Here is a 69575-nt window from a genome sequence, read left to right on the forward strand (position 1 = left end):
TACTTCTGGTAGACTTGGGAGACCATATGGGATACTGGGGATACTCCTGGCTCTATGCTCAGAAGTCGCCACCAGCAGGCTCGGGGAACCATATGGGATGCCAGGATTTGAACCACCATCCTTGTGCATGCAAGGCAAATGCCTTACCGCTGTGCTATCTCTCTGGCTCATTTTGTTAGAATCTTACTGAAGTTTTATTTTCCCTCCCAGCATCAGCAACTTTTTGAAAAGGAGAAGCTAGCCCCTCCCCATCCCCTCTTTGTGGTGACAGCGGTGGGGCCTTAGGGTTGGGCAGTCGGACAAGGCCATGATGAGAGGGTCTGGGATTGCTGGGGCCTGCTGTGGTGTCTAGAAGCCTGAATTTCACCTCTTCACACTGGAGAGTGGGCAGTGAGCTGAGGCCCCACTGACTTAGGTGCTGAATCTTACCTACGGCCATGGGCAAAGCTGTGGATGATTTTCAAGTAAAGCCTGTTATTACAGTTTTTATAATCCTTCTGTCTTCTTGAGCCATAGATCATTGCCTTCCTGCCTTTATTTCTCCCCTGAACATAAGCTCCTTCAAAACTGGACTGTCTCTTATTGACCATCACGCCTCTGCCAGATCAAGCCTAGAGCCTTGCTTATAGCCAGCATTCAATTTTTTCAGCTGTCAAATGAGGATAAAACAACAGCTTACCCCATAGGGTGCTGTAATGACTGAGCTATGAAAAACACTTAGTATACACTTCAAGTGTGATGCAAATGTTGATATGGATTCTTTTTCCTTTTTGTTTTTCTTTTGCAGTGCTTGGGATCGAACCCAGGGTCTTATGCATTCGAAGCATGTTCTCGTCTACAGAGCCATCTCCCCAGCCCTTGATTTCAATTCTTAGGGAAGAAGCAGTTGCGATTTAAGGGAACTCTATTTGGAATTTGATGCTATGTGTTCAAATTAGACACATCCTGGAGCCGGATCGGTGGCGCAACAGTAAGAAGTCTGCCTTGCATGTGGCTGACCTAGGACAGGTTTGATCCCCCTGCCTCCCATATGGTCCCCAAACCAGGAGTAATTTCTGAGCACAGAGCCAGGAGTAACCCCTGAGTGTCACTGGGTATGATCCAAAACCCAAAAACAAACGAAAAATAAATAAATAAAAATTCAACATATCCATGCCACTAATTGTGCAAATCAAAGGCCACACTGTGCCAACTTCAATAAACCATTCAGGCCTTTTGTGTTTTAGATTCTGTTCTCCCAATATGTTTACCACCTGGGCTGTGGTGAAGATTAAACAAGATCATGTATAGCAACATTTACTGCAGTGCCTGGCATGGAGTCAATGCTCATGTCATGCCTGTAGCTAAATAACCTCTGATAGTGGATTCTTTTGAGTGGAATAGAAGCTAGTTCTCCCCATACCTTTGGCTCCCACCTATTCCCCAAGCCTAAAATCTAACTGTCCAGGGAACAATGTGCTACATTGTCCCCTAGATCTTCTGCTCCTCTCAAGGTGATTTCTTAGTCCCAGCCAGAGGCCTGAGCCTAGGAGTCATCCCTGACTCATCCTTTCTCTTCTCCCCTGCCCCCACACCGTGGGTTGGTCACCATGGCTTGTCAATATTTCCCTGGAAACACCTCGCCATCCTCTCTCTCTCCACTTACACTATTGCTGTCCAGACCCTGTCTGGCCCTTCAGGCTTCCTTGCAGGCTAGCCTCGGTGGGACAATTTCCTGACTGGACCACTTTGCAGCCTCTGTGCTGAGCCTATCACCCACCTTGCAAATCCGGCTCTGGCATTATGAGTAGTGTCTTGCCTTCTCACTAGTGGATGATAGCTTTCTATTTATTTATTTATTTATTTATTTATTTATTTATTTATTTATTTATTTATTTATTGAGGGAGGGGGCTTTCCTGGTGATACTCAGGGTTTATTCCTAGCTCTGTGCTCAGGAATTATTCCTAGCAGGACTCTGTAACCATATGGGGTGCTGGGGATTGAATCTGAGATGAGCACTGCATGCAAGGCAAATGTTCTATCCACTGTATTATCTCTCCATACTCCTTAGCTCTCCACTTCCAAACAAGTTTGCCAGCCTTACAGGCTGGCTCTACCCCACTGCTGGCTGTTCTTGCACAGACAGGTATATGGGTGCCCCTGATAACTCCCTCTTTCAGATTACAATTTCAGAATTACTTCCTACTTCAGCCCCACCCTAAATTCAAGACCCCTAACATGGGTCTTATTTCTTCCCTAGACTGGCTAATTGAATCAGTGAATTCATGTCAAACACTTCAGCATATTATCTGGCTTCTAGCAAGACCTCAGCCACTACTTGGCTATTATCGTTAACTGTTCTCAGTGGTATACCAGATAGATAAGGATACTTAAAACTGACGCAAAGTAAGAAAAAGAGATGATGAAGAGACGAGGAACTAGATGCCGGATGAGATGGGGGGGGGGTGTAGGGGTAAGTAGGGACGGGACACCAGTGGTGGAGGCGGCTGCTACTCACAGTGCTGTAGTTGCTGAAGAGGCCCAGGGCAGGGGCTGGCTCCAGTGGGAAGGGCAGGATCTGCTTGAGGTCCAGAGGGGGCTGCATGATGGGGGGCTGCCGTAGCAGAGGGAGGGGCCCTGCCCGGCTCAGGCTGCCTAAAAAGGGCAGAGAAAATATTATGTGACGAAGAAAGCTTGAGACTTGGAGCCCCACCCAAGCCGACTATTCTCCTACACTGGGGACCCACTACCCAGAAGTCGGCCCCCCCATGCACACTTCCGTGCTTGCTAGAATTGAAGCAGTGGAGTGGGGTGTCCTGTGGGGTCAGGGGAGGGGAGTCCATCCTTCCCCCTGGGTGGCTTTCACTTCCTCCTCTTCTAGTCTCTGTCTCTCAAGACTTTTAGGAGTCTGAGGTAGTTTCAGCCTCCAGAACTGGAGCCGTTCAGCTTCAGCCTGCTTAGGTATTTGCTTTCCCCAGAAAAATCCCCAAGGCATCCTCCAGGGAAAAAGAAACTGCATGTGTGTGTGTGTGTGCGCGTGTGTGCATGTGTGTGTGTGTGTGTGTGTGTGTGTATCCTTTTTGGAGGAGAATATTGAGGCCTAGATCTAGAAGAGGGTCATTGACTATTTCAGATACCTAAGAGTTAAGATGTTCCATCAATAATCCTTTTTGGGGGGTTGGCTGGTTGGGACCAAACCCAGAGGTAATGGGGGACTTCCCTGGTGTGTTGCTCTGGGTGGTCACTCTTGCCAGTGTTGGAGCTACTGTATAGTGCTGGGTTTTGAACCTGGGTTTCTACATGCAGAGCATGTACTCCAGTCTTTCGAGCTAACACCATGCTTCAGTCTTAATTGTTTACTTGTTTGTTTGTTAGATTGTTTTTTGGGGGAGGCCATTTGGTAGTGCTTAGCAGTTACTCCTGGCTTTGCTCTCAGGAATCACCCCTGGGTGAATCCTGAAACCGTATGTGGTACCTTGGATTGAACAGAGATTGTACGCGTGCAAGGCAAACACCTAAACCCTTATAATCCAGCCACCTAGTTTTAATTCCTAGTCACTGCTTATACCTCTGGGGGAGGCAGCAGGGAATGGCAGTGGAATACTCAGGCTTCAGGACCCCTTCTCCCAACCTTCCTATTCTTCCATTAGTCCCTTGGAGATAGGGGAGAGTCAGGCAGTGTTGGGAGCATTTAACTCCCACTCTGAAGAGGAACCACATACGGTCTTTTTGGGAGGGGAATGCCTCAGTCTGACCTCACTGGGAAATGAAAGTCCAGGCCAGCCATTCAATCAACTCCCCCTGAAACTCCTTTTCTGCCCCACAGAGCCCGCAAAGACCCCCACCAGCCTCCAAAGGACTAGTGTGAAAGCCATAACACCCTTCTGTGCAGCCTGCCCTCACAGGCCCATTGTCCCAATGGGAACTCACCCCTGCCAGCAGTGGGCCTGACCGGATCAGAGGCAAACCCAGGAGGCCACAGCTTCAGCCATCCTGCCTTGACCTGACTGGGGCCCAGGTTCCCCTGGGGTCCTTTCTGTGCCCTCCTTCCACATTGCCCCTTTCATACCTCCAGTCGGGTGCCCACTGCCCCAAGGCAGTGGCCTGGCCCTGGCCCCCTAGGGGCCTGGACTGACAGCTCCCCTCTTTTGGTTCTGCCCCCTGTCCCCTCCCTCACCAGCACCCCCCCAAGTCCAGTCAGTAGAATCAACCAATCAGATCTCTGGAAAAGTGGGGCAGAGGGGAGGGCGGGGGAGCAGGGATTAGGGGAATCTGAGGCGAGAGGGAGGGGGTGGGGAGGGCTCAGGCACAACTGGGGGGCAGGGAGCAAATCTAGAAAGGTCTGGTGGGGGGGTCTCTCTCCCTCATTCACAGCCAGGACTGGGTGAAAGGGGTGCCTGAGGCAAAGAGGGGTCAATGATTTGGGCCTTTGGCTTTTTTATGGGCTGAGGGTGTGGGCAGGATGCTTGCGTGTGACCCTGGCAAGGGGGTCTTGTGTCCTGTGTCCCTTCCCTCTGGTCACCTCACAATTAGGGCAGGGTAGGGGGGCGAGACAGATAGACAGGCAGAAGGATTAAAAAGTGAGAAAGTGAGAGGCAGGAGTAGGTGGCCAAGAAGGACTGGCAGAGAAAAGGTTGGCGAGCAGAGGGAGATGGTGACTGAGGGAAGGGGCAAGGAAAGGAACTGGTGAAGCTGGACATAGTGCTCATTCAGGGAGACAAAGGGCAGACAAGGGCCAGAGATGGCAAGAAAGGGACAGCAGAGAAGGACCAGTGGGTGCTCGGGCCCTCGACCCTTCCTGCTTTGTGGCACAAAGCTTCTCCACTCTGTCACCCTCCCTGCTGCCTGGCACACGCGCCTGGGGCAGCCTTAACGAGCCCCAGGCGGCATCAAGAATGGTGAGAGAAACCCGAGCGCTTGCGGCACCCAGCACCCACCCAGCAGCTGCTTTGGGGTTGGCTCTTGCCCTGCCCTGGAGCACCATGACCCGTGACCTGTGGTGACCGCAGCTCTGATCCTTGACCCTTTACTGGGCTGGGGACTCTCAGTGCTGCCTCTCAAACACCCATCGTAGAGGGGGGGAGGGGGGAAGGAGAGAGAGAGAGAGAGAGAGAGAGAGAGAGAGAGAGAGAGAGAGAGAGAGAGAGAGAGAGAGAGAGAGAGAGAGAGAGAGAGAGAGAGAGAGAGAGGAGAGAGAGATATATCAAGGGGCCCCTAGCTGCCTGAAGCGCATTCAATCTCAGAAGCACCATACTTCTGAGAGGTCACTGTCTCTCTCCTTTCAATTCCACACCCAAGGACACAGAAGCTCAGGGACCCTTGGAAACATGGATCATATCACAGATACTCTCAATAGCAGACCTAGGATTTATAGATTTGCTTCATTTTAGACTTGGGGGCCACACCTAGAAGTGCTTAGGAGCCACTTTCGCCTTGTTGCTTAGGGGTCACTCCTGGAGGTGCTGGGGATTGAACCAGGGGTCTCCCACACACGAAGTATGTGCTCCTCCTCTTTGAGTTGACTCGCTGGCCCAGACCAAGATCTAGCTCACTGCAAGACAAATCTCCCCCTCTGCCCCCCCCTTCTGCACAACTGAAGGCCTCCAGTCCAGACTAACTCTGAATCTGGGATCTGAGCACAGGCTTCCATCTTGTTCCTGGAGAGGAAAGGGGGAGTGGGGCCTGGCGTCATTAGAAGGAAACAAGGCCACTTACTTCCCCAGGCTGGCAGCTTCTCTTTTCCAGTGGCTGGAGGGAGGAAGTGGAGGAGAAGGAAGAGGAAGAGGAGGAGGAGGAGGAGGAGGAGGAGGAGGAGGAGGAGGAGGAGAAAGAGAAGGAGGTTGTGAGATGAGAGAGTGAGGCAGAAGGGGTGAAATGAGCTTGATGTCAAGGAAGGAGGCAAGGCGGGTAACTGGGGACTGGAGATTTGGCTGTTGCCTGGGTCAGAGTTGGGAAGAGGGGCAATTGGCAGTTTGGGGGCAGAGCAGGCACTACAGACTGAGCAGTTTCAGGAAGCCTAAGCCCCTTTCAGAAAATAACTGTCCTAGCCAATTTCTGAGCACTCACTGCTTGTCAGGCTCTCTGATCCCTGCAGAGCCTCCCCTGGAGGGCGCCACTGCTCCCAGCTGTGCTATTTGCCGGGCTTCCGGGGCTCTCAGTCTTATTTGTTTGTCATTTGTCAAATTCAAACAACAGTCCTTGCTTTGAGGAGTTGTTGAGCAGCAAGAATCCGTGTAAGGGGCTGGCATGAATGCCCCCGAGAGTGCTGGCTAAAGAGATGAATTCTTGGGAGCAATAGTACAATGGAGAGGGTGTTTGCCTTGCATGTGGTCAATCTGAGTTTGATCCCCAGCATCCCATATGGTGCCTGAACCCCTTCAGGAATTATACCTGAATGCAGAGCCAGGAAAAACTCATAAGCACTGCTGGCTGTGGTCCCAAAAAAACATTAAAAAAAATTTTTTTTTTGTTTTTGTTTTTGGATCACACCCGCCAGTGCTCAGGGGTTACTCCTGGCTCTACACTCAGAAATCGCTCCTGGCAGGCCCGGGGGACCATATGGGATGCTGGGATTCAAATCATCGACCTTCTGCATGCAAGGCAAACGCCTTATCTCCATGCTATCTCTCCATCCCCAGAAATGAATTCTTGTAGATGATGCCAAACATCTCAAAGAGGGGGACCTATTTAGCCAGATCACACAGCTGGGCTTTAAACCTGGCCAGCTTCAGAGGCAGAATTCCCGCATTACGTTTGTCTGGAGAGGCTAGGGAAGAGAAGGGAAAAGGAGGAATCTCTAGGGACTGGAGAGATAGCACACCAGGTAGGGAGCTTGCTTTGCACATGGCCCACCCAGGTTGAATCCCTGGCACTCCATAGGTCCCCTGGGCTCTGCTGGGAGTGATCCCTCAGTATTTATTTTCTGAGCATTGTTAGATGTAGCCCAGAAAACAAAAAACTAAAAAGAGAAAGGATTTCTAGTAAGTGCTGGGAAGCAAGAAACAAGGTTGGAGATGCATGGCTGGTGACATCTGGTTAGGTGAAAGCTTTGGGCGGCTTTGGAGGGGGAGGGTGGAGAGGCTTTTGCCTGCGTGCGCATGCGTGTGTGTGCCCAGCACATGTCAGGCAGAGCCTGGAGGAGCTGGGGCCTAGCTGGGACAGGCCACTCCAGGGGAAGCTCATTAGAGTAATTACCTCTAGCAGCCCAAACCCCACCCAGCTTTGTGGGGACCTGCCAAATGCTTCTCAGTGCACTCTCAGACCCCAGGTGGATATCCACCTGTTCCTTCTGTACCCCATTTAAACTGTCTGAACCCTGGGGAATTCGGCTGAAGTTTCCCCTCCAGCTCGGAGCCACAACTGGCTCCTTCCATCCTGCAGGGGTCAGGCTCTATCCTTCTACTCTTCCCCTGTAATTCTGGTCAAGTGCCACCACCTAAGGCCATCTTAGGTGTGGCCTGGAACCTCAGCCCTTGTAGAAGAATGGGAGTGTCCCTATGAGCTGGCCTGGGAGTGGCTGAGTCTGGGTAGGTACAGGAGCCAGGAAAAAGGGCTGGTAGGGTGTGGTTTAGTGTTGGTCTCAAGATTTAGCCAGGATGATGTTAAGAACAGGAGAGGTGTTGGGGTCAGAAGTGCATGCAGAGTTTGGGCCTAGTGGGGAAGAGGGCAGAGTCGTGCTGTGTAAAAAGGCCACTAGAGGGGCCAGAGATATAGTACAGTGGGAAGGGTGCTTGCCTTGCAAGCCTCTGATGTGGGGGCTCCAACCCTAATAACTCAATCACTCCTAAACTCTAGCAGGAGTGAGCCTTGAGTGAAGAGCCAGGAGTAAGCCCTGAGAACAGCAAAGTATGATGCAAAAACCAAAAAGAAAAAAAAAAAAGAAGAAGAAAATGGTCATTAGATTCTCGGAGAAGCCCATGGGTCTGAAATCTCATTTGAATTAATTTTTTTTTTTTTTTTTTTTTGGTTTTTGGGCCACACCCGGTAACGCTCAGGGGTTACTCCTGGCTATGCGCTCAGAAGTTGCTCCTGGCTTGGGGGACCATATGGGACACCGGGGGATCGAACCGCGGTCCGTCCAAGGCTAGCGGTCCGTCCAAGGCTAGCGCAGGCAAGGCAGGCGCACCTTACCTTTAGCGCCACCGCCCGGCCCCTGAATTAATTTCTTTTTCTCTTCAGGTCTTTGACCTTCTCTCCTTTCCCAGATATGCTAGGAAAGGGGTAGAGGGAAGGTCCATAAATCTTTGGATATTATTATCTTGGTATTTGTGTGTGTGTGTGTGTGTGTGTGTGTGTGTGTGTGTTTGTTTTTGGGTCACACCCAGCAGCATTCAGGGGTTACTCCTGGCTCAGCGCTCAGAAATTGCTCCTGGCAGGCTCAGGAAACCAGATGGGATGCTGGGATTCAAATCACCCTCTGTCCTGGATCAACTGCGTGCAAGGCAAACATCCTACAACTGTGCTATCTCTCTGGCCCCTTGATCTTATCTTATTGACCAGATTCTTTGTATTTGTTCCCTCCTGCCTCGATTTCCCTCTTGTTGGCAGGAAATAGACTGAGGGCTGGAATGACTTTGAAGTCAAAGACGAAAGCAACAAGGGGGTGATTATGAAGAGCCACTCAAACATCAACCCTAATAACCCCAGGGTGGATGCGGGTGGGGGCAGGTCCCACGAGAGAAGGAAGCAGTATGGAAAGGAGAAAGGGGAGACTGGAAAGGCCTCTGTGACTCCTCAAGCCCCAATGCCAGAACCCAGTTGGAAAGAATAATAATATTGGTCCAAAACAGGGAGCAGGGGCCCAGAACCATGTTAACCTGGGCTGGGAGACATATCAAGAACAGGCAAGCCCTTCCATAGATAAGCACTGCGACCGGAAAACCTCAGCATGGCCCTAGGGTGGGCCTGAGCTTTGGCTTTTCTGGAAGCTTGTCTTCTCTCCCCTTTTCCTAAACAAGGTCAAGTGTGTGTGTGTGTGTGTGTGTGTGTGTGTGTGTGTGTGTGTGTGTGTGTGTGTGTGTGTGTGTGTGTGTGTACTGGGGTGAAGAGGGAGGACTGGCAAGCCTCCTGTCTCTTGTGTCTTAGAGAACTGACCCCCTGGGGGAGGGAGGAAGTGAAGATGTAAGAGAGATGCTTGTCCAATTGGGGGGCAGAGAAACCAGGTGTTCTTCCTGTGGGGGGGGGCTTGGTTAGGTTTGGATCCCGAGGTCCTCTTTCAGGTCCACTGGCTGGGACACTGCTCACAGGCTCGTGAGCTGGGTACAGGCAGGGTGGAGGTGTGGGGAGCCCAGGATGGAGCTGGGGGCAGGAGTTCTATCCGCAGGATGAAGATCGGAGGACTGTGGATCCGTGTGCTCTAAGAACATGAGTGTGTGTGTGTGTGTGTGTGTGTGTGTGTGTGTGTGTGAGTGTGTGACGGTGGGGGGGGGGTCTCATCCCTGGTGCATAGACTTTTGGGCAGTGGACAGGCACCCCTGTAGTCATACCTCCCTCCATTCAGTCCTTCATGTATCAGACATCAGCGGGCACACACAGCCGGATGCAGGGAGAGGAGTGGGGAAGGGAAGGGAAGGGAAGGCGCTCCAGGCTCCAGGAGAAGACAGGAGCAGAGGGCATAGGGGACAAAAGTCAGGACGGGTCAAACCCAAGGAGACCTCCAGGCAGGGGGGAGCGAAAGGCACAGACAGATAGATGCCCAGCGGCAGGCAGGAAGATACTGAGACCAAACCCCAGGCTCTAGGAGGGAGCTAAGCTAGGGTCCCCCATGGGGGTGGTGGTGGTGGTGGTGCGGGGAGACCAGACCGCAGAGATGGAAGTCAGGGTGCCGAGGGCCAGGGCGCTCCCATCCCAAACCAGCTCAGGAAGCCACCCACCAGGCCAGGCCGGGCCGGGCCGGGCAGGGCCGGGCCGGGCAGGGCAGGGCAGAGGGCCCCTCTAGGGCACGGTGGCAGAGGGAAGCAGGGCAGAGTGACCTGATGGGGAGCCCAGGGCACCGCCAGGCCCTCGCCTCCCCCAACCTACATCCATGTAGGTCATGAGCATAAGGGGGGGTGCGGTGGCAGCAGGGCCAGCCCCTGCCCCACCCCCGCACCCCGGGAGCCCCAGGCCCAGCGCAGGGCTGGAGGTGGGGGAGCAGGGCGGGTGGGAGCGGGAGGCTGGGCGGGCGGGCGGGAGGCTCGCCGAAAGCTGGGGCAGGTCCCGGCGAGTCGGGGCAGGAAGGCTGCGGAGCCAGGCTCCCGCCGCAGAGCCGGGGGACAGTTTCGCGGGCGTCGCCAGGGCCCTGGGCACCCAGGCAGCCCCCCCCGGTCCCACTCCCACCGTTCTCCCCTCCAAGGGACACCCCCTATTCTTCGCCCCCGCCCCCATGGGCTCCTTCCCTCCTGTCCTGGGCCCACAAGGATGTCGGGGTGTCTGAGCTGGGGGCGGGAAGGGGGGGGAAGGCGCTGGGCCGGTTTTGGGGGGGGTCCCCCGGGTCAGAACCCCCTCCCCCCAAGCCGGGCCCAGCCCCCCTCCTACCTAGCTGTCATCTAATATTCATGAGCCTCATGAATACGCAATGTCCTCATGATGGGGCAGGGGGCTCGCCCGAGCTGTCGCCCCCCGGTGGGGTGTCACTCCCTGGGTGAGATCAGGACGAGGGGGAGCGGGGAGCCCAGATGTGCCGCCAGATGCGGGGGAGGGGGAGCCCTCGGTGGTGATGGGCGGCCGCAGTCCCCGCGGTGTCCCTAGATGGGGGCAGGGGGTGGCTGCGCCCAGGGAGAGGGACCCCGGGCACCTGGAACCCGGGGCCGAGACACTCACCGAGGATCATGCTGGGTGGGGGACCCAGGCGCCCGGGCTTGGCTCCGCGTCGCTCTGTCCCGGGGGCCGCTCTGGTCGGGCTGGGGTACGGGGGGAGGAGCCCGGGGCGGAGCCGGGGCCGGTAGAGGCGGAGAAGGGGGCGGAGCCCGCAGCAGGTGAAGCGGGAGGAGGGGACCCCCTAGCTGGGGTGGTAAAGGGGTGCCCGTGCCCTCCTTGCCTCCTCTTTCGATGACTTGGCACCGCGGAGCCTCCCGGGCGTCCTTGCAGGCCGGCCCGGGCATATGGGTGAGGGGCGCGCTTCTTTAGAAGGGGGCACAGAGGAGGGGGGACGCTGGAGCAATGATTGGGGGGTCCCTACTCCCACCCACCCACCCACCCATCCTGGAATGGGCTGAGGCTGAGATCAGGAAGTCTGCTCCTAGGATGATATGTGGATATGAGTGGATGTAGGGTATCCAGTTGGGGCCTTTATTGGGACCCCCATATTGGGAGTGATGGTGGGGAAGGGGATTCAAATAGTTGGGGTTCTTACATGGTTTCCCTAAGTGCAGAGCCCTCACATCACTTGGGGTTGAAGATAGCTCCCTGGTTGCTCTACCTGTTTTTTTTTTTTTTTTTGGGGGGGTGGGTGGGAACCACACCTGCTGTGCTCAGGGATCACTCCTGGTGATTAGGGATCATCTCAGGGGGTCATCTGGAGTAGGGGGAGGGTTGAGCCTGGATCAGCAGCATACAAGGCAAGTGCCTTACCTGCTATACTCTCTCAGGCCCTCTGTTAATGGATTCCAGCTGTCCCAGGCTTAATCTCAGTCTAGGTATTAGAGAAGGCTGTAAGAAAGAGATGGCGGCCTGTGGGCCCAGAGGGCTGGACATAGAAGCTTCAGTGGAGCTCTTGAAGCCAACAAAAAGACACCAGAAGGTCCAGAACTGAGGCTTAACCTTGGGGAGATCAGCAATGGCAGGTAGGAAGGGAGAGGATGGAGCCCTTGGTATTGGGGTAGGGGGAATGAATCTGGGGTATTTTCTGCTAAGGTGGGTGTGGGCTGCAGAGGATGGAGGCAGGCTCAGTTAACTAGAGGGGAGCACTGGAAAACAGATGTATAGGCAGGGCAGAATGTCGTGGAAGGAGTCAACAGCAACCTGGATATGTTCTGAGGACCTGCGGTGGAGCCTGGAAGTCTGTGAGGTGTCTGGGGAAGATACAGCTGCTGTGGCCTAGACCTGTCCAGACCTGCCTCTGGGGAGGGTGGCAGAATGATTTCCCACAGCCTGCTTTAGGCCAACCTTTCCCAGGCAGAGGGAAGCTAGTATAGCTGCGAACGAGAGTATTTTGGATTTGAGGCCATGAGGGAAGTTCAGTGGGAAGGGGGCAGGACTAGAATCTCGAAAGAACCTAGGAAGGGGAAGAGTACTGGGATTGGCATTCTTGGCTTCTGCAGGGAAGCTGGGACTGGAGGGCTAATTAAATTACAGGAAGTTCAAGTTCCTGTTTCTGGGCCTCAGCAGTCTCTTGTCCTTGCTGTGGATCTGGTTTGAAGAGCAGACCTGCTTCTGCACCTGCCAAGATGCTCAAGGGCGAGAGGACCGTGGGGGCGCAAGTGTCCTGACATTCTCCTCCACGACCCACAGTTTTGGGGGTCAGTGAGTCTGTCAGGGGAGGTCCTCGGTCCAGTCTCAACTTGCCTTTCAGCCCTAGCTGACATGACACCCTCTCTCATCCACTCTTGGCTTCTCCCATGACCTCCCATAACAGCAGCGCAGCCACTTATCCTCCTTGCCTTGTTACTGTTCCTTTTTTGTACACTGAGAACAAACCGGGGATGCAGCAGGCTTGCTGGAGGAACAAGAGACCCCTTTGCTTTCGGCCTGGTCCACACTGGTCCTAAGAAACTGAGTTAGGGAAGTCTCCAAAGAGAGTTGTTTCGCTTATCAGGGGAGGCAGCTGGCTGGAGGGCGAAGTGACCTTGTCAGCAACTGGGGGGGCAGTATTCAGGGTGAATTTATTATTGATGAGCCCTGCACCCCGGGCTACTAATGAGCCCTGGCCGCCTGCTCTAATTGATGTCAAGAAACGTGAGACCCCCAGATCAGCTTCCCGCCTGCCAGCTGCCTCTCCTGAACCCCCTCCCCCTCCAGGCACCCCCCAGCTGCTCTGTTCCCTTCTGGAGCACTTTTCCACTTCTATTGCCATAGACAGGAATATGGCTTAGACCTCCTGGGCCCCCACTCACCCTTGTATCCCTCTGGATTAATCCAGTCCCAAGAGGGGAGACAGATTTGCACTGGAGGGGGCCCTGGGTGATCTGGGAGGAAAACTTAGAGCAGTCTGAGAATTACAGCTCAGGGATTGAGAGACTGGTGCTGGGTTACATCTGTGGCATTTATGAGCCCAAGAAATTCCTTCCTTGTATTGTCCATCCTCGGGAGGGACCTTGTCATGCTTTGAGACTCAAAGGAAACACAAAACAGAGGCACACAGACCCAGGGCAGTGGCAGGGCATATGTTCCCCTTAGCCTTCTTTATCACTGATGAGAAAATGGAAGTTTCAGATCTGGACCCTGGGTTTGACCTGTGCTATTCCCACTCACCCCCAAGGAGGTTGAGGATGGTTTTTCCTTCCTATGCCTTGTTTCCAAGATTCTTGGAAACAATGGATATTTCTCAGGTCTCCTTATCTCCACCAATCCATCCATCAGTCCCTCTTCATTCACGGGTTCTTTGTTTTTTGTCTTTGTTTTGTTTAGGGGCCACAACTGGCAGTACTCAGAACTTACTCCTGACTACTCATTGAGGGATTACTCCTGGTGGGGTGTGGGGGACCTTCTGGAGTACTGGGGATTGAACATGGATGTATATGTAAGGCAAGCACCTTACTGAACCTTAGGTTTTTTAGTATATAGTCCCTAGATACTTCGCAACTATACTTTATAGGAGGCTCTGGATTTGGTTCTCAGAGAAAAATCAAAAATAGAAAAAGAAGTTAAAAAATAGAGGCTATAATAGCTCAGTTGATTGGGGAAGAAACGACAAGGTCAACCTCATAATCGCCCTTTCCCAAATTCCCATAAATTTGTGGCTATGCTGCCCCCTGGTGGCTGAGTTTGGGAGTAGCGTGACATAGACATTTGAGCCTCCAAAGGTCTCATTTTAATTTCGGCACCCCTTTCCTTCCCTGTTGGGGTACACAAGGGACAGTCCTTGCTGAGACAGATGACTCACTTAGATTTCTCATCAAATACCTAAAACCTCTGGCATATGGGTTAAAATGAGGGCTTTCAGGGCTGCAGATATAATGCAGAGGGTAAGGCATCTGGCCAACCTTGATCCCCCACAATGCTATGGTCCCTGAGCACTATCAAAAGTAATCTCTGAGAACCTTCAGGTATGGCTGTCACAAGGCCTCTCCCCTAACCCCCAAATAAGGGCCTTCATAGTCAGAAAAGTCTATTGGAATCTGCTCTGGTACTCACAGTGTGACCTTGGGCAAGTTACATAACCTCTCTGAATTTCTATTACATCCTGTCTAAGTGGGGTTAATAATGCGTCTTTATTGATAGGAATCTAACTAAATAAAGAGTGTAAAGGGATCTAGAAAGATAGTCAATGGGCTGGAGCACATGCTTTACATTCAGGTGACTGGGGTCTGATCATCTGTCCTGTATGATCCTGTAAGCATTACCTAGAGGGACCCCTAAGCAGAACCTGAGGTAGTCCCTAAGTGTCAGGGTGAATATGGCCCCTTACTCTCCTGAAAAATACCCCCCTTTACCTATCAGCAAATAAACAATTAAACAAATCTAAACAAAATAAAGGCTGGAGAGATAATACCTGAGCAGGGTCTACCTCTAAGTACTGAGTTAGACATAACTCTTGATAAGGGTAACGCCCAAAACACAGAAGCAAAATAAAAAAATGAGGACAAAACAAAACAAAAAATTAATCCGAGAGATAGCATGGAGGTAAGGTGTTTGCCTTGCATGCAAAGGACGGTGGTTCGAATCCTGGCATCCCATATGGTCCCCCAAGCCTGCCAGGAGCGATTTCTGGGTGTAGAACCAGGAGTAACCCCTGAATGCTGCCAGTTGTGACCCCCCAAAAAGATAAACAAAAACAGTACTCAGAGCAATAGTACAGTAGATTATGCCTTATATAACACCGGACCCAGATTTAATCCCTGGTACCCCATATGGTCCCCTGAGCACTGCCAGGAATGACCCTTGAGAGCAGAGACAGGAAAAAGACCTGAAAACCCTCTGATGTGGCCCCCAAATTAAACAAAAAGACACAAAAAGGCCAAACCAAACCCCCAAACCAATGGAATTTCTTCCTTGGCTTTTTTTCTTTTCTTTTCTTTTCTTTTTTTTTTTTTTTTGGTTTTTGGGCCACACCCAGCGGTGCTCAGGAGTTATTCCTGGCTGTCTGCTCAGAAATAGCTCCTGGCAGGCACGGGGGACCATATGGGACACTGGGATTCGAACCAACCACCTTTGGTCCTGGATCGGCTGCTTGCAAGGCAAACACCACTGTGCTATCTCTCCGGGCCCTTTCCTTGGCTTTCTCACTCATCAGATTCATGTCCTTATTCTGCATCCCCTTGGTCCCCCCATGTCATTATCTGAGTTAGGAAAGCTCTGGCCCATTCTGTAGCCCATCCTCTCCCTATGTTGAACTTAGACCTCCAGTGCTGGAGAGAGCACTGGGTTTAGTGTGTGCTTTGTTCTCTGCCAACTGGTTTGATTTCCAGCATCATGTGGACCCTTGGCACTACTAGGAACAACCCCTAAGCACAGAGCTAGGAGTAGGTCCTGAGCACTGCTGAAAATGGCACTCAAACAAAACAACTCAGACTTCCCTTTTTGAATACTTGCCTGATTCTCAAACCCAGTAGGAACTTGTGGTATTGGGAAGCTGCTCTGTTGAGAGGCACAAGAGTCAAGACCTATGTTTGTTCCCTCTACTAGTTTTCTCCTAAAAGGAACCCCAAAGCTAGGCTCACAATTCCTAGGGGGTTCTCCAGCTTCCCAGTGGAAAGAGGCTATGAGGTACACTTGCTACCCATCACAGTGCCTGGTTACAGGGTGAGTTTGCAGAGAAGCAATGTCCAGACTCAAGTTCTGGTCAGTGGGAGCACCGGGCTGGGTTTATTGCACTTGCAACAGAGTTTAAATAAGTCCCGAGTATCCGGAGCCAAGGTGAGGGGAGGGTTGGACAGTGGGAGAAGGGGCAGCATCAGTGCAGCTGGTGGGCAGAACCCAAATCTTGTAGGTGCAGGACAGCAGGTTCCTCTTCGTCCAAGGAACACCGAGGGCCTGCGCCAGGCCAGGCTGAGGTTCTGGATCTGTGGTCATCATTGCCCTGCAAGGTGCTGGGCAATTCCTGGCTTCTGAGGCAAGGATGAAGGGTGCCACTGGACCTGAGTCTGAAACAGGTTCAGATGTCCTCTGGAATCCTGCCTGATTCCATTCCCATGTCTGAGTCTGGATCTCAGTTCCATCCCAGGTCCCAGGCTCCATCTGGCCCCATTATAGTTCTGATTCCTTTTGGAGCTGGCTCTGGGCCAGCGGTGATCCTTGTCTGGGCTCTGTCCAAGCTCAGCGCTTGCTGGGTTAGTGTTCCTTGTTGGCCCACCAGGGTGAGGGCTGTCCAGAGTTGTCAGTTCTCACTCCCCAGGGCCAGGTTCTTAGCTGGGAGTTTCATATGGATCTCTGGCAAGGCTGACGGCCGATCTCTGCAGGGTGGAGCTAGACAGGAAGTCTTGGTGGCATGTCTGGCCCAGAGACTTGGGATTAGATTCCCCAGTTACCGTTCCAAGTTGTTTTCAGGAAATTCCAGAATGCAAAGGCTGCAGGGAGTCTGGGGCTTCTGTCCCTGGATTGGAGCTTCCCCATCCATGAGGAGGGCATGTGTAAACAAGGGTCCTTCACAGTGCATGGGTGAGGGGATCCCTAACACCCCCCACCCCCTGGCTCTGGCCCTTCAAGTATGTCTTTGGGCTGTGGAGAGGAGCTTCTCCCCGGCCCTCAGCACCTTCAGAAAGTGCCCATCTCCTCCCTGTCAGTAGACTCAGGGCAGGGGAACTGGGCCTTCAGGATTGGGAGTCCAGGATCCGGAGAACTCAGGCATCAGAGGTGGCTGGAGGCTTGAGCTGAGCTTTTTCCATGGTGGTGCCATACGGGAGGGAGCGTTTAAAGAATCCGAGCTAAAGTGGAGGAAGGTGGGAGATGTTAGATTACTCTGGCTCTGTTCTGCGATGGAACACAGGCCAAGAGGGAATAGAGAAGACTCAATTGCAAGTAACCTTAAGTACGGCTGCTGAGATCATTTATCCAAGAGATTCAGTGGGAGAGGAGGGTTAAAAGTGGCAGTGAGGGGCCGGGAAGGTGGCGCTAGAGGTAAGGTGTCTGCCTTGCAAGCGCTAGGACGGACCGAGGTTCGATCCCCCGGCGTCCCATATGGTCCCCCAAGCCAGGGGCGATTTCTGAGCGCATAGCCAGGAGTAACCCCTGAGCGTCAAATGGGGTGGCCCCCCCCCCAAAAAAAACAAAAAAACAAAACAAAACAAAGAAAAAAAAAGTGGCAGTGATAATGGTGTGTGTGTGGGGTCTTTCATTGGTGCCATAAAAATACTCCTATTTGGGTTGGAGAGATAGTACAGTGGGTAGAGAATTCGTCTTCAAGCAGCCAACCTGGTTTCAATCTCCAGCACCACATATGGTTCCCTGAACCCCACCAGGAGTGATTCCTGAGAAGACCCAGGAATGAGAACCTATGGATATGGTCCCCTATAAACACAAAACCACCACCAAAAAAAACCTCCAAAAAACCGGGGCCAGAGACATAGTATTGGAGGTAAGGCATTTGCCTTGCATGCAGAAGGACGGTGGTTCAAATTGGTTTGAATTCCGGCATCCCATTTGGTCCCCGGAGCCTGCTGGGAGCGATTTCTGACCGTAGAGCCATGTCTAGCCCCTGAGCACTGCTGGGTGTGACCCAAAAACCAAAAAAGAAAAGAAAAAAAAAAAAAAACCCAACCACAAACCAAAACCAAACAAACAATTAAAAAAACAAAACAAAACAACAAAGGGCTGGAAAGATAGCATGGAGGTAAGGTGTTTGCCTTTCATGCAGTAGGTCATTGGTTCAAATCCCGGCGTCCCATATGGTCCCCCGTGCCTGCCAGGAACTATTTCTGAGCCTGGAGCCAGGAGTAACCTCTGAGCACTGCCGGGTGTGACCCAAAAACCAAACCAAACCAAACCAACAACAACAACAACAACAAAAATACAGAACACACAATATCCAAACCCTTATTAAGTTCGGGGTAGAAATAGGCTTGGGGCCCGGATGGATAGCACAGCGGCGTTTGCCTTGCAAGCAGCCAATCCAGGACCAAAGGTGGTTGGTTCGAATCCCGGTGTCCCATATGGTCCCCCGTGCCTGCCAGGAGCTATTTCTGAGCAAACAACCAGGAGTAATCCCTGAGCAACGCCGGGTGTGACCCAAAAACAAAACAAAACAAAACAAAACAAAAAAAAAGAAATAGGCTTGGGGCCGGAGAGATAGCATGGAGGTAAGGCATTTGCCTTGCATGCAGAAGAATGGTGGTTCGAATCCTGGCATCCCAAATGGTCCCCCGTGCCTGCCAGGAGTGATTTCTGAGTGTAGAGCTAGGAATAAGCTCTGAGTGCTGCAGGGTGTGACCCAAAAACCAAAAAAAAAAAAAAAAAAAAAAAGGCTTGAGCTCAAGTGCCAGATCTGACTTGCTTAGTACTGGTTTCCTTGCAAGAAGGACTCCACAGCCTTTGCTAGCATTGATTCCACCAATGGTGAGACCTGCCATAGGCCATAGACCTCTGGAGGTGGTGGTAGAAACAAAGATGCCACACCAGGGATTTTAGAAGTATAGGCAATGGTGGCAGATGGAGGCATGAGACTTTAGTCAAAAGCTACAGAATGGGGCCCGGAGAGATAGCACAGAGGTGTTTGCCTTGCAAGCAGCCGATCCAGGACCAAAGGTGGTTGGTTCGAATCCCGGTGTCCCATATGGTCCCCCGTGCCTGCCAGGAGCTATTTCTGAGCAGACAGCCAGGAGTAACCCCTGAGCACCGCTGGGTGTGGCCCAAAAACCAAAAAAAAAAAAAAAAAAACCCAAAAAAAAAAAAAACCAACCAAAAAAAAAAAAAAAAGCTACAGAATGTAGGGAAGGATGTATGAGGTCAAGGACAGGGTGAGACCCTGCACAGGCCAGAGCAGGGGTGGGGGCACCAGACTGGAAAACTGGTCAGGAATTGGACACATGCTAGCCCGTCCAGAATCTGATGATGGGTTGTAGGAAGTCAGAGGAGGATATGACTGACCTTGTAGAGGATGTAGATGAGCAGACCTAGGAGCAGGAGGCCAAAGAGGATAGCGAGGATAATGATCCACAGAGGGACCCCCTGGCTGCTGTCAGCCCTGGCCCACTGCACGGCTGTGGCCACCTAGAAAACAAGTCAGGGAAGGCCATGGAGACTTTGTTAGCTTTATTTGTCTTTCACTGGGCTCCCACTCCCCTTGGCTAAGCCCCAGCTCTTACCTCCCACTTGGGCTAAAAAAGATTCTGAGTTTCTCAGGCTCAGTGCCTAGAACAGATTTTTACTGGGAAAGGGAACATAGGGTTAAGAGAGATTGAGGAGAAAGGCAGAATGGGCAGGTAGCAGGACTTAGGTATCAAAAGGCCAGCCTGATGCAGAAAGCTACCAAGGTAGTGGCTCTGTGGCTGCTTATCTCACTCTTCTTCCCAGGAAATATCCCTTGAGATAAGCCCATTATAAGGATGCTTGTCCTGATATATAGAGGCCCCAGAATGTGTAAAAGTTTAGCCTGGATAGAATAAGATAGGCAGTTGATCAAAGAATTTGGTTGTTGTTCTAATGATTCCTGACTCTAAGCAATAAATATCAAACGTGAAAGATAGACTGGCTCAGTTCATGGGGCTGTTATCCACTCCTTTCTTATTTCTCTCTGTCTCTGTCTGTCTCTTTTACTTTTTGGACTATATCCTGTGGTGCTCAGGCATTACTCCTGGGTCTGTGCTCAGAAATCGCTCCTGAGAGGCCCAGGGGACCATATGGGATGCCAGGGGATCAAACCGAGGTCCGTCCTGGGTCAGCTGCGTGCAAGGCAAATGCCCTACCACTGTGCTATTGCTCTGGCCCCTCTGTCTCATTTTCTGACCCTGATTCAACCCTGTTCACTGGCTAGACTTAGCAAGAATACCTGCCCATCCTGCCACTCTCCTCAGACCATCTCTCTCTTTCTCTCTCTTAAGTCACTGTGAAATATAGTTGAGATGTTGATAGTTGAGTTTCAGTCATACAACACCCAACCATTCACCTATGTTGGGGCCAGAGCGAAAGCACAGTGGTAGGGCCTTTGCCTTGCACATGGTGACTTAGGACAGGACTGGGTTCGATCTCCAGCATCCTATATGGTCCCCCAAGCCAGGAGCGGTTTCTGAGCATAGAGCCAGGAGTAACCCCTGAGCATCACAGGGTGTGGCCCCCCACCAAAAAAAATTCACCGTGTTTATTTTCCATCACCTACTTCCCTAGTTACCCTCCTGTTGTTCCATTCCTACCCCCAGCTCCAGCCTGCCCCTATGTTAGACATTTTTATTTTCTTTATTTCTCTCTCATTTTTTTCTTTCCCCCTTTTTTCCTTTTAGGTATCATAGTTACAATACTGTTACTGAAGGGGTATCATGCATTTCATTTCCAAGTCTTGTCCAGAGTGAACATTTCCAATTATTATTGTCATAGTGGTCTCTTTTCTGTCTTATCTGCACTTCCCACCCAATATTTTTATTGTCTTTGGGTATTATTAGTCTCATATCATTGTGTTGTTTTTTTTTTTTTTGATTTTTGGGTCACACTCATAAGCGCTCAGGGGTTACTCCTGGCTCCACACTCAGAAATCACTCCTGGCAGGCTTGGGGGACCATATGGGATGCCGGGATTTGAAACAATGACTTTCTTGCATGAAAGACCTATCTCTATGTTATCTCTCCGGCCCCTGGTGTTGGTTTTTTTTGTTTGTTTGTTTCTTTTTCATTTTTTTTTTTTTTTTTGTGGTTTTTGGGTCACACCCGGCAGTGCTCAGGGGTTTTCCTGGCTCCGTGCTCAGAAATTGCTCCTGGCAGGCACAGGGGACCATATGGGACGTCTCGAACGACCTTCTGCATGAAAGGTAAATGCCTTACCTCCATGCTATCTCTCCGGCCCCTGGTGTTGCTTTTTATTAATTTTTTTTTTTTTTGGCTTTTCGGCCACACCCAGTGATGCTCAGGAGTTACTCCCAGCTATGCACTCAGAAATTGCTCCTAGCTTGGGGGACCATATGGGATGCCGGGGATCGAACCGTAGTCCGTCCTAGACTACAGCCGGCAAGGCGTCTGTAGCCTTACCGTTCTGCGCCAGTGGTCTGGCCCCCCTTTTTAAAATATATATCCTGCAGATAAGTGTGATCATTCTATGTCCACACCTCTCTGTCAGTATTAAATGTCTGTATTAACCATTTGCACCCACTTTTTGGATCATCACAGCTGCTAATATCCTCTCCCTAGAGAATAGCACTTACTTGGTCAGCCTGATAGTTCTTCTGTATCCTGTACGATTCAGCTTCCATGAGCCCTCTTCCGGGAAGCCTTCCCTGACCCCACGAGACTGGTTCAAATGTCCCCATGAACATCCTGACCTGTATCACACTGGTCACATTGCCCTCGGGACAGAGAACACCAAGCTACCCTGTCCTATTTGCTTCTTATTCTGTCTCCATCCCCTACAAAAGTGCCTGGTACAGAGCAGATGCTCCATCAATATTTTCCCCATAATGAAACTGGGTCATCCCTTATCAAGTCTTTGTGCCTTGCCAGTGCGCTGAACCCTGGCTTCCTTAGCTCTGTCCTTCGACTCTGAACTCACCGTAAGTTCCTTTCGGGGAAGGTGCCGAGGCAGGATTCGGTAGGGCATCTTCTGGGCCTCGTACACAGCTTCACACCGGAGGCTAAAAGGCTGGTTCGGATGCTGTAGGGGAAGGGGACAGTATTCAGGGAGCCTGTCTTGGGACCCATAGGACTCATCTTCTCCTAAATCTCCATGTTCCTTTTTCTTTCTCTCTCTCTCTTTTATTTTTAGTGGTGGGGCATGTGCATACCTGGGCACTCCCTGAGTAGGGGATCAAACCTGGGTCTCTTCCTTGCAAAGCCTGTGCTCCAGCTCTGTGTAACATCTCCCCAACCCTCTATATTCCTTATATAAGATAATAAATGTATAATTAGATAATTATGAAGAAATCTCATATAATTAGATGTCTACATGTTCAATAAAAATATCACTAATGACTAATGTAGGTTAAACATCTGGGACAGTACTTGGTCAGCAATGACTGATAATTTTTGTTTTCCTAATTAAAATGTTGGTGTGTCCCGGTAAGATGTCCCCACCCAACCAACTGGGGGCTAATTCCTGCCGTGTGATTGAGCACCCAGAGATATTATAAAGGACTGCTGCCCTGCTCCCTGCCTTTCTTCTGCGGGAGGCAGCCCAGCAGACACCAAGAAGCATAACCTCTCCAGGACCCACATCCCTAGGAGCAAGTCCGCTCCACTTCGTGGCTGCGTGCATCTTTTAACCCCTGAACCCCACTTCAGTACATTGTAAAAAGCACACTACAAGCTCCAAAATGTGAAAATTTTGTAGTAGAACCCCATGTATAGAGAATCAGATGGCTGCTCTGGGGGCTGGTGCGGTGGTGCTAGAGGTAAGGTGTCTGCCTTGCCAGCGATAGCCTATGATGGACCGAGGTTCGATCCCCCAGCGTCCCATATGGTCCCCCAAGCTAGGAGTGACTTCTGAGCACATAGCCAGGAGTAACCCCTGAGCGTCACCGGGTGTGGACCAAAAACAAAACAAAACAAAAAAAACAAAACAAAACAAAACAAAAGATGGTTGCTCTGATAATCCTAAAAGTAAGTACCAAACAGTTAGGTATCCTCTCAAATAAGATGTTTAGAGAAGAATTATGGAAGATGTTCATTGCGCTAAAAAAAAAGCACCAATAGACTTGAATGGTACACAAATAAGAACCAAGAGGATTTGATGATTAAAATTAAAAAATTTCACACTGAAATAACAGGTTTGAAAAACTCGGCTTATGAATCAAAAACCTCAATGGAAAGCCTCTCCATTGGAGTAACGGCAGCTGCAAACGGGCTCAGTGAGCCAGAGGATGAGATGCAGAACTACTCCATACATCAAAAGAGATTGGAAGAGAGCCTTAAAGAAATGGGCCCAGAGAGATAGCACAGTGGCGTTTGCCTTGCAAGCAGCCGATCCAGGACCAAAGGTGGTTGGTTCAAATCCCGGTGTCCCATATGGTCCCCCGTGCCTGCCAGGAGCTATTTCTGAGCAGACAGCCAGGAATAGCCCCTGAGCAACGCCGGGTGTGGCCCAAAAACCAAAAAAAAAAAAAAAAAAAAGATCAGACAATGTCTAAACTACTCAAAGAATGTGGACTGATGAAAATAAAAGTCTTTGATAAAAACTCAGCAGAAACAACATAGGAATCAATGAAGTCCCAGAAACCCAGAGCAAGAATAATAAGAGGAGTTGGAGGAAGAGTGAGACGAGAAAGTGGAGAAAGAAGAATTTTAAGAAGAATAAGGCGGGCCTGGAGAGATAGCACAGCGGCGTTTGCCTTGCAAGCAGCCGATCCAGGACCAAAGGTGGTTGGTTCGAATCCCGGTGTCCCATATGGTCCCCCAGGCCTGCCAGGAGCTATTTCTGAGCAGACAGCCAGGAGTAACCCCTGAGCAACGCCGGGTGTGCCCCCCCCCCCCAAAAAAAAGAAGAAGAATAAGGCAAAGAAGAGTAAGAAAACAAGGCAAAGAAGAGTAAGAAGAATATTGTGAAGAATAGTAAGAAGAGGGGAAAGATGAAAAAGAAGAAGAAAAAGAAGAGGAGGAAAGAGAGTAAGAGGGCAAAGAAAGAATAGTAAGAAGGGAATAAGAGAAAGAAGAAAAAGAGGAAGAGAAGGAAGAAGAAAAAGGAGAAGAAAAAAGAAAACAAGAGGAGAAGGCTAAGGATGTGGTTCAATTTGTAGAGTAGATGATCTATATATCTCAATGCCTAGATTTGATCCCAAATGATCTCATATCCATATCCATCTATTACTCCCCAAAATTGTATAAATTCAATATATCTGTATGTATAAAAATATGATATACTGGGGCCGGAGAGATAGCATGGAGGTAAGGCATTTGCCTTTCATGTAGGAGGTCATCGGTTCGAATCCCGGAGCCCCATATGGTGCCCCGTGCCTGCCAGGAGCAATTTCTGAGCCTGGAGCCAGGAATAACCCCTGAGCACTGCCGGGTGTGACCCAAAAAACCACAAAACAAAAAAAGTGATATACTTATGCATATTCACATCTAATAAAACAACTGTAAAAAAACACAAGCAGGGGTGGGAAAGGTGGGAGGGGGGCAGTGGTGGTGGGAATGGTGCACTGGTGAAGGGGTGTTCTGTTTATGACTGAAACCTACCTATTTTTTGGGGTATAAGACGACTTTTGAACCAAAAAAAAAAAAAGTCAACCGAAAAATTGGGGGTCGTCTTATACGCCGAGTATATTCTGAAAAATGTTCCAATATGCCGCTAAACAAAAATTGTCTGAATATTGCCACAAAACGAATTTTCCAACTTGATCCTGCACCAATCACTGCAAGGTTGCTCCTACCGCCTCTCTAACTCAGCCAATCCAAGCAGGCTTTTTATGCATGCCAATTAGACAATGTTCTGGACCCGAATCTACACTGTAAAGAGCCTGCTCAGATTGGCCAGAGTCAGAGAGGAAGTCTATGACAGTATAACCTTTGAACCTTTGCTTGTTGTGATTGGCTCACTGTGGTACATACATATACAGTTGCAGCACAGGAACATTCTGTCTGATACAGCAAACATAGGCCTAAACCTACGTTTTAACTGCAAAATTAGGGGGTCGTCTTATATGCCGGTAAATACGGTAACTACAATCACGCTTGTAATCATGGTGCTTAAATAAAGATAAAAAAAAAAAAATTTGGGGCCGGGTAGGTGGCGCTGGAGGTAAGGTGTCTGCCTTGCAAGCGCTAGCCAAGGAAGGACCTCGGTTCGATCCCCCCCGGCGTCCCATATGGTTCCCCCAAGCCAGGGGCGATTTCTGAGCACATAGCCAGGAGTAACCCCTGAGCGTCAAACGGGTGTGGCCCAAAAACCAAAAAAAAAAAAAAAAAGATATTTGAAAAAAAAATTTTTGGTGTGTGTGTTTTAGTTTTTGGGTCACACCCGGCAGCCCTCAGGGATTACTCCTGGCTTTATGCTCAGATATCGCTCCTGCCAGGCTTGGGGGACCATATGGGATGCCGGGATTTGAACCACCGTCCTTCTGCATGCAAGGACCTTACCTCCATGCTATCTCTCCGGCCCCTGGTGTGTGCTTTTATTTTAGTGCCACACCTGGTTGTGTTTGGGGTTTACTCTGAACTGGTTCTGTGCTTAGGGATCATTTTTAGAGGTATTGAGAGGATAGGTAGTGACCTGTATGGAATTTGGTGAGGCATATGCAAGACAAGCAGCCTTACCCACTATACTAACTCTCTGACCCTAAAGCAATAAAATTGTTCATTTTTATTTTGTTAAAATTATAACTAGTTACTTGACTTAGATGAACAAAGCTACTGTACCTTAAGCACTACCAAAGCACCCAGATCCTACACCAAACAGTGACTCTTTACTCCTAACCTTTACCATCTCTTTGCCTCTCTATTATGAACCCATCTTTATTCTCTCTATTCTCTATTCTCTCTCTATTTCTCTATTCTCTCTCTCTTTTTTTGGTTTTTGGGCCACACCCGGTGACACTCAGGAGTTACTCCTGGCTATGCGCTCAGAAATCACTCCCGGCTTGGAGGACATATGAGACGCCGGGGAATCTAACCGCCATCCTAGGCTAGCAGACGCCTTACTCCTTGCGCCACTGCTCCAGCCCCTATTCTTTCTTTTTCTCTTTAAATTTTTTTTTCTTGCCACACCTAGCAGGTTTACTCCTGGAGGGGTGCAGAGGGACCATATGGGATGCTAGTGAATCAAACCCATGTTGGCTGTGTGCAAGGCAAGCGTCCGACCTGCTGTACTATCATTCTGGCCCTCTTCCTCTTTCATCTATTTTTGGGCCACACCTGGCGATGCTTAGGGTTTACTCCTAGCTTTGCATTCATAAATTACTCCGGGGTGCTGCTCCGGGGACCATATAGGAATCTGGAAATTGAACCCAGGTTGGTTGCTTGCATGGCTGTACTCTCTCTTTGGTCCCTACAGCTCAGTTTCTTTTTTTTTTTTTTTTTTTTAATCTCTTTCGTTCCTTTGAATGGGTCTGGAATGGAAAAAGCGGCCATTCCTGATATGGCCACTAGGTGGCACAAAGCACACACGCCCTCTCTAAACCCCGGTGCATGCCAAGGGCCTGGGTTTCATTCACCAAAGGAGGGTCAGGGTGGAGGCAAGACTCTCTTACTTGCATAAAGGTTTTGGCCCAGACTCGGAAATGCAGTTGTAGACTTCGGCTCTCTTGCCGGTGCACTGGCCCAAGCTCACAGCGCACCTTGAAACATTTCGCCTCTGAGCATTTCTGGGGAGAAAAGAAGAGACTGAGTCTGGACTGCTGCTCTCCCAGGGACTCCTAGTACTACACCCACACTCAAGGCTTTGGCCCACATAGTCCCAGCACAACGTACCACGATCCGAAGTCCTGTGGTGGTTGGTCTTCTCCCTGGGGCTTCCCGTCTGTGCAGATGATGATGATGAGACTGGGGACTCTCAGGATCCAACTGGAAGAGCAGACACTTATTTATCCCTCCTTATTGCAGAATCAAGCAGCCTGCACCAAAGACCAACAGTACAGCATATTGGGGATTCTTTTTTGTGGGGCCCCTAGGGGCTATACTGCTGTGCTCAGATGGGGACGGAGGGCTGATATGCTACCGGGGACTGACCATGGCCCTTGCACATGCAGGACACTTGGGCCAAATCCCTGGCCCCTCTGGAATCTTCCATCCATCCAACTCACCATTGCCTATGGCAAGGTACCAAGTTTCAGTACTAAGGCACTGAAATACTTGAGTGAATCACACTGGGTCTTATAGTTTCAATGGAGGAGATATACAGATATATAATTAAATTCTGTCACTATCTTAGAGCCTTTGTACTGGCCGTCGTTCCATCTTTCCTCCTCCTCTCTCTCTCTCCCTCCCTCTCTTCCTTTTTCCCTCTCTCCCTCTTCCTCTCCCTCTCCCTCTCTCTCTCTCTCTCTCTCTCTCTCTCTCTCTCTCTCTCTCTCTCTCTCTCTCTCTCTCTCTCTCTCTCTCAGTTCAGTCACTGCCTCCTCAAGTGGTTTTCTCTGATGATTCAATGTCAGAAGTCCCCAGCATATCTGCATGTTGAACTTCCATCACTTTTTAATACTGGTTCATCTCTCATTTTGATTATCTCTTACCCTTCACTAAAACACCAGTTCTAAATGGTTGTTTTGTTTGGTATAACCTAAGCTTTAACAGTGACAGTGCTGACACTCATTTAATTAAATATTGCTAATGAGAAAACAAACTTTAGAGCAGGCACGGAGGCCCAGGGGAACAGTTCTAAAGAGTTCCCTCAGGGACAGAGCTGGGCCCAGAAGTCTGTCAGTGTAGATGGAAAGCAAAGAACATTTCCAGCAGTGTGTAAATGTCTTTTTTTTTTCCTTCCCAGGGCCTTGAGGTGTCACCCATCTGGCTTCCTTCCAGTGACCTCAATTCTAGCTTCAGGCTGTCCTCATTGGCTCTTCCAGGCTCCCAGCAACCCCTACAGTTCTTTCCGCTTTGGGCTTTGGAATGCGAATGTGTCTGCTACCAGTCCTGCCTCACCTTTAACCTCTGTGGGTTGAGGGGATGACTGGTAGTGCAGTTGCTGAGCCCTGTGACTTTGGTCACGTAGATGAGTGCCTCATCATCCAGAGTGTGGGGGCAGCTGAGCTCCAGCATGCCATGGCTGATGGAGCTGGGGCCGTGGTTGACGAGCTGAGGAGAGAACACAAGCGTCAGGAGACAGAGTGGGGGCAGTTCTGTTCCTTCCTAGCTTCACCCCAGATGCTCAGCCAGAAATGCCAAGGCTTGACCAATCCATCATCCATCTTCTCCTCCCCTCACCCCCACTCTGCCACCCAGTTACTCCTTTTCTGTCATTTCAGTCGCTGCCCTCTCACCTCATAGACGTGGTGGACAGCAGGACCCACATGCTTTTCTTCTTGCAGTTTGTCTTGGGGTTGCCAGTCACTCGGTGGAAAGACCACCGCCTCGGGCTTGGACACACTGAAGAGGAAATGGGTTCAGAAATCCTTGGGGCCTCCCCCAGCACTGGTCCCCCAGTAGGGCCCCGCTGCCCCCACACACTCACCCATTCAGGGACACCGACGCCTTGGCTTCCACGGAGAGCTTGAAGGAGACCAATTCGCTCTGGGAGTTGTTGAGATTCTTGCTGTGGGGCGGGAAGAGACTGAAGGGTGCTGCTGCCCAGCCCCCTTCTAAGGCTCATGCTCCAACTCAGAGCATGGGAGTACAGGGGGTGCACCTGGTTCCACCCATTCCCTACCTGAGGATCTGGAAGTCAAACTGGATATTCTTCTTTGTGTCTCGGAGATGTGGGACTGTGAACCGAAGGCCACCCCAGATCTGCAGGGCATGAGGGGAGACCATGGGCTGGTTAGATGGCTTGTTGGTTTCTTTCCAGTTCTAGCCACTCTTCCCTCACCCACTGCACTCTTCTGGGGGCCCTGGTTATCAGCCCCAGAATTTTTTGTTTGTTTGTTTGTTTTGGTTTTGGTTTTTGGGCCACACCCGGCGGTGCTCAGGGGTTACTCCTGGCTGTCTGCTCAGAAATAGCTCCTGGCAGGCACGGGGGACCATATGGGACACCGGGATTCGAACCAACCACCTTTGGTCCTGGATCGGCTGCTTGCAAGGCAAATGCCACTGCGCTATCTCTGAGCCAGGCCCAGCCCCAGAATTTTCTGACTTACATTGGCGCCTGCCTTCATGGGGTTTCCCAGGTCACACACCAACAGGCGGCTCTGATTCACAGAGGAGTAGTCACAGCTCAGGCTGGAGAAATTCTGGAGGACGGAAGTGTGGGTGAAGATCCCCTCCTCTGCAGAGCTCCCCCCCCCCCCGCCCCCCCAGACCCCAGGCCCAGCCAAAAAGTTCCATCTCACCCCTGGGTTTCTGACGAGTCCTGAGTATTCAGCCTCCAGGGGTGCAGTGATCCAAAGTTCAGCCTCGTAGGCACCTCCCTCACCCACATTCTGGGCGTGGAAAGTTAGGTTCAGAGAGTTCTTGTCGCCCAAATATACATAGTCCTGCTCTCTGGGGTGGGGGACACAGAATAAGGGATACTAGAGAATGAACTTCCAAACCGGGAGGAGACCGTTAAACCATAATAACAGAAAACCAACAGATATCATTTCCTGCCTTGCAACTTTGGTAAGAATTAGGTTAGACACTATACAAAGAGTATTTAATTTAATTCTTCCCCAAAAGTCAGAGAAACTGATACCAAAAGCTATAAGTGAAGTTGAGTAACATCCTAGGGCTACACAGCTGGCATCTGTAGCCTATTGCTGTTCAAGGTCCCAGGTGCTCCCAAGATCCCCCCCCTTCTGCTACAGGACGTGGCGTCTGGAATCCCCAGCCTGAGGTCAGCCTTTACTTACCCAAACACTTCCAGCTGCAGGTCTGGCACACAGATGTTGTCTTCTCCACAGTCCAGTAAGATTTGAGCCTGGGGAGCAGAGGCAGCCTTGAGAGGGGGGATTTAGCCCCACAGGGCTGTGGGCTTCCCTCATGGGAATCCCCCTTGCCATGCCCTGTCCCCCACTGCACTCCTCACCTTGTCCTCTATGCGGCTCTTGCTCTGGTAATGCAACACGGGCCGCAGACCATAGCTATCCACAGGGGCTTTGGGGTCCAGGGAGAAGTTGAGGGCAATGTGAATTGGGGAGAGTTTGTCTCGGAATTCAGACTCATTCTGGAGCCAGGGAGAAGATTTAGAGTTAGAACTGGGGGTATTTGTTAGCCCTGTAGCTTAGATTACATCTGGCTCTGCTCAGGAACCTAAAGAATCCAAGTCTCCAAAGCTAACCTCACTTCTTCAGAGGTGCTGGAGGTCTGATTCTCAGCTCCTCCTACCAAAGGACCCCTCTCTCAACAACCCCAATCCGAAGTCCTTCATGGCAATCTCCCTATCTCCTTTCCTTCAAGTGGGATCCCTGCTTCTGGTTTTCTTTGTTTGTTTGTTTTGGATTACATCCAGCAATGGGGTTATTTCTGGCTCTCCACTCAGAAATTACTCCTGTAGGTGGTTGGGGGAACCATATAGGATGTCAGGGATTAAATCAGGGTCGGCAAACCAAACACCTTACCCACTTGCTACTGCACTAGCTCCATCAGAATTTTGTTCTGTTTGCTTTTGGGCCACACCTGGTGATGCTCAAGGCTTACTCCTGGCCTTGGACTCAGAAATCACTCCTGGCAGTGTTCAGGGGACCACAGGGGGATCAGACCCAAGTTGGCTGCATGCAATGCAAGTGGCCTATCTGCTATATACTATTACTCCAGCCCCAAATAAAGCTGGTTCTATGTGGCCCCCCTGTCCAGGCTAGCCAGACCCCCCCCCATCCAGGGGGCTATACCCTGAGGAAGATCTTCATCTCTCGGCATTCCTCCCGGGCTCCATTCTGGATGAGCAGCGGCTGGATCAGGGTCGCTTGCTTAGAGTCAAGAAATAGCACCCGCCGAATGCCTCCCTTCTGCTTCTGCCTGTCTAGCTGAAGCTCCACTGTGAAGCCTGCAGCAAGCAGCATGTCAAGGCATTGACTGACAGCAGGGCGGTGCCCGGAACCACTGTCCCTCCACGTCCCCGTGCCTGAGAGTCAGGCTGTTTCCCTCACCAATAGTGTCGGGTACATGTTTCCCGGAAGCATTGAGGCAGAAGCTGAGGTTGATGCTGAAAGAAGACCAAGAAGAATGAGTGTCACTGTCTGGAGCAGGTGCCCAGACACCCTCCTCCTGCAGACCCCTGCTGCCCACAGCACAGACTGAGGATCCAGACCAGTGCTCAGAGGATGGGCAGTGAACAACTCACCAGGCCACCGGGTTCCCCTCCAAGCTGCAGCTGCGCTCCTCTGGGTTGAACAAGGCAGGGAAGATGGTGAGGGAAGCACTGGTGGATACGATGGGGCGACCTCTGCCAAGAGCAGATGGGGAATCAATAGTGCTAAGGCTCCTCTGGAACCTAGGCACAAGGGATGCTCAAGCCCCAGGAGCCCACTGTCTTCTAGACACTTCCCTGGCCTCAGATCCACCGTCAAATCCTCCAGTTTCCATACCCCAGGAGTTCATACCTGTATAGCACGGCCTTGTCCACACCGAAGGATCCCACAATGAGATCTGCAAACGATCAAGAAATGACCCTTAAGGCAAGCCCCAAGTCAGGATCCTGCTGCCCACGTTGCCCAGGAGGCTGAGTGAGGAGACAGTGTCCTCTGGCGGTGCCAGCCTGAAGCAGCACCAGGTATCCTGGGAAAACTCAGGTGTTGGAATCTGGGAACTCAGGCTCACTCACCAGGGTAGCCATTGCCATCTAGGTCGGAGCCTCCTCGAAGGGCCGAACCGAAGAAGTCAGGTCTGTGGCCAGCTGGCCACAGGGGCAGCAAAACCTGGGAAGGCTTGGTGCCCAGACCCTGGGGGCCCCCGGGGAACACAAACACTGCTCCTTGATGGGTTTCCCCACCAAAGGGAGCCCCAACAGCCACATCTGCAAGACAGTACACCACAGTCAGTGGGCAGGAATGCAGTACACGTCTCCCAACCCCCAACCCCTAACCCCAGGCTCCGATTTTCCCCATCTGTCATTCCCGGTATTCTAATTTCTACACGCTTCAGATCTGGATATTGAGATTAAAGTCTGCACCTCGGGGCAGCAGCAATAGCACAGTAGGCAGGGCACCTGCCTTGCATGCAGCCAACCCAGGTTCGATCCCTGGCATCTCATATGGTTCCCTGAAGCCCTCCAAGAGTAACTCCTTGGCGCAAAGCATCTCAGACATTGCTCTTTTTTTTTTTTTTTTTTGGTTTTTGGGTCACACCCGGCAGCGCTCAGGGGTTTCTCCTGGCTCTAGGCTCAGAAATCGCTCCTGGCAGGCTCGGTGGACCATAAGGGATGCTGGGATTCGAACCATCGTCCTTCTGTATGAAAGGCAAACGCCTTACCTCCATGCTATCTCTCCGGCCCTGCATCTCAGACATTGCCTTGGTCCCTTATGCTTCAGCTCTGAACCACAGTACTTACCGTTATAGCCATCCTGGTCCAGATCCCCCAGAGGGGTCAAAGAACTGCCAAACCGGCCAAAGGAATCATGTCCAGTCAGAGTGTGGGAGGGTGTGGGCTCCATGCCGGTGGGGCGTTGTAGGTACACATACACCCTGCCCACCTCCTGAGGCCGCCCATCTGCTGTTCGCTTCATGAGAAGGGGTGCCCCTACCAGAAGGTCATGCAGCCTGGAGATGGGGAGGGGGAAACCCATGCCTCCAGATACCTTCTCTTGACACCTCCCTCCTCAAACCCAGGCACCTCAAAGTCAAGTGAGGCCTCTATTTTGGTCAGTGCTCAGAGCTCCTTCCCCTTTCCTTCCTCCCCCCTTCTTTTGTTTGTTCCTTCCTTCTTTTTTCCCTCTTCTTCCTTCCTTCCTTCCTTCCTTCCTTCCTTCCTTCCTTCCTTCCTTCCTTCCTTCCTTCCTTCCTTCCTTCCTTCCTTCCTTCCTTCCATTTTATTCGAGATTCTTTGATTTACAATACTATCAATAAAGGTTTCTCACACACATAACTGAAACACCCATCCATCACCTTTCCCAATCCTCCCCAAACTCTTCCTTCCAACTAAACAATGAAAAACATCCTCAAATGATTCCATACATAAGTGGGGGATGAAAAGACACTTCCCCCGAAGATATACAGGTGGCCAACACGTGTATGAGAAGGTGCTCAGCACCTCATTCCTTTCTGCCTCACCATCTCTCTCCCCTCCTGCGGGGGAGGGCCAGTCCCCATGTCCCCTCTCTACTACTCACCCATCCCCATTGATGTCGCTGGCAGCCACTGCATAGCCAAAGTAGGAGGCCATCTGGGGGTGGAGGGAAGGAGCAGCACTGGGTCAGAACAAGGGGGACAATAGGCAGGTCATAGGAACTGTGGGGAAGCTGAGGGTTTCCAGGGATCCTGACCTGGGTCAGGGCCAAGCCAGGTGGTGGAGGAGGGTGTCCTCACCTGTTCCCCTGAGAAGTTGTAGAGGGATCGGATGTTGGAGCCATTGAGGATGGTGACCTGAGGATGAGGAGATGCAAGATACACCCATTGGTCTAGACCCCTGAACTAGCCAGTGGATGGAGGACTCAGGGATGCAGGACATCTCGGGACAGGCATTCCTAGAGACCCAGACACTCGCCCCCCTAGCTTGTTCTTAGGTTCCCATCTCTATCTGAGTGACTCCATGCCAGGACAACTTGACAATCGTTCTCCATATCACAAGTTAACTACAGGCAGGTTACCCATTTATCTACCTCCCCACAGAATGGAGAATCAGTGTGGACAGAAATTTGGCTTTGTTTTTGGTTGAGAGAGACAGAGTGGAGAGAGAGGGAGAGAGGCAAAGAAAGAGAGAAAGAGAGGGTAGAGAGAATGTGGGGAGAGAGTGAGAGAGAGAGAAAGAGAGAGAGAGAGAGAAATAGTTCAGAAGGCTGGAGGCTTAGGATCAATCCCTGGTACTGCTGGGAGTAACTCCCAAATACCTTAATAAGACCAACCCAAACACTGTTGGCTGTGTGAACCAAAAATATAAAAAAGAAGGGGCCGGTGAGGTGGCGCTAGAGGTAAGGTGTCTGCCTTGCAAGCGCTAGCGTAGGATGGACCTCGGTTCAATCCCCCAGCATCCCATATGGCCCCCCCAAGCCAGGGGCAATTTCTGAGCGCTTAGCCAGGAGTAATCCCTGAGCATCAAATGGGTGTGGCCCCAAAAAAACCAAAAAAATAAAATTAGTGCCAGAGTGATAGCACAGCAGTAGGGCGTTTGCCTTGTACACTTGCCAACCCAGGACAGACCCAGGTTCAATTTCCAGCATCCCATATGGTCTCCCGAGCCCTGCCAGGAGCAGTTTCTGAGTGCAGAGCAAGGAGTAACCCGAGTGCCACATGGTTTGGCCCCAAAACCAAAATAAGTAAATAAATAAACAAAATAAAATAATTAGCTGAGTGACTGAATAAATGCATGCTGATGTCTCAGACATTTTGTAGCTACCTCGAACAATAAAGTAACCCATCTCCCCATCTCCAGTCTTCAAGTCTCAACTCTGCTCTTCCTTATACTTGTTATTTACCTCGGACTAACCCCTATCTCATGACTGAGGTTGCCTGCTGTCCAGCTGTCCATCTCTTTGCTTCAGGCTCTCCCTTCACCACACCCTTCCTGTTGCAGGTATGTTGCCTAGAGCAGAATCCTGGCTTGAAAACCCATGGGGGTTTCTGCAGTCGCTGTCCAAATTCTCTTGGCTGTTGTTTGGATGTATGTCTTGGAGAATCTGATCTGGGACCTATCCACTTTTTTGCTTGATTTGTTTTGTTTTTTTTTTTGGTCACACCCAGCAGTGCTCAGTGTTCTTCCTGCACTCAGGGATCAGTCCTGGTGGGACTCAAGGGGACCATATGAGGTTGAACACAGGTCAGCTGGATGTTCTTTACCTCTCTCTAGCCCTAAACTATCTGTTTTTGCTCAAGCTCTCTTTTCTGTTTTTGTTTTTGGGTCACACCCGGCAGTGCTCAGGGGTTACTCCTGGCTCTACACTTAGATATCGCTCCTGGCCGGCTGGTTGGGGGACCATATGGGATGCCGGGATTCAAACCACTGTCCCTCTGCATGCAGAGCAAACTCCCTACCTCACTGCATCTCTCCGGCCCTCAAGCTCTTTTTTCATTCTCAAGTAGTCTGCTGATGGTGACTGCTATGCTGGCCAGAATTTTATTTTATTTTATTTATTTTTTTGTTTTCATTTTTTTTTGGGGGGGCACACCCGTTTGGTGCTCAGGGGTTACTCCTGGCTAAGTGCTCAGAAATTGCCCCTGGCTTGGGGGGAAGCATATGGGACGCCGGGGGATCGAACCGTGGTCCTTCCTTGGCTAGCGCTTGCAAGGCAGACACCTTACCTCTAGTGCCACCTCGCCGGCTCCTATTTTTTTGTTTTTGGGTCACATCCAGCAGTGCTCAGAGGTTACTCCTAGCTCTGTGCTCAGAAGTCGCTCCTGGAAGGCTTGGAGGACCATATGGAATGCCAGGAACCGAACCTGTATCCGTTCTGAGTTGGCCTCGTGAAAGGCAAACGCCTTATGACTGCGCTATCTCACCAGCTCCTGGCCAGCACTTTAACACCCTTTTTCCCCATGTCTCTTGTGTTTTATTTGGTGTTTGGGAGTCACATATGGTGGAGCTCAGAAGTTACTTAAGGGGCTGGAGAGATAGCATGGAGGTAGGGAGTAAACTCTGAGCGCTGCCGGGTGTGACTCCCCCCCCCCCAAAAAAAAAGCTATTACTGACTTAATGTTGAGGGTTGCTCTTGGAGGTGCTCAGGGGACCATGTGATGCAGGGACTCAGATCGAGGGCACCTATGTGCAAAGCATATGCTCCTGTCATCTGGGCTGTCTCTCCAGCACTATGTCTAACTCTTCACACACCTAACTAGGATGTTCTCTGGACCCATCACCACTGATCCTTCATGAGCTTTTTTTTGAGCCATCCCTGTTCTGCAAAGTTTATTTCCCTAAATATCCATCTCATCTAAGCCTATGATTCTTGATTGCCCCACCGTAGTCCCTATTTGATTGTGTTTCCTGTAGTGCCCTATCATAGCAGTTAACCCCACTCTCGGCCCTAAGCCATTCAGACTATTTTCTTTTTTGTTCTTGGTTTTTGGGTCACACCCAGCAGCAATCAAGGGTTACTCCTGGCTCTATACTCAGAAATTGCTCCTGGCAGGCTCAGGGGACCATATGGGATGCTGGGATTTGTACCACCAACCTTGTGCATGCAAGGCAAATGCCTTACCTCCATGCTATCTCTCCGACCCCATTTAGACTATTTTCATCTTGGCTCCAGGCTGAGAAATGCTGTTTGAGGCCACATCCAATTTTGTTCAGAGCTTATTTCTGGCTTTGTGCTTAGAAATCACTTCTGGCAGTGCTCAAGAGACCATATTAGATGTCGGGGATCAAGCCTGGGTCAGCTTTGTGCGAGGCAAGCGCCCTACCCATTGTGCTATTGCTTTGGCCCCTAACTGCATGACCTTAAACAACCCACCTGACTGCTGAGAGCCTCAGTTTGTCATATGTGAAATGAGAGTGATTCTTTTTTTTCTTTAGTTTTTGGGTCACACATGGCAGTGTTCTGGGATTCTGCACTCAGGAATCACTCCTGGCTGTGGTTGAGGGACCATATGGAATGCCGAAATGAAATCAGTTGGTCACATGCAAGGCAAGTGCCTTACCCACTATCTCTCTGGCTAGAAATGAGAGCAAAAAAACCAGACGCACTAGGGAGGACAGACCTGAGGCTTAGGGGCAGGGGGCGCCATCCCAGACTGGAGGTTCCTGTTTTCTCTGGCCTACTTGCTAAAAGGCACCTTTTGGCTCATTGCAATGGCTCAGTCATCTCCTTACCTTGCTTCAACAGCTGGTGCTCATTGAGCAAACTCTTCTGGCATTATCTGTCTCCCTTTTTTTTTTGAGCACTTGTCGAGATCTAATAATAACAGCTACTGGGGCACACTGCCTAACAGCTCACCAAGTACTTTCACATGCATTATCTCATTTCATTCTCACAAGAGTCTTGTGAGCTCAGAACTATTATTAGCCCATTATACAGAGAAGAATGAGGGTCACGGGGGGCTAAAGGGGCCCAAGGATTTTGGGAATGAAGTGGGTCTGAATAAATAACAGATTCAGCCACAGCAAGTGCCTGAACTGGTGTCACCAGGCCTGACACTAAGCTGACATTCGGATCCACTTTTGAACTCTTGCAAACAGCCTTACATGGTTTTGTGTGATAAACCCAGAGAGAATAGAATGGGGAACTGGTTCTTACATAACCATAGGTGAGGTTCCCCTTGGGCACACCAGCCACGAAGTCTGTAAGGAGAAGAGAAAGTTGCAGGTTGAGGGTGGGGAAAGTGGAATTGTGGTGATGTAGCGTCTCAGTTGCTGTGGCCCAAGCTTCTGGGTTCCCATTTACACCCCTCTCCCTTGGTTCTAGCCAAGGGCTACACTTACCTTCTGTGTCATCACCACTGAATTCGCCTACAGCCAGAGAGTATCCTACGGGACAGATGTGTGGATATTAGTATTTTTGCTCTAGGGACCCCTTTGTCTTCTATTGCCCATTCTTCAATCCCTTCTCAGTCAGCCTGCTTACAGGAATAACAGAAGGGCTGGGATATTTGAAAGGAGAAGGGACACAGGAGGTAAGGACAGGGCACAGAGGGGCTCTCCCTGCTAGCCTCCCACTTCTCTGCTTTGGGGCACTGAGGGGATCCCTTATGGCCCCCTCTCCTTGCTCACTCACCCAGGTAGCTGTCATCATAGATGGAAGGGGCCTGGCGTGTCTGCAGCTGCCCCTGAACCTGGTTGATCAGGTACTCAGGGTAGTAGGACTCTGCTATTTGTTCCTGGGTGGCAGAGAAGATCTGGCCTGGGGAGGAGGAAGAAGAGGAGGGATGGATATATGGAGAAAGCTATGTTGGGGAGAGGTACACAGGGGGCTGAGGAGGTAGATTCCAAAGGTTAGGTCCAAGAAAGTAAAGCTTAGGGGGCCAGATCAATAGTACAGTAGATAAGGTGCTTGCCTTGTACATTGCCAACTCAGATTTGATCCCTGTGTGCAGAGTCAGGAGTAACCCCTGAGCACTGCTGATTGTGTCTCCCAACCCAAAACCAAACAATTTACCCTCCCTAAAACAACGAAAAGAAAGAAAGCAAAGCTTGTAAAGAAAAAGGATGTTTAAATTTGAAGTAAGTGAGGGAAGGGGTCAGGGAGATGGCTCCATAGACTGGGTAAGTGTGCTTTGCAAGCAGAAGGCCCAGGTTCAATCCTCAGCACTTCATGATCTCCTGAGCACTGCCAGAGGTGCTGCCCTCTGAGCATGGAGTCAGAAGTAGCCTCCAAGCATTGATGGGAGTGCAACCCCTTTCCCTTACCCCAGAGGAAGAGGAGATTTGGCACTTGGGAGGGGAAGGGAAAATGGAACCATGAAGCAGCAGACAGAGATGGCAGAAGGAGGACATACCTTGCCAGAAATAGCTTCCTGGTCCGCCCAGCACCACCCGGCCAGTCTGTGGAAGGGAAGGAGTTGACTATAGCATCTGCTCAGCTGTGCACTGGACAGCCCCGTCCCTCCCTGCTCACCCTCTTACCTTTGTAAATTCGGCACTGAAGCCTCCTTGGCAGTAGCCCTGTCCTTCGGCCCCGTTGAAATCTGTGAAGGGAGTGACAATTGTAGAAAGGAGTTCCACATGAAAGGATAAGGAGAATAGAAGAGGGAGCTTGAGGAAGGAGGTGGAAGGAGCTAGAGAAAGGCCCTTCTTGAACCAGAGGGCATGAAAAGACTGTTGGGTTGGTTGTGTGGGGCCTTGGGGTCCCCTGAGGACACTCAGGAGAGGAGGCAGTGGGCAGCTGGGCCTCTTGCCCTACCTGAGCGGCAGGGCGCATACTCCAGGATGTGAGTGAAGTTGTCTGTGGAAAGGAAGCAGGTGCCCACTGGGTCAATGACCGGATCCTTCTCTGTGCGCCAGCTATACAGAGGGGCGCAGGCCTAAAAGTGGATTAGCATCAGCTCATCAAGGTCTCTCGCTTGTGTAAGCCCCCTAACCACCACACTTGAGCTCACTGCCCCTCACCAAGATGGAGGAGCCATGGGCGCGCACAGTGGCTCCGAACCATTGCAGGGACTTGTATTCCACGAGTTCCTCTTTCTCTTTCTCCGGGCTGGTCAGCGAGGAATCCAGGGTCCGAGAGCCTTGAGGAAGTACAAATGGAGAGCACAGACGCTAGCAAGGGTTTACCAGGGTGCAGAGCACACAGGCTGGGGGTGTGTGTGTGTGTCCAGACGTGTATTCTATTCAGTGGATACAGTGGTCTCCCTCCCTTCTTTTTTTTTTTTTTTTTTTTTTTTTTTTTTTTTGGGCCACACCCGGTAACGCTCAGGGGTTACTCCTGGCTATGTGCTCAGAAGTTGCTCCTGGCTTGGGGGACCATATGGGACACCGGGGGATCGAACCGTGGTCCGTCCAAGGCTAGCGCAGGCAAGGCAGGCACCTTACCTTCAGCGCCACTGCCCGGCCCCCTCCCTCCCGTCTTATTCAGCTGGGACAAGGAGGGTTAGGACATGGAGCGGTCAGGCGGGTGGGGACAAAAAGAATCAGTTCTGTAAGGAAACCAAAAGGTTACCTTTTGCTGCTCTTCGTTGTTAGCTGAGTCTTTCTCTAAGGGCATTTCCTTTGACCTTTTTACCTCTATGACTCTGTTTGTCTGTCTGCCTGTATGTGACTCTCCCAATCTTGCCTTCCATAGGACAAGATAGGGCTTGCTTAATTTTTGTCTTATTTGTATTGTTTTTGCTTTTGCACCACAGCAGGCAGTGCTCAGGGCTTACCCTGAGTGGTATTCAGGTCAGGGCTTAGGTTGAGCAACGCTCCGAGGACTGTAATGTGGTCCAAGGGATCAAACTCGGGTTGGTCGTGAGCAAGACAAGCTGTTTACTTACTGTACTATCTCTCTGGCCCCATATTTTTTGTCTTTTATCTGGGGTGGGGGGGGTACATCCTGTGACATTCAGGATCTTGGAGTACTCGCAACTCAGTGCTCACTGGTGCTCAGGGCACCATGAGGTACTTGAGATGGAATCTGGGGATTCCCAAGCATGCAGATCAGCCCTTTTAGTGAAGAGCTTTGAACTCTTGGTCCCATGCCTTTCAAGTTAAAAAAAAAAAAAATCCGCCTGTTTCATGTTTTTATCTTCACCACCCTACGCCACTGCCTCCATCTTTTTAATCTCTCTACTTTCTGCTTCCTTGCCCATTTTTATCTCCAGCATCACAGGGCTCAAGTTCTGTGTCTTTGCTCCAAGCAGCATTTGTTAGCGCCATAACCTTGGACAAATTCCCTCACCTGTTTCCTTACCTATAAAAGGGGAGGAAAGCTCATGCGACTTTGAAAGGATTAGTGAGTTGGAGTATGTAAAGTGTTTTAAATGGGGGTGTGACATGAAGCTTAGCTGTTACTGGGGCTCTCTCCTCTCTTGTGATCTGGCTCCCATCCACCTCATCCAGCCTCTGCACCTCAGTAAGCACCCCTGGAAGGCAGTGGCTACATCCTGTTTCAATCCCCTGCAGCACCAGCAGGGAGCCAAAGCCAGGCGCTGTCACTTAGTGCTGAGCTAAATGAATTGCATCGTCTGTGTGACTCTGCCAGTCTTTGTGTGACTGGCCTGGCCTCCCAGAGTTGTGGGTGATTCAGGGGAAATGAGAGCCACATGTTTCTGAATCATGCCCGCCCTCTTCAGGCTGGGCTGGACCCAGAGCGTGGTGTGGATGCCACGGGGGAGCCACAGCTCTGGGCGGAGTGTTGGAGTGCATGTGGCCCGCCGGCCTGGGCTGCCTGTCTGTCCCTCCCAATCCCCTCCCCCCTGCTTGGTTACCTTTGCTGTCAAATTTGATAGGGGTGCAAGGCTCTGGATTGATGCTCCAGGGACAGAGATAGACAGCACCTCCCTGCAGCACGCCAGGCTGGCTGGTGTTCGCCTTGGGTGCTCCTACCAGCACGCTGACCCTGTGGAGCGGAAAGGAGGCAGTTTAAGGTGCTGCCTCATGCCTCCTGTCCTGGGCAGGAAGGGCCCAGGCCTCTGGGCCAGGGCTGGCTGAGATGGGGGGTGGGGTAGATACCCCTTGGGTTGTATTTATATCTCAGAAGATGCCACAGATGCCAGAGGCACACAGGCAGGAGTCAGGCAGTCCCCATGTGCCGCTGTCACTAACAGAACCCTCCCTTCCTCCTGCCACCCTCTTTCTTCCCCTTCTTTCCCCTATAGTTAGAGAGGGGAACCTCATCAGTTAGGGAAGGGATGAGGGGACAGTGGGGCTGGACCCCAGACCCTTTCTACTATGTTTTCTTTCTTTTTGGTTTTTCCGCCACAGCTGGCGACTCTCAGGGGTTACTCCTGGCTCTGTGCTCAGAAATTACTCCTGGCTTAGGGGACCATGTGGGATACTGGGGATCGAACCATAGTTCATCATAGATCGCTGCGTGCAAGGCAAATGCCTTATCGCTGCACTATCGCTCGGGCCCCTGTTTTCATTTTTTGTTTGGTTTGGGGCCATATCATGTGGGGTGCAAGGGCTACTCTGGTTTCTGTGCTCTAGATTGTTCCCAGCAGTGCTCAGCGGACCCTGCAGTGCTGGGAATGGAAGGTGGGTATTCTTGGGTTCTTGGCATTTGCTCTGCTGGTTAGCTACCTTTGCCACCCTCCCTCTGGCTTATGTACCTGCTCGGCTTGGCTGTGTGACCTTGGATCCCAGGGCGCTCACCTACCCTGTTCCTGTTCTTCCCAAGCCTAAATCCTTCTCTGGGCCAAGACCCAGGCATCCGGTTGCCCAGCCCTGGGGCGTGTAGGAGGAAAATGTGAGTCTTGGAAATCAGTGGTATTGAACAGAGGAGCTAGAGGATGGTGAAAACAAAGTGTTCCTCTGGGCCTGGGTGGCCCTACCCGGGGCTCTGTGTGGATTTGCCAATCCAGTTGGTCTCTCCAGCCTTTTCCTGCATCTTGGCCCTAGAGTCTGATCAGAGCTTCTCCCTGGGTCTTACTTCTGTTTAGGTTTCCCTGTAGATGGTGAGAAAGTTGCATCTGATGGGTCCCAGGCAACAGGAGTGATGACGTCCTGGGTAATTACTCTGCCTTTGCTTTGCTTCTGCCCTCCCAGGATCCCTCAGAACTCTAAAAAGCACTCAGTCTTCTAGGCTTTCTCTTCCAGGAGTGCCATGAGGCCTGCAGCTGGCAGCTTGGGTAAGTGGACCAGGCCTGGGCCAATATCCCTGCCAACCTTCGTCTCTGGGCTCCACCCAGATCTGTGTTTGGCACTGCTTCCCAGTCTCTCCCCTTCTGCCCTGGTAACTGCCTGCTCTCTTGATTTTAATTTTTAGGTTCTCTTTCCTTCCTCTCATCACCCTCAACTTTTAGATCTCGGGCTTCTCAACTCTTGATCTGGTTTATGTTTCCTTTCTGCTCTCAGCAATTCCCTGCACTGACGTTAGAATAGTTTCCTAAGCCTTTCTTAAAAAAACTTTATGTGAGGGGGGTGGTTGGGGTCACAAATGGTTGTGTTCTTCCTGGCTCTGTGGTCAGGGATTGCTCCTATCAGTGCTCAGGGGATAGAACTTAGACCTCCTGCTCTCAGGCCTCTTGAGCTATCTTTCCAGCACCCCCACCACCACCAGCAGCACTCTTATCTGCTCAAACGGAGAATTAGAGCTGAGGTCATCAAGGCCTGGGAGTCCGATGGTATAGGGGTATTACTATTTTTGAGGGGGGGGGGGTCCATACCCGGTGATGCTCAGGAGCTACTCATTGTTCTGCGCTCATAAGTCGCTCCTGGCAGGCTTGGAGAACCGGGATTCGAACCGGGTCTGTCTTGTGTTGGCCTTGTGCAAGGCAAATGCCCTACCTCCATGCTATCTCTCCGGCCCCATATTGGAGTATTATTGGAAGAAGTTTTCCCCTAATGGACCAGGCATATCGAGGGGAAGGGTCAGAAGGGAAGTTCCAATGTACTATTGGGTGGGGACAGCAGAAGGTAGGGACTGCAGTGGGGAGTGAGGGTGCTCTGGAGGAGGAGCAAACAGGGTCTGGAGGAATGGAGGGGGGGTGAAGAGTGAAAATTCCTGGAGCACTGGGGGTGGGGTGCCAGTCCCAGTTGCCCAGGGGACAGGAAATGTTTACAGCCTGTGGCTTCCTGTCTGTTTCCAACCCCTCACTTCTCCGTTTGTCTCCCACCAGGCCCCACCCCTCTCAATTAGACAATACATCTGTGTGTGTGGGGGGGGTCGATTGGTAGCGGGGAAAGGCCCTCCAGAGGCAGCAGTTAACTGTTGATCAACAGGTGAGGCACCCAATAGAGTGGGGAGTTTAAGGTGCCACCTTCCTTTAGTTTGGGCGGGTCCAGCGGATTTAGCTGATTCCAACTTGGCAGCAGGGGTTCCTGGGGGTACTGAAACTGAGCACTGGGCCATGAGTGAGGGTTTTGGTCAGGCACTGATTCAATGTAGCCTTTGGCAATATTCCATTATTTTCTCTAGGTGAAGAGGTTGAACAGCTGCTGGCGCTGTTATTCTCTTTCCAGGATCATACAGGGTTGTGGTCAAGGAACCCTGCTCTCATTTCCAATTTTCCCAACATATCTTGCTCCAGAGGAGCTGAGTCTATGGATGGGGTGGTGGTGATCTGGGAAAGAAGTGGCGGGGAGTTAGGGAGGAAACGGAGGGGAGAGACTTTACTGAGAGCTTGAAAGGCACATAGCTCAGGGCCCTGGAGTTTGAGCAGTGTGGCTGTCAAGGCCGGGGAGTTCTAGCATGTGAGAAGAATAAATAGCACACCCAACCTGCATTTCTCCCTCCTCACCCCCCAGCTTCTACAGGAGGGCTTGGTGGTCTTTTCTTTTTTGGGGGAAGGGGTCACAATTCGTGGTGTTCAGGGGTTACTCTGGGTTCTGTACTCAGGGAACACTTTTGGGAACGGAGGACCGTATGGGGTGCTGGGGATAGAACCTAGGCTGTCTGTGTGCAAGGAAAGTGCCTTAACTTTTTTAGGGGAAATTTTGGGGTCACACCCAGCAGTGCTCAGGAGTTACTCCTGGCTCGACGCTCAGAAATTGCTCCTGGCAGGCTCAGAAAACCATATGGGATGCTGGGATTCGAACAACCGTCGTCTTGGTCCTTCGCATGTAGGCGAATGCCCTGCTGCTGAACTATCTCTCTGCCCACAACCCCCCCTACTATCTTTTTAGCTTTAATCCACAATGGTCCTTTTACCCCAGCTCCCCCAAAATCAGTGAAATAAGGAGTTCCCTGCTCATGACCATGCAAGAGGCCTGCCTCATGTCTGAGTGAATGGCACATAACATGCCCTCATTCCTCATTCTGTTTCCTGAACCCAGCAGCATTTGGGCCCTCTTAGGGGTCCAAGAACAACGGAGGGTCCTTGGGCTATTTTCAATTCTTCAGAAAGCCTAACGGAAATCATGCATTTGCCTGATAAGGCAGCCTGGGCTAATTAGAACCTCAAGTGTATTTGCTTTGGGCTGGAAATGTATTAATTCATGTGGCGAAGCTGGTTATCTCATGTTGGTCAGAAGCTCTGATTGGCAGCTATGAATGTCTTCTTGTTCTAACTTCCAGTTGATAAAAAAAAAAAATGGGAAAAGAGAATCAGCTATTCCTTACTCAATCCAGTTTGGCAGATGCAACTCTTCCAAAACATACAATTCATTGCCATAATTTTTTTTTTTTTTTCTTTTTTGGAGGCCTCAGAGCCCTAAAGTCTAGTTGGTTCTTGGAGATACATGCTGCCAGGCTGGAAGGCATTTGTGAGAATAGCCACAGCTTGAAGAATTTCTTATAGCTGTGTCAGGGCTGCCTCATGGAGTGAGTAAGGGAGGTTAGGCTTCTGCCCATCAACTTCCATTTATTTATTTCAATAGAAATCAGTGTTCAGAGCTACTAGTGCTTCCAGGCTTGGGGCTCTTTAATGGTGATACTTTTGAGGGGCACCATATTGAACTGGGTAAACCTCATGCAAAGCCTCATCCTAAGTCTCTATATATGAGTAGTATACTACCCTAAATATACTAAGTAGCTTTCTGCAACCACCCCCTCCAGTTTCCTTCAGAACAATCTCTTCCTCCTCTTTTCTCCCCCATTTTAAAATTTTTTTTCCTTTTGTTATTTTTTTTTTTTTTTGGGTGCCCTGTGGTACTCAGGGTATACTTCTGTCTCTGAGCTCAGGAATCACTCCTGGCAGGGCTCTAGGAATCAGATCACATGTGCATCAGGGATCAAACTTGGGTCATTGGCATGCAAGTGCCTTACCCATTGTACTATCTTTCCTTCCCATCCTCACTTTTAACATAGAATACCATGATAAGATATCATTCGAGGGGCTGGAGCAATAGTATAGTGGGTAGAGTACTTGCCTTGCTCTTGCATTACTCTCAGCCAACCTGGGTTCAATCCCTCCTATCCCATATGATCCCCTGAGCCCTCCAGGAGTGATTCCTGTGTGCACAACCAGGAGTAGTCTCTGAGCATCACAGGGTGTGGACTCCAAACAAAAATAAATAAACAATATATATCATTTGAATTTTTTTGTTTTTGGGTCACACCCATCAGCGCTCAGGGGTTACTTCCGACTCTAGGCTCAGAAATCGCTCCTGGCAGGCTCAGGGGACCATATGGAATGCTGGAATTCGAACCACTGTCCTTCTGCATGCAAGGCAAATGTCCTACCTCCGTGCTATCTCTCTGGCTCTGAAATTTTTCAAAAAATAATATGTTCATGTGAAAAACGGCTGACCTACTCGCCTGTCCACATTTTACTGATGAGAAATTTAAGTCCCAGAGAAGTGAAGCAACATGTCCAAGGTCACTCGAATTCTTCTTGACATGGGAACTGGAAGCCAGGAATCTTAATCCCTAGACCAGAGTTCTGATCTATGCTATGGTCAATTTATCCCCCTTCTCCTTCTACTATCTCTCCAGCTAGGCTTCTGATTAACCAAGTTCCTGTTCAATACCTGGTTATTGTTTGACTCTCAGCCTGAAAAAGTCTGTGGGGTGGGCAGTGGTAACAAGTGGGCCAACATCATTTTTTTTTTTGGGCCACACCCGTTTGACGCTCAGGGGTTACTTCTGGCTATGCGCTCAGAAATCGCCCCTGGCTTGGGGGGACCATATGGGACGCCGGGGGATCGAACCGCAGTCCGTTCCTTGGCTAGCGCTTGTAAGGCAGACACCTTACCTCTAGCGCCACCTTCCCGGGCCAACATCTTTTAATCTAATACCCAGGACCACATTATTTCTTTTCTCCAAGCTTTAGATTCTCTATCTATAAAATGATGGGCTGGACCAGAGATAGGTCAATGGATAGAGCATAAACTTTGTATGCAGAGGAAAATCTGGTTTTTAATCCTTAGTACCATCTACCTCCTCTCTTCCCTTTCTAGGAGCAACTCTCAAGCACAGAGCCTGGAGTAGCCTTGAAACAAAAACAAAAACATGATGAACTGCTCTTGAATGGACTTAAAAACCAACTTTTAATTTTAAAACTTTTATGATAGAGTTAGAGAGAGTACAGGAGTAGGCTCCTAAATTGTACCTGGATGAACGGGCTTTGACCTCCCCACAAGGCATCCAATATGGTCCTTTGAGTCTACCAGGATTGATTCCTGAGTGCAGAGTCAGGAGTAACCCTTGAGCACCAACGGTGTGTGCATCAAACAAACAAATTAACAAACAAACCACAAAAGAACTTCTATGACACAGACAACTTTAGTATACAATATAATAGGGTTAGGTTTAGGGTTTTCTAGTACAAAGGAATATTAGTGATTTTAATGAATGTCACTGCTACATATAAGCAAATGCTAAAACAAGTCATGGGTGGCAGAAATTTTGACAAAGAAATAGATGGTTACCCATGCAACAGTTACCCCGTGTGCCACCTTCTATCAAACAGGTGCCTTTGTTTTTGTTTTGGAACCACATCCTCTGGTGCTCAGGGATTACTCCTGTTTCTACACAAAGGGATCATTCCTAGTGAGATTCAGTGGACTATGTGGGGTACTCGGCCAAACCTGGGTCAGCCATGTGCTAGGCAAGTACTCTTCCCATTGGGTTCTCTCTTCAGCCCCTGCACCAGGTACCTCTGGTCCTTGCTGTCTCAATGAGTCCTCAGAACTGCTTCATATGGGAAGTGTCTTATTTTCTGAATCCAGGTTCTTAGAGTCAGAATTTGTCACATAGAAAACGAGTAAGTGATACACCCAACTCAGTCAACTTCAAGCTTTGCTCCCTTTGTCCTTATCTACCATACTGTAACCCTCTCCTGCAGCATCCTATGGGGTATTCACAATGGGAGACTAAGAACCCCCAGGTTCTCCTCCCCAGTAATAGCCCCATGTGAGGGGCTTGTTCCTGGCTGTCAGAAGGAGGGGTTGAAGGCTCAGTAGTAGGGGATGGCAGTCACTTGGTTTTGCTCTCAGAGAGTGTTATGAAGAGAAAACAGGAGGGGATGAAGAGCAAGTTAGACATCTGTGTTCTCTTGGGAGGAGAGAAGCAGAAGAGAAGAAGGGATGAGGATGCTGAATCCTGTTTGAGAAGAGGAATTTAGGGACCAGGTAGAATTGGGCCAAGGGTCAGACAGACACCTAGGGAAGGAATCCAGAGTGTATGAAAGCTCAGATATTTCAAAGGAGTGTTTTAAAGAGAGAGGATATCCTTGTTAGGTGGGACTGCAGGTAGAGTAAGAGGAAGATCAGGATCCTGACTTCAGAGAGATCCCATCCTTTGGTCACACCCCTTACTCACTCCATTGGGGTGGCGGTAAGCAGTTTGAGAAGGCCAGGGAGGCCAGGCCTGGCAGAGACTGAAGGCCAGGGTGATGCAATGGGGTTTGGGCAAAAGGCCAGGGGGTGGGGACCTTGATAGACCAGAACCAAGAGCTGGGGCCTAACCACCTTTCTTTTTTCCCCCATTCCCAAGAGATCCAGAGAAAGGGAGACATTTGTGCTCCCTTCCCTGATAAGTTAACTGACTTATTGAAGTTAACCCCCTTCCCCCCCAAAAAAAATAAAGGAAAACGAGTGAAGATCAGTTAAGGGGACCATGTGTGAAAACAGTTCCAAGCTGAGAGGCCGGATCAAACCCCCGATATGATACTTGGGGCTGGGGTGATGGTGGCAGGGAGCAGAGGGAGCTCAGGGCAGGAGGGGAAAGAGGATATACTCCAGATACTGTGGAGGATCAGGAATCACATGTGGGGTGGGGGGTGTCTCGGTCCAGCCCCTGAAACTCCTGCTTCCCACCCCCCATAGGGAAACAAAACTTCTTTGGCCTGGGCTTTAACTCGATTTCCTCGAGCCTGCAGCTTCCTATCTTTCAGACACGGGGGTCGGGTCTGTCTGTCACCCTCTTGAGCTGGGAAGGAGGGTCCCGAGAGACTCCCCGGGTTTAGTAGTCCCGGGTTGGGGTGGTCGGGGGGCAGGGAGCCCAGCTTCCTACCCCAGCCAGAGAAGTCCAGGTCTGCTTCAGCTGCAGCCGAGCAAACTACAGGAAATCAGCTTCTCTTCCTCCCAGAGCCAGAGGAAGAGGGGAACCTCCCACCCCCTTCCAGCGCGCACACCCAGCCAGGCACCCGCCCCGGGCCCAGCCCGCCCCCCAGCCCCGCGCCCCCAGTGCCAGGGTCCCGGGACTCCCCCCAAGTTCTGAACAGATGCGAGTGGAAGGCCTAGTAGTAAGAGTCAGGGGAGAGAAAGAGGAAAGGACCCCGCCGTCCCCCCTGGGGTCCACCCAGCCGGATCGCGGGGGGGAGGGGAGATGAGGCTGGCCCCCACGTAACCCCCAGACCCCTCAGTCTCTGGCTCACAACATACATGTCCCTGATAACATGCATGTCCCTTACAACACACATGTCCCTTACAACATGCAAATCTTTCGGGGTGCACCCGTTCTCTGTCTTCACAATGGCCTTCGAGTCTCCGGGTCCCCCCCAACCCCAAAAGTCCTTCCAGGCCTCCGCGCCCCTCTTCTGCCCTATTCCACCGCAGCTTCGGGACCCACCGCTCCCCATTCACGCGCCTTCTTCCCGCCTCGGCCGGGACCCCAACTTCGGCTCTGCTCCCCACGCCCCGCCACGCCGCAAGTCTCCCCACGCATCTATCTCCCTTTCCCCCCCAACTCCAGACCCCCAACGCCCTCTCCACGCCCGCCACGGCTCCCCCACCCCATTCCCTGCTCTCTCCGGGCCGCCCCCAACTGCAGCGCAGGGGCCCCCCAAGTCCAGTGCGGGTCCTTCCAAACTCCGCCTTTCGCACTCCAGCCCGGATCCCTTCGGGGCTCCAGCCGCGCCCCCCACTCGCCTTCCCTTCCCTTCCCTCCCCATGCCAGCGCCGCCCGCTCCGCTCCACTCACCCGTCGGTCCCCGGCCGGTAAAACTCCACCGAGAAGCCGAAGAAGGAGCCCGGGGGCCCGGAGAGCACCGCCGGGGCCTCGGAGTCCAGGTTGAAGCCCCCCACGCTGGGCGGCAGCGGCAGCAGCAGCAGCAGGAGCAGCAGCGGCGGCGGCGGTTTGGGGGTTCGATGCCGGGGCCCCCGGAGCCGCGGGGAGCCAGCCGTGCAGCTGCCCATCTTCCCTGCCCGGGCTCTGCCCAGTCCTGGGGCCACCGACCCGGAGCCGCTTCCTAAACGTCCCGAAGGCGAATGACTCAACGCGGGGAGGAGTTTACCCAACTCGCGGCTGAGCCCTCCCCCAGCCAGCCGGGGGGGTCGGTGGGGGGGCATTCCTGGGTCCCCGGAACGCCGAGTCTGCGCCCCCCACCCCGAAGGGGCTTTGGGCCCCCCTCCCCGAAAGCCTCTGCAACTCCGCTCGCCCCAGCCCCGGAGAGAGAGACTGGCTGGCTGTCTAGGCTGGGGCGGCCTGGGCGGCCTGGGCGCTTCCCCCCCACCCCACTCCTGCTCCCCGCTTCCCTTCCCTCCTCCCCCTTTTCCAGATGCACCACGTAAAACTCTCGGAAAAGGAGTCTGAAAAAAAGTGGGAGCGCAGAATGTCCTAAAGAGGAAAAGGAATCACCTCTGGACTGGGGGGCGGGAAGCCCGCAGTAAGAGCATATGTGGGGGTCTCTCTCCCGTCTTCAGGGACGAGGCTTTTGGGGGTCCCCAGAGACGGGGAAACAGCTCTGGCAGCAGGCCAATTGGGATTCCCCTCGCCTTCCTGGGGGGCCCCGGTGCCCCCGCTCTGTCACCTGGATGGGGGGCACATGTCCCACCCCCTCCCAAGTAGATGTCTTTAGAGCTCCCAGTCAACCTGATGGAGGCAGGACCCACCTAGCCAGGCTCCAGGAGTTCCATCCTCTCCTGGACCAAAACAAAACAAACTGCAAAGAATGTAAAGTCGGGGCCCCCTAACGATAGTGGGTAGAGCTTTGCAAGCAGTTTTGCCCACGGCTGACCCAGGTTCGATCCGGCCTTCCCGTGTGGTTACATGAGCCTGCCAGGAGTATTCCTGAGTATTCCTGACTTCTGAGTCAGGAGTAACTCTTGAATACCGTTGGGTGTGACCCCCAAATAAACAAACAAAAGAAAATCCAGAATTTGGCAAAAACAAACAAACGGGGCTGGAGAGATAGCATGGAGGTAAGGCGTTTGCCTTTCATGTAGGAGGTCATCGGTTCGAATCCCGGAGTCCCATATGGTCCCCAGTGCCTGCCAGCCTGAGCACTGCCGGGTGTGACCCAAAAACCACAAAAAAAAAAAAAAAAAAAAAAAAAAAGAGAGAGAGAGATCTGAGTTTACTCTGGGGATGGAGAGATAGCACAGAGGTAGGGTGATTGATTGCCTTGCATGCGGCTAACCCAGGACAGACCTGGGTTCGATTCCCGGCATCCCATCTGGTCCTCTAAGCTTGCCAGGAGCGATTTCTGAGTGCAGAGCCAGGTGTAATCCCTGAGCACCTCTAGATATGGCTCAAAAGCAAACAACAACAACAACAATAACAAAATAAAGACAGAATTTGGGCCAGAGTGGGGGGGGACCTCATTCACCGGGAGGATTCTTGGTGGTTTTAGGATATGAGAATCTCTGTCTAGCTCTTTCCTAGAAAAGGATCTGGCAGTTGACCAAGAGGCTGGCAGTGGGGGTAGGGTGGGGGTCTTCCCCCCTTAAAGTATTTTCTTGATCAAACTAGCCTGTTTGCCACAAATCGGGAGAATGAACCGTAGAGCTGCTGGTGGCCTAGTGTCACAATGGGGCCAGGTTGTAGCATCTATTGTTTTTAGGTTCTGGGAGCTGACACCCAGGTCCTCTGTGGCAGGGGGACCCCTAACAACCCTTCCCCCAGCCCTGGCTCTGAGATGAGATCACCTTTCAGGATTCAAGTCTTTATCTTGGTTTGGGGGAGGGGGACCCAGGGGCCGAAAGTTTCTCCCAGCTTTTGCTCCTTCCCCGACTGCTTCCCGCTCGCTCTTTTACCTTCAGGACTTCAGTCTCTCTAGAGTAGCCATCTCCCAAACCAAAGCCTGCCTTCTCTCTCCCCCAATTCCCCTGCCCCGTTTAAACCTAGGAGGAGCCCAGAATCAATGCTTTCCTCTTGCCACGTGTCCTGCTCTGCAGCTTCCTGTCCCAAATCATCCAACTGTTTTTTTTTTTTTTTTTTTAAGCCCCTCTCCAGCGCCAGCTGCAGCCCAAGGGAGAGGCCAGCCACTCCAATTTAGTTTAAGGGGCGAGACTGGCCCTCCCTGCCCTTCATATCTGCAGGTCTCACTCTGAGATGAGCAACCCAGAGATTCCCCCAACACTGCAGCAAAGGTGAAAACGAATCTAGTCAAGGGCCTAGAACCCCTCTTTGGGAAGAGAGGGGCCGAATCCCAGGAGCTCAGGAAGCCCAATAAACCACCACTGTGTGAACCCAGCCTTCTCCTTCAGCCAGGCCCTTTGAGCTTCACATTTTCCCAGGATTTTTGAGTGGGGGCAGGGAGTGGCAGGAGGGAGGTGTGTGACTCAGCTTCTCCCAGGAGCCTTGGTGGGGGACAGGGGACATGATGTCCTGCCCTAATCCCCTCCCCACCCCACCCCCCAAGTCTTGGCCAACTCAAACTGGCCCCCTCCCTGTCCATTCCCTGCTCCTGTTTACACCGGGAGCCCCTTAGTCATTCTCTGGCTGACTTTTCTACTCTCCCCAATATCCCTCCTCTCTTGGCTCTCTCTGCCCTTATAAGTCTTCTCCCAGTAGCCCCAACACCTCCTTCCTATGCTCTCACCCTGCTAGCCCAGCCAGGCCTTCCCTTCATCTGCTTGAACATGGGGTTCCTCAGTAGGGAAGCTGGTATAGAAAGGCTAACCAGCAGGGGTTACCCCAGAGTTCCTGAGTGCAATTGCTCCTTCCGAAGGGGAAATTGGTGCAGAGTGACTTGTCCAAGGTTGCATGGGGCTAGCTAGTTTGTGGTGAATCTGGAGCCTAAGTGTTTCAGCTCTAACACAATGCTCTTCCTTCTCAGTCCATCCTGGCTAACTACATGCTCTGTCTCCGCTCAGCTCTCTATCTTGTGTGTCTCTATTCGTCTCTGACCCAGCCTGTGTGTCTCCAAGTGTTTCTGCAACCCCCCCCCCCCCTCAGGTCTGACCTCTTGGATTCCCTGGGTCCCTTTATCGCTCAGTAAGAATGATTTGTTGTGATGATTGACTGTTATTAATTGTGGTCTGCTTGATAGAAAGGTAAAGGGGTGAAGGGCAAGGGCAGGGCACTCACCAGGCTACCTGCCAAGAGGCTGAAGTTTCAGCACTCAAGAGTGAATTTTCACATGGGGACTGGAGTAATAGCAGGTAGGATGCTTTGCCTTTCGCACAGCAGATCCAGGTTTGATCCCTGGGATCCAATTTGTCCTCTGAGCACTGTCAAGAGTAATTTTTGGGTGCAGGGTTGGAGAGATAGCACAGAGGTAAGGCGTTTGCCTTGCACGCGACTGCCCAGGACAGACCTGGGTTCAATCCTTGGCATTCCATATGGTCCCCCCAAGCCAGGAGCGATTTCTGAGCACATAGCCAGGAGTAGCGCCTGTGTGTCACTGGGTGTGGCCCCAAAACAAACAAACCAAAAATGTAATTCCTAGGTGCAGAGTCTGGAGTAAGTCCAGAGCACCATGAGGTATGGCCCCCAGAAGAGTGAATTTCCACAGAATGAGATCTAAAGCAGTGCTTTTCACATGGTCTCCTGCCCCAGGAGGCCTCTGGGTTCCCCTAGGTCCAAGGGGGCACAGGTGACGATCATGTAATTTGCACTTCTGCATAAGACTAGGGGGCTAATATGTAGGACAAAATAATTAATGGAAGGATACAAGACCAAAAGCGTGGCCATGGTTGAAAAAAGATCATGAAACACCTTTCATGGCGTCATGGAAACAGGCTGAGTAGGGAGTCTTGATAGACTTTATTTGGCATATAAAGCTCTAGCCCAGAGCTTTATCTTTAAGTTGCCTTTATCTCATTTTATCTAGCACTGTAGGTATTAAGTCATTTTGCTGTTAGGAAACTGTGGTGCAGAGAGTGAAATGAATAGGTCAAGATCCACAGTCAGAAAAGGGAAGAAATGACTAGAATCTCACTGCAAGCCCAATGTCTTCCACCGTCCTTAGTTTCTCCTCTGCATCATTTGTTTAGCTCTCTATACTGGGCTGGGTTTCTTTAGGGGAGACTCTAGACTAGGAATCTGGAATGTAAGTCCATGGTTCTAGGGAGTTCAGGGGAAGTGGGGGTAGTCTATCCTTTGAAACTGGGAAGTTCTTGTGTCTTCTTAGACATTCTTTTTTTTTTTTTTTTTTTTTTTTTGGTTTTTGGGCCACACCCGGTAACGCTCAGGGGTTACTCCTGGCTATGCGCTCAGAAGTTGCTCCTGGCTTGGGGGACCATATGGGACACCGGGGGATCGAACCGCGGTCCGTCCAAGGCTAGCGCAGGCAAGGCAGGCACCTTACCTTTAGCGCCACCGCCCGGCCCCTTCTTAGACATTCTTAATATTCTGGGTTTCTTGGACATTCTTTTTTGTTTGTTTTTGTTTGTGGGTCACACCTAGCAGCGCTCAGGGGTTACTCCTGGCTCTAGGCTCAGAAATCACTCCTGGCAGGCTCGGGGGACCATGTGGGATGCCGGGATTCGAACCACTGTCCTTCTGCATGCAAGGCAAACGCCCTACCTCCATGCTATCTCTCCAGACCCTCTTGGACATTCTTAATATTTCTGGGGTCAGACCCAGTTTCTTTTTCTTTTTCTTTTTGAAAAATTTTTGGGCGCACCACACAGTGGTGCTCAGAACTTTGGGGGGGGGGGAACATATGGGATGTCAGGGATTGAAGCCAGATAGACTGCAAGTCAAGAACCCTACCTGCTGTAGTTTCATTCCTGACCCTCAGCTTCTTGTTTATTCTCAAATATCTGGAAATTCCAAGAATGGAGGTTCTGGCTTTAGGGAATAGAATTGTGCTTTGTTGAGCTTACATAAAGCTGGATTGGGTGCCTTGAACTAAGCAAGGCCTTTAGGATATAAAACTTGCCAACTAGAATGAAGTAGTACATGCAGAGGGGTCGAAAATTTGCAGAGACAGAGAGGGGATCCCTCAATCCTTTTAGGATGGAGAGAACTTGAGTGCCAATAACCCCACAGTCATGAATTCTGACTAGATCAACTTCTATCATGCCCAGAGATCATACAACCATTTTTTTTTTCAATGTGATATGCGGCTCTACCCCCTCCTAAAAAATATTTAGAAGATGGACAGGAAAGGGAGGACCTGTTAGTTTGTGGCTCTTGGATTGGGTCCTGGGGCTCCATTTCTCTGCCCTGTGATGGGATAATCATTGGGAACTGGATCTCACAGTGGGAAGGAAGACAGGCTACTCATGCAGGGGGGTATGCCTTCTGAGTTAGAGCAATAGCCAGGAATACCAGGAATCTGGGTTCAGAGCCAGTAAAATCTGGGGTGTTGCTCTCTGTGTGTGTCACAGAGAGAAATTGGAAAGTGCAACAGCCTATGTGCCCCCTCTGACTCTACCACTGCCCTGACTCAGGGTTCAGCCTGGAGGAACCAATAGCTCCATCATCTGTGAGTCACCGCCCACCCCCCACTCCCTGTCTGATCCCTCCCCCACATCCCAGACCTAAAATCAACTCAGACTCTTCTCATCTTTCCACCCCCACTTTGTTCAGAATACAGGAAGGTGGATAAAGGATGTTTGCTCTGATGACAAGACTAGTCCTGGGAGATAAGAGTCTTCGCTTGGCTTCTCATGATACTCCTTGGCTCTCAACTCGAAGGCTTCACACCTCTCAGATATCTCTGGACCAAAGACCAGAAAGGGAGTTTATTTCAGGCTGCACTGGAGGATGGGGGTTGGGTTTTAGAGTGAAAGGGATTAGGAGACATTGGAGTAAATAAATCAAATCTAGGGGTCTAGAACAAGCTGATTAGGGGGAAGGATTTCTCTATGCCCCAGCCAGTGCTTTCTCCACTGAACCCTTTTCATTTTATCTTCTTTTTCCTTGCCTTGCCTTGCCTTGCTTTCCTTTCCTTTTTATTTTCAGGCAACAGAACTTTGCTTTCTTTTTTGGGGGGGTTTGATCACCTGGCAATGCTCAGGGCTATCCCTGGCTCTTCGCTCACAAATCACTGTTGGCAAACTCAGGGGGCAGATGGGGTACTTGAGGATTGAACCCCAGTTGGCTGTGTGCAAGAAGACCAGAGACAACAGAAGTCTGTAATAATAGTCTCAGCAAGGAATTTTTTTTGGGGGGGAGGGCACACCCAAATGCTCTCAGGGGTTACTCTTGGCAGGCTCAGGGGACCATATGAGATTACAGGGACCAGGTTGGCTGCATACAAGGCAAATGCCCTACCTGCTGTGCTATTGCTCACCACCACCCCATCCTCTAGACACCCCCCGCCCCCCGCAAGGAAGTTTAAAGGGAATAAGATTCTCTGGACTATCCAAAACGTTAACATCAGACTATATAGCTCAGTTGGTAGAACTTTTGCCTTACCCACATGAGGTCTTGGGTTGAATACCCCAAAAACACCAGGAAAAAAAAAAAGAAAAAGAAACATTGACAGCTTTTTTTTTTTTTTTTACATTGACAGCATTTTATTTACCTGTGACCCATTCCCATAACTCTCCACCCCTTTGCAGCTGTGTACCTATCTCTGGAGAGGAAAGCAGGGCTTGAAGCTTTTGGGCCTGGAAACTGGAGGAGAATGCATCCGGGGTGGGAGCTGTGGGCTGAGTGCTGGTTTCCTGGGATGGCCTGCCCAGATGTAAAAGCACATCTGGAGCCCATCAGAGGGACCTGTTGCACCAGGATTCCCAATGCACATCTGACTGGAGCTGTGAGGGGCTGAGGATGAACTGGGCATTCCCACCCGGCCCCTCAAATTTGTCTGCCATTTCTAGTCTTCTCCTGGGAAGGAATACTGATCCCAGACAGGAAATCAGGGTACTGGAAAGGACTGAGAAGAGAACAAGAAAGCCAGGGATGATACACAAACCCTGCTGATACTCTTGCTAGTTTTAGCTATTTCTGCCACTTTATATGACAACATCTGTGATCAGATGGGACACAGAGCATGTATGAAAGTTATCTGTCCTTAGCATAGTCATAAATTTGCTGTAGTCTCGGGTTGGGGAGGGGGGCAGCATTTCTTCCTTCTTGCTTTTCATAAAGACTTGAGTCCTGGCTTGCACTTTGAGCCTGTGTTCTCTCTTAAATACATATCACACTTTACTTCTTTCTTTCTTTCTTTCTTTCTTTCTTTCTTTCTTTCTTTCTTTCTTTCTTTCTTTCTTTCTTTCTTTCTTTCTTTCTTTCTTTCTTTCTTTCTTTCTTTCTTTCTTTCTTTCTTTCTTTCTTTCTTTCTTTCTCTCTCTCTCTCTCTCTCTCTCTCTCTCTCTCTTTCTTTCTTTCTTTCTTTCTTTCTTTCTTTCTTTCTTTCTTTCTTTCTTTCTTTCTTTCTTTCTTTCTTTCTTTCTTTTTTTTGGTTTTTGGGCCACACCCGGCGGTGCTCAGGGGTTACTCCTGGCTGTCTGCTCAAAAATAGCTCCTGGCAGGCACGGGGGACCATATGGGACACTGGGATTCGAACCAACCTCCTTAGGTCCTGGATCGGCTGCTTGCAAGGCAAACACCGCTGTGCTATCTCCCCGGGCCCACTTTACTTGTTTCTGTCTGCTTTTCTCACTATGAAGAAACCCGTGTTCTCTCTTGAATATGTGCTTTCTCTCTTTCCCTATCCTCACATATTTCCAACTTTTCATTTAATAAAAATTATCTTGCTTCACTGAAAAAAAAAAAAGAGAAAAGGAACACAAGGTCTTGTTATATGTTTTCTGGACTTCAATTGCTCCCCATGCTTCTACCCCCCCCCCACCTCCAAACACATTTCTTTTGGCTACAGATTCCTTCCTGTCTATCATCACCTTGTAATGAGCGCATTTGTTTTTCTGTACAGGGATCATGTACAGGACAAAAATAGGTCCATTCCTTCAGGGAGATCTAACCTGTTATAGTGTTTATATGAGATGGGGATATGAGGATATACAGTGATGCCTCCAGGGATCCAAGTGTCCCCAGCAACCAGTTCCTAGCATAAAATTTCAGTGTTTGGGGCTGAGCTTCAGGAGTTTGATGATAGGAAGCATTCATTCCTGGGGATCAGAGCTTGCCCCTTTTCTTTTATAGTTGTGGCTTAAGGTGGAATGGTGGCCTTAAGGAAAAAAAAATTGGGGAGGCAAGAAAAAAGCTTGAGGGCCACACTCAATGGTGCTCGGGGCTTATTTATTTATTTATTTATTTATTTATTTATTTATTTATTTATTTATTTTTTTGTGTGTGTGGTTTTTGGATCACACCCGGCAGTGCTCAGGGGTTTTTCCTGGCTCCATACTCAGAAATTGCTCCTGGCAGGCACGGGGGACCATATGGGACACCGGGATTTGAACCGATGACCTTCTGCATGAAAGGTAAACACCTTACCTCCATGCTATCTCTCCGGCCCTGGGGCTTATTTCTGACTCTGTACTCAGGGATCACTCCTGGCAGGCTGGGAGGACAATGTGAGATGCTGGGGACCTTATTCAGTGCTAAGGTCAACCAGGTCAGCTGCACGTAAAGCAGGATCATTACTCCGTGTATGATCTTTCTGGTCCTTATGAGAATCTTCAACAGAGTAGGAGAGAGAGTACAAGGAAGAGAAAAGGCACTTGCCTTGTATTCAGTGAACCCCAGTTTAATTTCCTATACCCCATAGTCCCCAAACACTGCCAAGACTGATTCCTGAGCACAGAGCAGGCTGAACAGAAGGTAGGAGTAGCTCCTAAACACAGCTGCATGGGGTACTCCCCCGCCCAGGTAGTAATAAAGATTTTTTTTATTTTGGATTTTGGGTCACACCCGGCAGTGCTCAGGGGTTACTTCTGGCTCCATGCTCAGAAATCGCTCCTGACAGGCACAGGGGATCATATGGGATGCCGGGATTCAAACCACCGTCCTTCTGCATGCAAGGCAAACACCTTACCTCCATGCTATCTCTCCAACCCCAACATTTTTTTTTTTTTTTGGTTATGATCAGGGGTTACTCCTAGTTCTGCATTCAGGAATTACCCCTGGCAGTGCTCCAGGGATCTTTTTTTTTTTTTTTTTTTGGTGTTTTGGGCCACAACCAGCGGTGCTCAGGGGTTACTCCTGGCTGCCTGCTCAGAAATAGCTCCTGGCAGGCACGGGGGACCATATGGGACACTGGGATTCGAACCAACCACCTTTGGTCCTGGATCGGCTGCTTGCAAGGCAAATGCCGCTGTGCTATCTCTCCGGGCCCACTCCAGGGATCTTATGGGATGATCCACTGCTTCTATCTATTGTACTATGTTCTCCGGTGCCCTTCCCAAATAAAAATAGATTTTGGGGGGAGGGGTCACACCCGGCAGCGCTCAGGGGTTACTTCTGGCTCTATGCTCAGAAATCGTTCCTGGCAGGCTTGGGGAACCATATGGATGTCGGGATTCAAACCACTGTCCTTCTGCATGCAAGGCAAACGCCCTACTCCATGCTATCTCCCCTGCCCCTAAAAAAAAATAGATTCTTAAATAAACTTTGGATTTCAAAGTAATGACTTAATAGAGTTGTGATAACAATATAGTAGAAGTGAGTGGTTTATTTCTGGGCTAACATATACAAATACCTTGGGTTCCTAGCTACACCTGCTGCCAAATTTGAATGGGCTATGTCCTTTGAGCCTCCACACTCCCTTCTCACTTCTGGCCTTAGCCCTGGATTGACTTCAAAGGCCCAGGGAGAAAGCCAAGAGGAGGCGTCTCCTGACCTTTTCGCTTCGATCTCTTTCAATAATCCAGCAGCACAGAGGCTGGCGCCAAGACTCCCTGTACCCATCCCAGATCCTTGCTTGGATGCAGGTTTTCGAGAACAAAACCAGAACCGTGGGACTCAGGGGCACGACAAGAGCCTTCCGTGTTTAAGACAGAGGAGGGGTATGTGAGTAAGTTAGGAAGAAAGGGAGTTGGGGGCGTGGAAGAGTGTAGTCTGGGGGTAAAAGTGGGTTGGAGGCCTGAGTGTTCACCTCCAGATCCGCCCTTTTCCAGGCACCCTCACACCCAGCCTACCAGGGCAGGCCACACCCCCACAGCTGGCTGGGAGATCTATGGCCCTCTCTTCCCATTTCCCGCCGATTGCTTACAGATGTTCTAAGAAAGGGGTGTGTGTTGTGTGAAAGGAGGGAGGGCGGGCCAGGGGGCGCAGAGAGGAAAACTGAAGGAGTGAAATGAATGGATTGATGAGAGAGGGAGCTTGGGAAGAAAACAAAAATTAGAGAACAGGTGAAGAAGGTCTCATTCTTCCTACTCACTTCAGGAAAATTAATTTTTTGGTGGGGTAGGGGGTGTGATGGGTTACTCCCGGCAGTGCTCAGGCTCTACTTCTGGCTCTGTGTGCGGGGGCTATTCCTAGTGCTTGAGAAATCATATGCAGAGCCAGGATTGAACTGGGATGGGTTTCATGCAAGGCAAGTTGCCTTAACCTCTGTCCTACCTCTCTAAGTCCCAAATTAATTTTCTTAAAACCAACTTCTGGGCCCGGAGAGATAGCACAGCGGCGTTTGCCTTGCAAGCAGCCGATCCAGAACCAAAGGTGGTTGGTTCGAATCCCGGTGTCCCATATGGTCCCCTGTACCTGCCAGGAGCTATTTCTGAGCAGACAGCCAGGAGTAACCCCTGAGCAACGCCGGGTGTGGCCCAAAAACCAAAACCAAAACAAAACAAAAACCAACTTCTGATGATGTAACTGTTCAGTGAGAGCCTTTCATGGCTCCAGCCTTTGAATCAATGAAGACGTAGGCACTACTTCTAGAACAGTGCAACGCCTAGGTCAAATTCCTGCTGTTGAATCCCTTGGGATGATGTGGGTGGAAGAGGGGGACGGTGCCAATTTGTTATACATATTTGCTAGTGATGGACAAATGAATAGGGAGAAGAATGGGGGATTAGGAAGAAGACTAAGGAAATAATATAAATAAGAGCAAAAGAGGATAAAGACAGGTGTTCATTAGAGAAAAGGCACTGACTGGGGAAGGAAAACAAGGAGAGGAGAGTAGAGGATGAGAGAAAGGCTGAAAGATGGGTTGGGAAGGTGCAGGAGAGAGTAAGAGAAGGAAAGAGAAGGGAAAAAGAAGATTGCCAGCAGGAGGCAGGGATTAGAGTGGGTTATGGGACATGCTAGTTTGGAAGGATGGATGGAGAAAAATCCTGCTGGCTAGGGCAAGTGCCCCTGACTGGCTAGTGAGATGCACTTTGACATGGACAGGAAGTCTGCAGGTCTTTTGGTCTGTCCCACCCTCTTACTATTTAGAACCCCACTTCCTGTGTTCTTTGCCACTTTCGTATTTTGACTGAGCTTTATTCCTTCTTTGGTTCCCTGACTTAGAGGCTCACCTTCACCTCCAAGGGAACACTTTCTTTTGGATGGGCACCTAAGAAATGCTCAGTGGACCAACCAGGGTGAATAGTTCAATGCTCAGGCCCTGCCAGTGCTCAGGGGCTACCCAGGCCATGTTGTGAGGGGCTACTAAATTCACACTCAGTGGTGCTGGGGGGCAATGGGGGATAGGTAGATTGAACTGGGGATTGAATACTTTGCTTTTGGACCCTTAAACTCTCCCCTACCTCAAGAATACAGGTGACTTTTATTTTCTTTTCTGTCCTTTCTTTTTCATTTTCATTTATATTTTGGGCTACACCAGCAGAGTTCAGAATTTATTCCTGGTTCTGTGTTCAGGGATCACTCCTGGTGGGGCTAAGGGTTCATATAGGGTGACAGGAATCAAGCCCTGGTCAGCTGTGTGCAAGTCAAGCACCCTACCCTTACCACAGGTCTGGTCCCTTTCCTTTTCTTCTCCTTTCCCTTCCTTCTTCTCTTTCCTCTTCCCTTTCCTCCCCTCCCTTTCCTTTCCCTCCCATTCCCTTTCTTTTCCTCTTTTTCCTTCCCTTCCTCCCCTCTTCCCTTCTTTTTTCTTTCCATACTCTCTTCCCTTCCTTTTCTTGCATTTCTTTCCTGTTCTCTCTCTCTTTTTCTTTTCTCTTTCTGCAATGCTGGGGCTCCTAATAAAAATTCCTGAAGCCATCTCCTGTTCCTCACCCCATAGACCAGTCGTCCTTGGCCCTCTTCTCTGGATTTCTTGCCCTGAAGCGGGTGGGCATGAATGCATCAGTCTGGGGGTGCTTCCTGTTCTGGTTTGCTCTTCATTCAGAACACTGCCCCCCCCCCCTCCAGGCTGAGATGACATTTGTGTCAGAAGTCCTTCTGGCCCTTTTCCTGCTGTTGAGTCCCTTGGGTGGTATGTGGGTTGAAGAGGGGGAAGGTCCGAGGTGGAAAGTCTGACGCTGAGTCCAGGCCCCCAACCCTACTCAGACGGCTGAGCTCATCTCTGCAGCAACCACAGCTGGACACTTTCCATGTGATCACCTCAGGGAGGGAGGCTGGGCTCCAGAAACCCAGACAGAGCTGACTGAGTCTCACAACAGCAGCCAGGACAGAAAGAGCACCCTCGGGTGCCTTCTCTCCACGTTCTATGCTCTGGGGGAAAACCCTGGGGAGGAGCAGGGCGTGGAGAACAGGGCTGGAGAGGAGCCAGGGCTAGAGCAGCTGTCGGGCCTCTAGGGCCCAGGTTTCTTTATCCTGGCATGCGATTGTGTTTGTGAATGTTTATGGAGATGAAAACGTGTGTGTGTGTGTGTGTGTGTGTGTGTGTGTGTGTGAGTGTGTGTGTGAGAGAGAGAGACAGAGACAGAGACATAGAGATGGAGACAGAGAGAGACAAAGAGACAGAGAGATCAGGACACCAAGCATGCTGTGTATATATTGGGGTATCTGTGTTGAGTGAACCCCATGTCAAATTTGGGGTGTCTCTTAGGGTTCCATGCCCTGCTCTCCCTGATGCAATGGAAGATGAGGCAGCTGCCTTGGAACAAGGACTACTTGTTCTCACTGCTCCCCCCAAGCCTTCTCCAGCCCATGGCCTTCTCTTTCAATCACATATAACTGGAGGCACCCCAAGACAGATCAGAGAAGAAATTGGCTCAAGGAGATATGGCTGGCCTGAGGCGGGGACAGTTGGCAGCAGATGCCAGGGTGACCTTGCACAAGGAAAAATCTGGCCCCCCACTAGGGCTGCCGAGCAGACACCTCCCAGGGTGTGGAGAGTGTATGGGTCTCTACACCCTCTCCTCCTGGCTGTAGGAGGTGGTGGGGAGCCAGGAAGGGGCTGGCAGGAAGCACTTGGCTGTTTGTTCCCTCTCTTTCCTGACTCCTTTGTGGCAGATGGCTTTCCTTCCTCCGCAGGCACCTTGACTCTCCACTTATTTCCGTTCTGATGCCCTTAGCTGAGCTCTGAGTCTGGCACAGTTAGTACAGTTTTTCCACACTGGGGTCTGGGGTCGTGCAGATGAGTGGGAAGAGAGGCTGAGGAATAGAAGGAGATGCTGGTGTACCTCTGCCTCAGTCTCCCACTCCCTGTCCAGGTCAGGAGCCTGGCTTGACTGAAGCTCATTTGCACTTGCCCGATGAGGGGCTGAACCCAGGTGTTAGTACCTGGGGCTGGCTTCTCTGCAGCCCACAGGGAGAGCAGGCCCCAAGGGACACTCTGCCCCCACCCTGTCTGCCTTCCCTCTCTTGTCCCTACTTGGCTGTCCTGGCCTGAGTCTGCCCCTGCCCCACCTCCACCTCCATCTACTGCCCTACAAGTCAAGGAATGTATGTTCCTCCCTCACTCTCTCATTGATTAGTCATGGGCACCCCATCCTCCTGGGAACCGTTACTCACCCTTGGGCCCCCCTTAGAGGGCCCGTGTCTCCCCAGAACTGGCAGAATTCCTGTAGGAGGAGCTCACAATGTCGGACAGGGCTGGGTGAGGTGAGGGAGGGATGTTATGGGGATGGGGAGCAGTGTCCTAGAAGCAGTTGGAGTTGCAGCCTCTTCCTCCTCACGCATACGTTTTTAGGAGCAGGTTGTACTCCCAGTTCTCACCACTTTCATGGCCGTGGAGCTTTAGGGTGATGAACTGAGACTGTGTGCAGAGGGCCAAAGGGGCAGCGCATCAAGTCCTTCACCGGCGCTGGCTTTGGGGCCAGGATTGGGGCCTGGGGCCCACTCTTTGGACTTGGCTGAGTGCCTGGACCTGGCCTCTGTCTCACAGAAGCAGACAGGGCCCTTTCCCAATAAGGAGCCTCCTAACTCCGGGTCTGCTCCCCTGCCGCCCCCACTCCCTCTCCCCTTCAACAGCTCCTCTGCCCTAAAATAGCCACGTTTTCCCTCCTTTCCTCCTTCCTTCCCCCAGAAGAGAACAGGGGGTTGGGCAAGGGTAAGAAGGGGCCAGATAGGCAAGTGTGGAGAAAGGTAATGGGATCTGAGAAAGAGAGGAGTTGGGCTACATGACCTAGGAATGGATGAGACAGGGTGAGGCATTGCTTCTTAGAGATAGCGCTTTCTTTTTTTTTTATTGTTAAATTATCTTTATTTAAACACCGTAATTAAAAATAGGATTGTAGTTGTATGATTTTAGTAGTCATGTAAAGAACACCCCCTTCACCAGTGCAACATTCCCACCACCAATTTCCCAGATCTCCCTCCTCCCCACCCCACCCACATCTGTACTTGAGACAGGCTTTCTACTTCCCTTATTCATTCACATTGTTATGATAGTAGAGATAGCACTTTCTATAGCGATGCTAATTTATGCTATTCTTTTTATTGTTTTTCAGTTTGGGGGGGCACATTTGATGGTGCTCAGGGCACCTTAGGGACAGAGAATGAGGACCATCTTCAGTGCTGGGATTTGAACCATTGTCATGACAGCAACCACAACAAAGCAAGTTCCTTAACTTCTCTCTTTGACCTTTCCCCACCCCTTTGGTTTTTGGGTCGCACCCGGCAGCGCTCAGGGGTTACTTCTGGCTCTACTCTCAGAAATCGCTCCTGGCAGGCTTGGGGGACCATATGGGATGCCAGGATTTGAACCACCGTCCTTCTGCATGCAATGCACTACATCCATGCTATCTCTCCGGCCCCTCTCTTTGACCTTTCACTATTCTATACATAAAATGTAATATATGTATAGTATATAGTAAACAGCATATATATTATTATTTATACACTATACATATATTGTATAGAATGTATAATACAGCACAGGGCCCTACTCTGGTTCTTCATTATGTCTTTTCTATTGTACTTGTATATAGTAAGATGTGGAAACTGAGACACAGAAGGTAATCAATTTGCCCAATGTCAGTGCAAGAGCTGAGATAAAAACTCTACCAAGTGACTTCTCTTGAGGAGAAACCAGACACACCGACTTTGGGTCTGGAATGCTTAAGGCTAACGGTGGAAACATGAGGGATGACCAAGTGGTTTATGGGGTGGTGATGTTTGTACCACTGCCAGTCAGATGTGCCCTGCTAGGGACTCAATGTTTGCATAAATTCAAAATACTCCCCAAAGAGCCAGTGATTCATTGAAAACAAATCTATTGTTGAGTGACAAGCAATTGACCGGCAGTTTAGTACATAACCAAATGAGAGTGACTGAAGGGGAGGGTGTGGGAAGGAGGGAAGAGGGGGCAGGAAGAGTCAGAAATGACAGTTAGTGAAGAGTTGAGGCAAAGAAAAAAGAAAGCACCTGATTGTGTGAAGAGGCTTCTTAGAACTTTTTTCCAGCCTTTGCTTTTGTTCTGGGCAGTTAAACATTAGAGTTTACTCTATCCACAGAGGAGAAGAAAAGAAAGACCTGAGAATTCTTCTAGCCTTGATAGCAGATGGGGATCCCCCTGGGATGGATCCAGGTACTTGATTTTTTTGTTTTTTGTTTTTTCCCACCCCCACCTCTAGTCCCAGGTACTTGTTTTAAAACTTCCAGCTTTGGGGGGCTGAAGTGATAGGACAAGTGATAGGTAGGGCATTTGTCCTGCATGTAGCTGACCTGGGTTTGATTCCAGCACCCCATATGGTCTCCCAAGCCCATTAGGAATGATTCCTGAGTGCAAAGCCAGGAGTAACTCCTGAGTATCACTGGGCGTGACCTCTTCAAAAGAAGGATAAAAGTTTCAGCTTGAGCAAGACCTAACCTTTCTCTGGTTCTTTATTTTATCTTTTGTAAACCATAGGAATCAAATTCTCTGGTTCCAGAGTTCCTATCTCTGCACATTCAGATTCCTACATGAGAACTCAGTGGGGAGATCCTGAGTGGTGGCTGGAGTCCTTGTGTGGGGGCCAGGAGGAAACAAACACTTGGTAACTAGAATGAGCTCAGGCCTCTGGGGGAAAGACTGCAGGGAGTGATGGGAAATAAGCCAGCCAACACTAGACCCCAGAAAAAAAACAAATGAAGGATGGATTCATTCATTCATTCAATGTTTGCTTTCAGAAATTAAAACTTGGAATCTGAGGTTCCATCCAGGGAGTTTAGGATGAAAATATGAACTCTACATGTCTAGGAAATACAAGCTCTGCTTCTTCCCATTTTTTAAATACCCTACCTGCTAGCCTCAAGTCAGTATTTTATATCCTTCAAATGGACTTTCCAATTCTTCCCTTCTGAAGTTAGTAAGGTTAGAGCCAGAGTGCTACTACAGCAGTAGGGCATTTGCCTTACATGTAGCCAACCCAGATTTGATCCCTGACACCCTTTATCATTCTTGAGCCCCACCAGGAATGGTCCTTGAGCACAGAGACATGAGTAAATCCTGACAGCCATTTTGGTCCAAAACTGAAAAATAAATGGAGCCAATAAAGAAGAAGCTGAATATTTTGATGAAGAGAAAAAGGGAAAGTTTCTAGTATTTTCTAATTAGCAAAGGTAGAAGACAGACCCTGGAAAAATGGAAGGGACTCATTTTCTAGTATGATGTTTCTTCTTTCTTTTTTTTGGGTGGGGTGGACACAGCTGGTGACACTCAGGAGTTACTCCTGGCTATGGGCTCAAAAATCTTTCCTGGCTTGGGGGACTATATGGGACACCGGGAGATTGAACCACGTTCATCCTAAACTAGCGCCGGCAAGGCAGACATCTTACGGCTCCAAGCCACCACTTCAGCCCCTCTGCTCTCCTCTTCCTCTCCTCTCCTCTCCTCTCCTCTCCTCTCCTCTCCTCTCCTCTCCTCTCCTCTCCTCTCCTCTCCTCTCCTCTCCTCTTCCTCTTCCTCTCCTCTCCTCTCCTCTCCTCTTCCTCTCCTCTCCTCTTCCTCTCCTCTCCTCTCCTCTTTCTCTCCTCTCCTCTTCCTCTCCTCTCCTCTCCTCTTCCTCTCCTCTCCTCTTCCTCTCCTCTCCTCTCCCCTCCCCTCCTCTCCCCTCCTCTCCTCTCCCCTCCTCTCTCCTCCTCTCCCCTCCCCTCCTCTCCTCTTCTCTCCTCTCCCCTCCCCTCCCCTCCCCTCCCTCTCCTCTCCTCTTCTCTTCTCTCCTCCCTCCCTCCCTCCCTCCCTCCCTTCCTTCCTCCCTCCCTTCCTCCCTCCCTCCCTCCCTTCCTTCCTCCCTTCCTTCCTCCCTTCCTCCCTCCCTCCCTTCCTTCCTCCCTTCCTTCCTTTTTCCCTCCCTCCCTCCCTTCCTCCCTCCCTTCCTTCCTCCCTTCCTCCCTCCCTCCCTCTATCCCTCCCTCCATCCATCCCTCCCTCCATCCCTTCCTTTTTCCCTCCCTCCCTTCCTCCCTTCCTCCCTCCCTCCTTCTATCCCTCCCTCCCTCCATTCCTCCCTTCCTTTCTCCCTCCCTCCCTCCCTCCCTTCCTCCCTCCCTTCCTTCCTCCCTTCCTCCCTCCCTCTCTCCCTTCCTCCTTCCCTTCCTTACTTCCTCCCTTCCTCCCTCCCTCTCTCCTTCCCTCCTTCCCTTCCTCCTTCCCTTCCTCCCTCCCTCTCTCCCTCTGTCCCTCCCTCCCTTCCTTCCTCCTTCCCTTCCTCCCTCCCTCTCTCCCTCCCTCCCTCTCTCCCTTCCTTCCTCCCTTCCTCCCTCCCTCTCTCCTTCCCTCCTTCCCTCCCTCCCTTCCTTCCTCCCTCCCTCCCTCCCTCCCTTCCTTCCTTTCTTCCTTCCTTCCTTCCTTCCTTCCTTCCTTCCTTCCTTCCTTCCTTCCTTCCTTCCTTCCTCCCTCCCTCTCTCCCTCCCTCCCTCCCTCCCTCCCTCCCTCCCTCCCTTCCTTCCTTCCTTCCTTCCTTCCTTCCTTCCTTCCTTCCTTCCTTCCTTCCTTCCTTCCTTCCTTCCTCCCTCCCTCCCTCCCTCCCTCCCTCCCTTCCTTCCTTCCTTCCTTCCTTCCTTCCTTCCTTCCTTCCTTCCTCCCTCCCTCCCTCCCTCCCTCTCTCCCTTCCTTCCTTCCTTCCTTCCTTCCTTCCTTCCTTCCTTCCTTCCTTCCTTCCTTCCTTCCTTCCTTCCTTCCTTCCTTCCTTCCTTCCATTTCTTTCGGTTTTTAGGCCACACCTGGCGGTGCTCAGGGGTCACTCCTGGCTCTGCCCTCAGAAATCGCTCCTGGCAGGCTCAGGTTACCACATGGGATGTCAGGAATCAAACCTGGGTTCATCCTGGATCAGCTGCATGCATTGCAAATGCCCTACTACTGTGCTATCTCTCCAGCCCCAGGTATGATGTTTTCTGGCACTGTTTCAGGCTAGACTTAGCTAGAAAGAGAATGGAGTGTTTGCCAGTCACTGACAAACAGGAGACGAAGATATGTACCTGTATCACCTGACTTGTTACTGATTAGAGTGAGAAAACAGAACCCTGATATCTTTAAGAATGTTTCTGTAAAGGCCTTGGAGATAGAAGCAGTCCTAGGGTTGAAGATTACCTTAAATCTGTAAAAGGGACCTTGAGAGGCCAGAGGTAAATTTTTTTTCTATTTTTTTCTGGGGGGGGGGGGGGAAGAGCATACAAATAGTGCTCAGGGACAATTCCTTGCTCTGTGCTCAGGGATCACTACTGGTGATGCTAGGGATTAAACTGAGTTGAGTGCATGCAAGTCAAATGTTTTAACTCCTGTACTCAGTCTCGATTTAAAAGAGGTACAAGGCAAGTGCCCTATCTGCTCTACTATCTGTGCTGCTGCCACAGAGGTAGAATTCTAAGCAAATCAACTGTCCTTTGTAGCTGCCAACTACTGGCCCATAGCAGGAGAGAAGTAAATTACAAATTATCAGGAAAGTTCTTTATTGTTTGGAATTGACTGGAGAATCTTGTCTCAAAGGATGTTCGTAAAATTGACGTATTGTGTGTGTGTGTGTGTGTGTGTGTGTGTGTGTGTGTGTGTGTGACACATATGACTGTGCTCAGGGCTTACTCCTGGCTCTGTGCTTAGGGGACACATATGACTGTATTCAGGGTTTACTCCTGGCTCTGTGCTTAGTGGTCCATATGAGGTGCTGGGGACTGAATTTGGGTGGGTTATATTCAAGGCGATAGGTCCTGGCATAGGTCCTATCTTCTGTACTATCCAGCCCCATTCTTCCCTCATTGATGAGCAGGGTGTGGAGGAATATGTGATAGTGGTGGTGATGGAAATAGTAGTGGAGAGGGTGATTTGCCTGGATCATTTCTGATCAGCCAGACGAGAATGAGATTTTGAGGCAAAGATTTGCCAAAAGGCCACTTTTTGCAAAAATGGAAGGGCAAGTCCATGTGTTTGGGCTCTGGCTTGGGGTGAAATCACAGACATAAATCACACCTCCAACTACCCTTTTCCGCTTTGAGCTTAGTTCCCAGCCAAAAACACAACGATCCTGCCAGCAGAGTGAGTGTGAGGCCGGGGGAGGGACCAAGGACCTGGAATAGGGTGGTTGAAAATGGAAATCAGCTGGGAACATGAAGCTGGTCTCCTAGGGACTGAAATGGGCCCGGGGTCAGGATTGCTAGGGTAGAAGCCTGGATATCTTTACAGAAATGGGTTGAAGATTCCTCACCCCACTTGGGACACAGCCCAGAGCCACGTTTCTAGCTGAATTCTCTTCTCCCACAAATAAAACCACTGGGACGTGCCTAAAGGCACAGACACCTACTGGCACACCCTGTCTTCCATATTTCCCTAACCAGCTATTCATTTCTTTTTGGTTTTGGGACCACACCCAATGACTCTTGGGGGCTATACCCCACTTAGTACTCAGCACTGAAGCCTGGAGGGTCTCTTGTGGTGGTACTCTGGAATTTTGGAGTAGTGGGGGTCAAAATGGAAGTTCCCTCATGTACCTTCTGGCCTATCTACCCTGG

At 50.6% G+C, this 69575-nt stretch overlaps 2 protein-coding genes and 1 non-coding gene across 7 annotated transcripts in view; all 3 read right to left on the reverse strand.

The window, feature by feature from the left end:
• The window catches only part of ZNF385A (zinc finger protein 385A), a 27857-nt gene extending 16998 nt beyond the window's left edge, over positions 1 to 10859 (reverse strand). For 2 of the 5 annotated variants that reach the window (XM_049783505.1, XM_049783502.1), the window contains exons 1-2: positions 10781 to 10859; positions 2499 to 2635 (exon numbers count right to left, since the gene is read on the reverse strand). In XM_049783505.1, the coding sequence (XP_049639462.1) occupies positions 2499 to 2635; positions 10781 to 10790 (147 nt within the window). In that variant the 5' untranslated portion in view covers positions 10791 to 10859. Of the gene's footprint in view, positions 1 to 2498; positions 2636 to 3910; positions 4094 to 10780 lie in introns of those variants that run through there. The other 3 variants (XM_049783504.1, XM_049783503.1, XM_049783506.1) reach the window with 3 other exon arrangements.
• On the reverse strand, positions 345 to 469 carry LOC126023294 (small nucleolar RNA ACA64). Its single transcript, XR_007500468.1, has one exon. It is a non-coding gene; the product is annotated as a small nucleolar RNA ACA64 (small nucleolar RNA).
• A 5034-nt stretch (positions 10860 to 15893) lies between the features above and the next one.
• Positions 15894 to 49582, reverse strand: ITGA5 (integrin subunit alpha 5). The gene is made up of 30 exons (XM_049783647.1): positions 49215 to 49582; positions 40678 to 40808; positions 38879 to 38997; positions 38673 to 38793; positions 38396 to 38457; positions 38269 to 38314; positions 37548 to 37673; positions 37256 to 37300; positions 37071 to 37114; positions 33211 to 33267; positions 33015 to 33067; positions 32237 to 32445; positions 31511 to 31702; positions 31290 to 31335; positions 31031 to 31132; positions 30837 to 30892; positions 30579 to 30733; positions 29777 to 29914; positions 29601 to 29668; positions 29103 to 29253; positions 28911 to 29003; positions 28484 to 28563; positions 28289 to 28369; positions 28098 to 28203; positions 27760 to 27912; positions 26593 to 26685; positions 26373 to 26486; positions 21743 to 21844; positions 19139 to 19261; positions 15894 to 16980 (listed from the first exon to the last, which is right to left on the reverse strand). Exons 1-30 carry the CDS (start codon positions 49580 to 49582, stop codon positions 16897 to 16899), a joined length of 3318 nt encoding a protein of 1105 aa, XP_049639604.1. The 3' UTR covers positions 15894 to 16896.
• Positions 49583 to 69575: the final 19993 nt, after the last annotated feature.

The sequence above is a fragment of the Suncus etruscus genome, chromosome 11, assembly GCF_024139225.1.
Source record: "Suncus etruscus isolate mSunEtr1 chromosome 11, mSunEtr1.pri.cur, whole genome shotgun sequence".
Taxonomy (NCBI): Eukaryota; Metazoa; Chordata; class Mammalia; order Eulipotyphla; family Soricidae; genus Suncus; species Suncus etruscus.

Excerpts from the sequence above, each read along its gene's own strand:
- ITGA5 (XM_049783647.1), bottom strand. The coding sequence starts at position 49,582 with ATGCCCCCCCACCGACCCCCCCGGCTGGCTGGGGGAGGGCTCAGCCGC. Across the intron at positions 38,794-38,878 it reads CCCATGGCTCCTCCATCTTG|GCCTGCGCCCCTCTGTATAG; the intron begins GTGAGGGGCAGT and ends ATCCACTTTTAG. Across the intron at positions 31,336-31,510 it reads AGATGGCAATGGCTACCCTG|ATCTCATTGTGGGATCCTTC; the intron begins GTGAGTGAGCCT and ends GATCGTTTGCAG.